Here is a 60,948-nt window from a genome sequence, read left to right as displayed (position 1 = left end):
TAAACCTCCTGTATAGCGGCCAACTGCTGGGATCGCTTCACGGCATGTTTCAGTGGACGCTGGATGCCAACATCACAGGGCTGCCAGATGCCCGTGCATCCACCAGGAACATAGTCTAGTATGATCCAAGGGTAGTTCCCATACATCCAGACATGAAACTCGAGAGACACATGAACTGGCCATATGTCAAGTTGCCAGATACACTCTTGTAGCGGATCAAGAGACAACTGTTCCTTCTTTGCATTGAAATAAGGAACCAGTATGTGTGATACAAATGATTTCATTGTTGTAATGTTTGCCCAGTAAGTATCATTTCCAGAGAATTCGAAAATAAAGCCAAGTTGCATGGCTTCATCATAACTTGGGGCACTCATCGAAGGTAAGCTTGCTGGAGTCTTGCCACGAAAGATAGCCTGGAATGGTAGAAGAGCCCCACTGGCAGAGATAGCCATGTTAAGAGTAAACGCGCGCTTCTCATCATGGCCAACAGTAGAAACCTGACAGGATCCCTTTTGTTCATATGTGGAGGTTGAATTCTGTTGATAGATCACTTGTGTCTGATCTGAATTCACCTGGAGAGCACTGGGGATTGCATAGTGGTGGGTGGAGTGAGCTTGGCGAAGCAGTGAGCAGTAAATTTTTTCATTGGCATCAGGGGGGGTCTTTTGCAAAGCGCAAGTGGCCCGTCGCAAGCTCCAATTCATTTCTTCTCGGAGAAACTTCCGGACCCATGTCATGCTCGCAGCAAACACACTCCCATCTTCTTTCACAACGGTTCTCAGGATGTTGGGCTGGGTATGTTGGATTTGAGCAATGATGGCACCACAGATTTGGTGGGCATCCAATGCTGCACCAGCCTGTTGGATGCTCAAAAGTGTTTGCTTGATTGCAGCAACAGTATCCAGGTAGGATGCCTACATACATATCCCAATTTCTTCCTTAAGTTTCTAGAATACCACCAACCATTCTAGACTCACCAATATCCCCCTCTTTGTAACATTTCCTCCTGGGCAATTTTCTTTTGCGACCTTCGCCAGTGTGTCATTGGACCAACGTGGATGTGGCCCCATGCGATCAATCCATTTACAGACAACATCGACACGCAATGAGCAAAAGAGCCCTGGGCTTCTTAATTGACATCCCTTCACTATTTCAGTAGGACTCATGTGCCAGCTGATGGTCGCTGCCACTTCGATTATAATTGTCCAGAACACAGGCTGGAACCAGTTTGTTGCCTTAGCGAACTTGTGTGCTTTTTGACTATAAGGCTGTATGGCATTGCTTGAGTGGTGAGTGATCTTTTGGTGCTTCTGTTCCCTCAACCATTGCTGAATATGACGCTTTGGCTGCAACATCTCTGCAATTGGGAGTCGCTCACTCGAAACAAGCAAGCGCTAGACATTTCCTTCCATTAGAGTTCACAGGAATTCTGCTGAATAGACTTCACCTTTTTCTTTGTGTCCTTTCTGCCTGCTGCCAACATTGCTTGGTGATGTCACTGTCTTTCCCATGCTAATGCTCGACTTCTCTCCAACTTCAGTCTTGCTGCCAGTCGCCCCACTGCTCTTGCTTCTTCACATCTCTCAGTGATTTTCTCAAACTTAATCGATCTTTGCTTCACAAATTCCTCGTGATTTACTCTGTGGAAGAACCACAGCAACCCATGTCCCTTGTCCCCCTTTGGCACAGTGAAGTCCAACTTCGGTTTTTTTCCCTTCAATTTCCTGACATCGGAACCAACTGAGATCCCCACCATAGCTCGGCTAGTTTCCTGATTTATGGGGTGAGCTGGTTCTGCTACCGTTGGGAGTACTGTCATTTGGATTTTTGTATGGTCCAAGATCATTGGCTGCCCAGTTTCTGCTACAGGGATTGTCACTGCAGAGGTGGCCACCAATGATGAGAACGTCATTGGCACTGGCTCAGCTATTCCTGGGTCCAACATTGTTGGTCCAGTGATCGCTGCTGAGGTTGCCACCACCGGGGCAGCTATCACTATTGCTTCTGGGGTAGGGTTTGTCTAATAATAAGTTGGTGAGTTCTTGTTTTATCTGCTTAGGTTAGCTGCTTATGTGTGGTCACTCACCTGTGCATCATGGTGGTTGAGGATTGATGTGAGGAACTTGATGTGAAGCATCACGACATCTTTGCTGGTGGCAAGTGGGTATTTTTTTGGGATAAAATGGTGCATCAATGCATTGAGAGCAAAGAAGCTGCACGAAGTGGCATCATTTTGGTAAGCAACTGGCAGCCATGCAACCTGAAATGGAGGTGCCGATCGGTTTAATTCCAAACTCGCATAACAGGAGCTGCTTTTGGGCTGCCTTGATGGCGATGTGGTGAGTAGGGTAACAGCTTGCCAGTTTCTCAACTTGTGTCTCTGACTCTTTCCACATCTTCTGGATATTTTGTATCTGAAATAGGACTTCCCAGATTCGGATGATGCTGATAGGGACATAACGTATGCCTATTTTTACTGAGCAAGGAGGGTGGTCATCATTGGGATCATATTCAGAAATGATTTTCTGTATGATGTGGCAGGATGGGCAGGACATGTTGTGAAGGTCACTTTCAGCTAATTCTGGGATGGAGGGTGGATGATTACTGAGGCATGTGGATGTGCTTTGTAAATTTGTTTGGAGCGATGGGAGCTTAAACTGGAGAAACTCGGTGATGGACAGGGTGTGTCTGGGGAAGTAGGGCCCAATAATTGCATTTGGGATACCACTGTACAGGACAGGCTCATCTGTATAAGAGCAGATGTGTCGTGCAAGAGCAAAACTGTCCATCTTTGAAAGCCAGGTGCAGAGAAATTTTTCGGAGGGGCGGCAAACATGTTTTCAAATTTATTACATTTATTCTGGCCACTAAACGTGACTATCAGCACACTGCGCTTTCCTTTTGGGTCACGCCCCCATGGTTGTGGTCACACCCACTGGTTGGGTTGTCATGCATCCAAATGAGCTCATGGTTCATCACCTGGCAGAAATTTTGTGTCACACTTGGGACACGCTGGTAGTTGGTCATGTGGGTACAGTATGTGTTTGTCAGGGTTCAGCACCCTGCCCTAGGGTGCCCCAGACTCCCCAACCAATCCCTTCCTTCCATTCCTTCATTGTTGCCTTGTTGTTGCCTTTCTGTGTTGTGTATCCGCACGCACGGGATAGCGTGGGAACTTTCTGAGCGAGCAGCTCGCCCAGAATGTTCCCACGGGTCACAGCCACAGTTCTGGGCAAGCAACTCGCCCAGAATGTTCCCACACTTACTGGGCACTGCCACCTGGATGTTCCCTCCAGGTCACACTACACAACTCTAAGAGCTGTATAGTTGTGGGCATGTGACCCATTCCTTTATATAGCAACCATGTGGGGAGATGAGACCTTTACCTTTCTTCTCATCTCATGCCCCGCATAGGCAAGTGTATATATTATCTTTCCTTTTACTATACATCTCATGCCCCGCATAGTGTGAGGACAGGCCAGATGGGGGTTGAGGTCAGGGAGCCTCCGAGTCCGAGGCCGGGCCCTGACAGTGTTCATATGATTAAAGTTGAACAAAGTCTGCGATTGTCGTGGATCAGCTGTCGGGACACTGGGAGACATACCTGGCACCTCCATACCCATCATAGGTGGGAAATGGTGTTGGTGAGGGATGAATGGGTAGCTGAAAGGTGGAATTGCTGGGGTTGAAACCAGTCCATATGGCATGCCATGAAAAGTACCGGCAGGCAGGCTGTTCGAGGGGCCAGGGAGAGATGCAAAGATATCGGGATTGTGGATGGAGATGGGAGGGAACCCCACAAGTCCAGCATTGCTAGGCAATGGTTCTTCTGCCACTAGAGTCGAGACACTAGTAGAAGAGACTCGGCGATCTTCCTGGGGAGCAAAAGATTCACCATTTGCAGACCCAGCAAAGCGGTCACATTCAGACCCCACCCTATGACGCTTGGCCACCTTCTTTCCATCCTCACAATCCTCTACAAGAGTTATGGCTTTTCGAGTGCGCTTCAGCTTTTGCAAAAACACACCCGCATCACCGGATGACAATATGGCCTCCTCATTAACAGCAACAACAATAACGTCGCTTCCAGAAGGCCTTGACTGTATGAAAAGCTTAGGTTGATTATCGGCTCCAGTGCAGGAAGTCCACAGCATCTCCCAGGTGTCTATCTTTTTCTACAAGTATTCCCCCGAAAAAACATGTGCTAGTGGGAGGTTGTCATGCCAATTCACAAGCTGTTTCCCCTGCCGGATTGAACAAGCAATGAACTGGTTCCACTGGAAGTTCTTTTTGAAGGGCATGCTGGCTTGCTCCGCGATCTGGCACAAATATTCCCGACATTTGGACCTTAATTTGTCCTGTCCCACGGCTTCTGTAGCCGGTGCATCAACACCCAAAATTATACTGTGTAGCTTGGGGATAAATGTAGTCTCCTTGCCGAGCTTACTAGTGATAAATTGGTGCAGATGTGGTGAATTGGACTCGAAGGTGCCCATGTCGGAAGCAGCCTTATGGGATGGAAGAATCATCATGGCCATGTGAATGCCAGCGAAATGTGCTGCAACAGAATCCTGCTTCCAGCTCTTGACAATCTGCTTTATCATCCCCCCCTGGTCCTTGGCATCATCTCAGATCATTGAAATGCTATCCCGCTTCTTTGCGTCCTGAAGTTGGATCAATTCTTGCACCTTAGCCTGCCAGCCCTGGCTGCCCTTTCCACCATGATCCTGAGTAAGCTTGTTATAGTTGGGCCGAGCAATGTTCTGAATGTACTGGTCATAACACATGCTGGAATCTGGATTGGGGTTGAGTTCGAGGTATGCATTCCATGGGTTCCCCGAAGCACGGCGTTCATGGGTAGCAAAAGCAAGGCTGATATGATTGAGTGTGGAGGTGATGGTGTGATGTCGACTCTCAGCCCAGTCATTGATGGAAGTCAGGAAGGATTGATAAATAGCATCTAGCTCCTTAATTTCCACCTTTGAGTAACGTCCAGCCACTAGGGGAGACACATCTGCCTCAGGATCATCAAAGGAATTGATCAGATCCATCTTGGCTGCCGCAACATCCTCAAGCTCCGGGTAATTCACGTTCACCCTGGAGGGGTCCCCAATCAAATTCAGTTCTCTGGAATCATCATCAAACCCGCCAGCCTTGCCATCAACAGTTTGGCCAACAAGGGGAGTATTATCGGCAATTGTGCTGCTAGGGAGGCTGCCAGTGCTGCCAACAGGGTGAGTTGCCTGATCGCTGGCCTCAAAATTGTTGAGTAGCGGACTATGGCAACTGGGTCCACCTGTAGTGTCGGGCTCACTGCTGACCTGCTCACTGGATTCAGGGTTTGGCTGTGATTTATGGAGATTTTGCTCATCAAGGGCAGTGGGAGCTGGTGCCGTGTCCGGCTTGGCCTTGGTGCTCTTGGGTTGCGGGTCAAGGGCAAGTGGAGTCACCTGTGGCATCATGGTTGCCACTGACCTGCTCACCAGCTTCAGGATTCGATGGTGGCTCACAGAAACTGGATTCACCAGCAGTGGTCAAGGAAAGGGAAGCTGGTGCCGCGTTCAGCTCAGCGTGGGTGCATGTCAGAACTGTGTGAAGCTTCACTAATGGTAGCCGTAGGTGACCGAATGTTGGCTGCTAGTGATACAGGCATCCTACACATGACCGAGCTTTAGCGAGGAATAACCTCACTGATCTCGAGGTCGAGGCTACTTAGGCGAGCAGGCCGGGATTTCGGCTTCAATGACTCAGGGAGGAGCATTGCGCCTCGTTCTCAACGCGGTCCCAATACTTCAGAAGGCAGAGGTCTTATGGGGAACAGAGGTGAGCTTAGGGAGAAGTTCTAGTTGATTTTGAACTACAGTACAAGCACTAGTTACAAGCTGTATATAAGCGCTAGGGAACTGAATAGAGAATAAGTCGCCAGATCTTGCAGAGATTGCGGGCGGAGAAAAGAGAAAGGAAAACAAACAAGAAACACATGTTCAAGACAGTGAAGGTCGAATGTGACCTTCGCCACGAGATAACAGGGTGCGGCGAAACATGGGACAGAAGGTTGTGGTGCTCTGCACCGCTAGGTTGTTCAACAACAATTAGGAGAGGGGTTGTGGAGACGTGGCGGGGAGTGGTTAGATGGCGATGGGCAGCAAGCGGAGTGTGCAGGGAGTGTTCGGTCGTGGTAGAAGGTTGGGGAGGAGGTCGTCTGACTCCGGGGAATGCTGGGTTGTGACAGTGCATGGACGATGAGGGATTTTCAGCACAATTTTAGAAGAGGGAGTGGAAGGGGAAGGGATGTTGGATCATCAGGGTGAAACCTTCTTCTTCGAGTTGTGTGCAGCAGCACGTTTAGGTCTCAGGGGGGCCACAGGCACAGCAGATGGCTCCGCACTGGAGGTGGGTGGTGGCAAGGCAGCATTTCGCCATATGAGGAAAAAATCATCTGTACTGTCAGGTGCAGTTGAGGTTGTTAACTTTGGATTGGCTCTGGGGCAGAGACAGCGCTGGATATTAGAATCTGATGACATGGGCAGTGAGCGGATGACTGGCTGCATATCAGTTATGCTATGCGAAATTTGAATGTCAAAAGTAAAACACTCACTGTCTGGAAACGAAATGAGATGACAGGCTTGTTATTTTCAGCGAAAGGTTATTGTCAAACTCTTCAAGCCAACGATGCAAGGGACAAATGAAACAATTTTACGATGTTGGCGCATCGTAAGCATGCACCAAATGTCAATAAAGGTGTGCAAGCGAAAACAGGGGAGGGGGTTGAACAAGAAAGCCTGACCACTCTGTGATGATGCGCCAAAGACGTGGGTGATCCCTGTGACTCTGTGTGATGAAGCGGTAGAACAAATACTTGAACTACGGCGGCGATAACGTGATGTTCTCAGCACCGGACCAAATACACATACACAAACACGTTTACTTGGTGGCCGATGTGCATCCTAAACTCTTGCTCAAGAGGAGCATTGCAACTGAACTAAGGGATTTTCATGAAAGACCTGGCGGATATATTTCCATTGCACTACCTGTGCCCATCAAATTCTTGAGCGACAGACACCCCTCGTTCAAGAATGAGTCAGCCTCATTCTCGAACTTCCGCATAGCGAGAATATGAAGCAGCATGTGGTATAAAGAATGGAAGGAAACATGTTTACACAAAGTATAATGCACGTAAATTCAGGGAGAAATGAGATTACTTGCTCAGAGGCCTCAGGAACTCGCCAACAGAGCAATAAGCATCTATCTGCAAAGTCCACATTCCCTTTTTGAATCGAAGCTCCTCTTTCTCTGATCCATGACTGCTGATAGTAACTTCTGCATGTTTCTCCCTTGCCCATGCAGCAATTTGGCGAATGAAAACATTCATTTCACCACCTTGAACCAGCCAAATTTCCGCCATGAAGTTGATACCACCATATGCATTGCGATCAATGCCAGCGCTGTAGTACAGCAAGATAGTGCAACAGATCACCTTGAAACGCCTGAGCTGTCATATCCCGGAATCCCGACCCCACGCACTCCCACCACACCACACCTTCCTAACAACTTCACCATCCCCTACACCATGCCTCCCCACTCCCCAAGTCACCTTCCTTCCTGATTGTCTCAGCTCCGGCCTGGTTGCGGCACACCGAACCTTGGCTACTCCCATCCCGGAAGCTCGGCCCCGAGTCAGAACATCCGGAGACTCCAGATTTGCTCCAATACCCCGACGGACCTCTGACATCCTGTGACATACCCCTAAACCATTTCTCCACCCATTTCATTTATTGGAGTCACCCAACATCCTTCGGATATGCAACTCCGCTTTCGGAGCTACCCGCATCCTTCGGTGACCCCTCTCACGTCATCTCTTATTAGTCACCTTCCATTCTTAGCACGACTATCTTCTTCTTACCATTCAGTCGGCTCACCCCCTCTTACCCATTTCTCATTCCCATTCATCTTCCGGCCTCTTACTCTGCCCCCCTTGACCCGACACCTTGGTTCCCCGTTAAGGATATTGTTCGGCACCTTTCGGTGTTCTTCTATTATCATTCGGACTTTGACTAAGTCCTTTCCATTCCCCCTTATAAATACCTGTAGATTAGAACCTTGTCAGGGCCCGGCCCTCATTCCGTGATGGGCCTAAGGGGATCCTCCGAGTCGCTGGGGTATCTAGTCCCAGTCCGAGGTCTTCAAACTCACTGAGGGGGCTAGCCCCAGCCTTCACAGGAAATGAGTTGCTGCGCATTTAGGGAGAAGGTAGTTACACTTGCCTTCACAGGAAATGAGTTGAGAAGAAGGGTAACCTTCTCAACCTCCTGTGAAGCCGCTACAAATGGGAGTCAGGAACTATACAGTTTTCGGCTCTTTGCCGACTTTCCATAATTGGCACCCCCCCGTGGGAAGATTCTGGGCGAGCTGCTCGCCCAGAAAGTTCCCACGGTCGTGGCTGTGATGGTTTCTGGGCGAGCAGCTCGCCCAGAACGTTCCCACGGGTCTGCATGCATGCGGGATTGTGGAACAGTGAAGGGAAAAATAGGAGAAAATGGGGGAAGGGTACCTGAGGGTGTGTGGGGTCAGGGGCTGTGCCCTGACAAACCTGTAGTTTTCCTCAGTTCTAATCTGTCAGGGGATGACTCCCAGGTCCCCATGACCCTCCCCTATGGCCCACAGCCTCAGGTCTGGCCAGCCCTATCCAGGGCACAATCTACTGTGGGTAAGAAGATGAGAAGGAAGCTAACTTCTCATCTTCCCACAGTGGCCACCATATCAGGAAAACTTCCGGGGATACCCGGAAGTCACATGAAGGAGTAGGAACCGGGCCCGGAGCATGCGGCGCGCGGAGCGTGCAGGCATGCGGGAAGCGCAGCGGGTGGAAGCAGGTCCGGACGCGGGTCCGGGTCCGGGCTAGTCAGGGTGTGTGCCCTGACATAATCTCGACTAAAATGCTACCCCAAGTCCCTCTGAGTGAATCCTGGCCCCTTCCTACAAGATACCTCAGACATAAGAAATCAAGGACTAACTGAGATGTAATGGAGGCCCAGCGCTCCCTCCGAGTCACTGAGGCCACATCCTCCTTAGAGCCTCTTGTACCATCCAGCAGAACCAGGCTTCCTGGGGAAGCTTCGGTCCACTACCGGAGCTCTCGGATCCCATCTAGTTGAGCCCCGCCTGCATTCGGACTCACGCATCATCCCCTATGATCTGGGGTTTTTGACAGAGCTGAATCGTCCGCTGTTCACTTGGCAATGAGGCAATGTGCTCTGAAAGCCACGACGTTGAGAATTTGAAGCGTTTGCTTCTGGAGGACCTGGTGAGGACTTGCAGGGATTGGTGGGTAGCTCCAATAGTCCAGGACAACATCAGGGATGATGTCATGATGAAGAGGAGGAGGGGCCAATTGACAAAGTAGAGCTTGCTTGTATTCGTTGATAGCATGCTCATAGACACATGAGATGTACACTAGGTCGTCAGTGGAGGCGAAAGCCGCAATCCCCTTCAAATTCGAGAGAAGCATGCTGGTGGTGTGATCATCGAAAAAATGGCCCGTGGTGAAAATAAACTGCTTGAAGGAATCCACGAAATTCAATTCCTTCAGCAAGAACGTATGTCTCCATGCATAAGCGACATTATTGCCCTTGAGAAGGAAGATCTGAGCATGTTCACTTTAACACCCCAAACACCACGTGACCGATACTGGGCAGTGAGGTTTGCTGGCACAAGGTGATGCGGCAGTGTTGCATCCCAACATTGAGTGGATACTTCAACCTTGAACCACTTGTGTGCAGGAATCCGCACAAACGGGGTTGAAGTAAGCAAGCCACCAACGACTTGCTGTTCTTGTAGATGCTGCACTGGAGTGCTGTGGAGTTGGGGGCTAGAAAGTGGGTGGGCATGAGACTGAGAGCCATCAGAAAGCTGGGGGCAGGAATGGGAACGAGAGCGGGGGGCGGGGCGAGAATGGGAACGGGAACGGGAACGGGAACGACAATGGGAACGACGACAACAGGAACGAGAATGAGAACGATGATGGGAACGAGAATGAGAACAGTGATGGGAACGGGAACGGGAACAGGAATGGGAACGAGAACCACAACGGGAACATGAATGGGAACGGGAACGGGAACGATGATGGGAAGAGGGGATGCGAAGGGGGGAGAGGGAACAAGAACGGGAATGCAAATGCGAATGGGAGTGCGAATGGTGTTGTCGAGACACCTGATGCATGGGATGAGATGAAGATGAAGATCCATGAGCAGGTGACACCGAGCGACATGGGGCAGGCCTCTGTGGAGGGGGCGATGTAGGCGATTGAACTGTAGACCAAGAGCGCTTCATGAGGTGAGATGGTGGTGTCCGAGGCCTCTCAACAGTACCGCCTGCCTGGACCTTGCTTGACAACTGAGGCTCAACAAGGCCCACAGATGTTGATGCTAGTGGTCCCACAGGCCTCATCGTACTAGGTGGATCAACATCCATCACAGCCGGTCGTGAGACAGCAAGCTCAGACAGAACGCCTGGGGGCAGATCCTCAAAGGATGCTCCTGAGTCTCGAAGAATAGTTAAACTATCCTTCCAACACTGTTGGAGCTCGGTTTCGGACATCATCGCTCGTCGCTGTGAATTGGGCCACAACTTGTCAAGATACAGATGTAGAGTGGATGTCTGCACCCCTCTTCCAGCCTTGTTACCCAGTGCTGGCTTGGCTTGTTCCTCCGATATCCGCTTCAAACAGATCTCGCTCCCAAGGTATGCGCCAGCTATCAATAATCACCCCTCTGGATGATTGAGTGTTTCCTTCACCCGCTGAAGTTCCTTATAAATTCACCTCGAATAGGCCCACCTGCTTTCACCCTGCTGTTGGGGATACTTCTGCTGCATCACCATGGTTGTGCTTATATCCAATTCACATCCACTATCCGAGCTGCCTGAGCTGTTGGGAATTGGAGGCGCACTTGAAGTGGAAGGCGCTGCAATGGGGGGTGCAACAGGGGGGAGAACGTGGGTGGACTGGTGACGACGATCAAGGGGATGCTGGGATTGTAGTCATGAGGCTGTGTGGCCTACGATCAAGGGGGGCAGAGGTGGAGGAGGGAAATGCGGAGGAGCAGAGTGACGAGGATCAGGCTGAGCGTGGAAACCTCTTGGTTGGTGGACCGCCTCTGACTTGGCAACAGCCTCGATATTAACACCTCTGCCAAAGTGCTTTTGGAGCACAGTGGACGTACATTGGGGGAGGGCAATCAGCTGAGGGGGTTTAGACAGGCCCAGCTCGTCTGCAACAATCCACACAAGACTTTGCTTCATATTCGCCTCTGTCAGTGGATGGACTATCCAGGGGGAAGCCCGAAGGATGCTCGACGCGCTTTCCTCAAAGAAGAGATTTACTCAAACACGTTGCTCCACCCTGACTGGGCGGCTTGTCGTGACGTGTGCAGTTATCTGAGGTCTTTCTGTTGTTCATGGACCATCCCATACCCGTACCTGAAAAATAGGGACACCGTGACGATGAAGAGTCGATATATTACTATCGGACAAATCAAGGTCATCAAAGAAAGTAGCGCCCATCATGTTTTCATCAACTGGATGATGCAACAGTGGCCGGCGGATGGATTGATGGATTACGTCAACCATGGTGAACATAGCGTACGTGCACCAGGCTCTCATCTCATACACGCCACGGCAGAAGTCTGCAAGAACGAGGGGATCAGGGTTATGGCCTGTTTGTTGGGGACAGAAGGGATAAAGGGATGCAAATTGATGGGACGGGGAAGACCAGGAAGGCCTGAAGGGGACAATATGAATACAACACACAAGGTGGTTCCAGGCCAAGTATAACTCGTAGACGACCTCGAACCAATTGACAAGCCTCTCGTGAAGGTGTTGACTCATTATCCACGGCCTAGCGTTACGGAAATCATCTTGTATTATACTGTGGTAATCGAGGGGGGGGTCATCGGCATAGCGGGTGAGGTAGGGATAGTGAGGACGGCTTAAATGATAAATGGTGGGGTTCTCCACAATGTCACTTGGATCAATCCTGGGGTATCCCCATGAATGACTGTCGTAGAGGGGGAGAGTGCCTTGCCAATCATATGGATCCGCAGCTGAAAAACCTTCTGGATACCCCTGAAAATGATAGGCTTTTGCCTTCATACTGTTTGATGCGACTAGTCGCCAATGTATAACACAGTATACGTTGACAGACACTAACGAATGATTTAAAAGTGCCCACAATTAGATTGAGTGACACGACCTGAGGAGATGGATCCAACACACCGAAAAGTTCATTATCCTCTTTGATGACATCCTCAAGACGTTTGAGTCGAGATTCGGTCATGGGCCACTGATCCTGCAGCCAAGGTACAGTAGTGCGCCATAGATGACCAGAAACACAGTCGTAATTGAAAGGATCAAGAACTGGATACCATTCTGAAGGTGTCAAAGGCACTGGAGTGCTGCCTTCAAATTTGACCATGACCCACCCAGGTCGTTCTGGCAATGAGAATCGCAGCTCTCCACCACCGAACCCATGACCAGGGGCGTCCAGGACAACTGCTGGCAGATGGGAGGGGCTGGGCTGGATAGCTGAACCTGACGAAGTACCGGCATTGGATGGCATTGGCTTTTTTTTTGGTAAAATGCAAGTTACGAGGTATTGGCTGTAAACAAGGAACAATGAAAACTAGCTTTTGATGAAGGAAAATTGTGCTAACCTTAGCGGTCAAGGGGCCAGAAGAGGTGATGGGTTCACCTGTAGGTCGTTTCTCTGCAGTGACCTTGTCGGCTGTGTCAGAAATGAGAGACGGTTGCCCAGTGTTGTCACCCGCCACATGCCCAGTGCCCTTGGATGTAGAGGAAGCCAAACCACACTCAGTGGCCACACGGTTCATGGAAGGGTACTGTTTTTGAGACATTGTTTGAGCTGGGGAGCGAACAATTGTATGATTGTGGAGCGAAATGATTAGACAAATGAATTTGGCCAAGTCCGCTTCACTATAGCAGCGTGACCTTCTGGGATTGCCGACAATATTGGCTGACTCCGAACTATTCTCACAGGCTCCGGAAACGTGACTCACCCATTGTGCACCTCACAGCGACGATGGGTCCTGACTCCGCGAAGTGACGGCTATCAAGCTGCGAATGTTTCTACTTACTGGACTCGGTCTCAAAGAATATTGGGCCTCCTTATACTGTCTTGTTCTCTGCATTTATCACACCGCTATTCCTGGAATCTTATCAATCCGTCGGCCTCAAAGAATATTGGACCTCCTTATACTACAATTCAAATTCAAGCACACGCTGAGGCCAACTCACTTTGTTTATGTCGAGTCTTGCAGTGCCTTTGGTTTATTTTTCTTGCCTGATTTGGCTCAGTTGCTGCCAAAGATAGTGCACATTCACAGCGCTGATTATATAAACCACAATTTTTGGATCTTACGACTTTTCCTCAGTTCACGTACTATGGGACTGAGGTGAATATAAGCTTTTCCCTTTACTCTTGTGTCCATCAAGTTGTATCTCATTCTTGTACACCAGCGATGTGATTACTTCAATATATTTCTAGTTCACATACTATGAGACTGAGCGACGATATCGCTAGCCCCATTTTGTCTTATTCTCTGTATTTATAACACCTCTATGCCTGGAATCCTATCAATCTGTTGGTCTCAAAGGGATATTAGGCCTCATACTGTCCGGTCCCCTGCATTTAGCAAACCTCTGTTCCTGGAATCTTATCAATCCATTGATCCCGAAGAATATTGGGCCTCCTTTCACTGTCCTGTTCTCACACCTCTATTCCTGGAATCTTGTCAGCCTCAAAGAATATTGGGCCTCCTTATACTGTCCGGTTCTCTGCATTTAGCACATCTCTATTCCTGGAATCTTATCATTCCATTGATTCCAAAGAATATTCGGCCTTGTCCTGTTCTCTGCATTTATCACACCTCTATTCCTGGAATCTTATTATGTAATCCATCAGCCTCAAAGAATGTTGGGCCTCCTTATACTGTCAGGTTCAGCACATCTCTATTCCTGGAATCTTATCATTCCATTGTTCCGAAGAATATTCGGCCTCCTTTGTTCTCTGCATTTATCACACCTCTATTCCTGGAATCTTATCAATCCGTCGGCCTCAAAGAATATTGAGCCTCCTTATACTGTCCGGTTCTCTGCATTTAGCCCATCTACGGAGCTTCCCATCTCTATTCCTGGAATCTTATCAACCCGTTGATCCTGAAGAATATTGGGCCTCCTTTTACTGTCCTGTTCTCTGCATTTATCACACCACTATTCCTGGAATCTTATCAATGTATCTAGAACTGAGGTCCGTTTACAGTAATGTAGTAATTTCATATTATGTAACTGTAACTAGCATTCATTCAACACTAGGTAACTATTGAGTAATGGATTTATGTAGTTTACGCATCTAGAACTGAGTGGTCATGCAACGCTAGGCGTTCTAGTCTAAAATATTACATATAAATCCACCAATCCCAAAGAATACTGGGGCTTCTTACTGTTGAAACACAGTGTGCTAGCGCGGGTTTTGCAACAGCCACGTTCGCACGGCTGAGCGAATAAACAAATAAATTTGGCCAACTCCACTACAAAGCAGCTGAGCGAGTAACTCACCCAGAATCTATCACATGTCCCTTTATTCCGACTATATGGGAAATTCCGTTCATTCAAAATTTCCTTTCTGTATATTTGCACACTATGCTAGCTCACCCTTCTTCACTTATACTGTCCTGTTCTCTGCATTTGTCACACCACTATTCCTGGGATCTTATCATAATATCAATGATCCCACATCGGAGCCGACCCTTTCGGAAGCAACTGAGAGGGTGTGACCTGGAATGGTTCAATGTCCACTCGCTTGCTACAGCCCCCGAGCCCTCGTAAGTGAAACCTCTCAGTCCAGATGCAAGTTCTCATGCAAGTTCTTCCATTCAGATCCCTTACTTTTCCATCTGTACTCTGTGATCGAAACCTTTTTGTTTTGGCATTGATTAGTTTTGTTTTTGTGTTGTCATTTGGGCTCTGCTGTCGAACGCCTTGTTGTCTGACATCAAGGCTTGATCGTTTAGTCCCCTCGGCCACATCGGATTTGAACCCTTTGTTCGAACTCTGTGACCAAATGCCTTGTTGTCCGACATCGAGGCCTGATTGCTTAGTTCCTTTGGCCTCTCCCTTTGCAATCGTGTGTCCATTGCTTAGCGTTGTACACTCGCTTGCTTAGTAACTTCAATATTGCTACACCTGTGTATTGATCTTCTTTATGCTTTAACGTGAGTGTATTTTCACTGGTGCTTTACATTGTTGGCCGACAGCAATTGTTCAGATGTACTCCAATTACAAAAGTCAGCGAAGCGTCGAGTTCAGGATGCTCTCAAGCGTGAACAGAAATTGGGTATTGTAAGGACAACCCCAGTCAGCAGTATCCCCTGCATCCAAGCATACGAGGAATTCCAGAGGCAAAAGTTCAAATTGGCCCCATTACACGATGCCCCCACTTCATCTCAGGGTCCTTCAGCCGCAAATCCTAGTTCCCCTCCCCACACCTCACCTCATCCTATGGACGAATATATATCTGAGTCTCTTCACATCATTTCCAGCAAGGAAAAGACATGTGAGCCAGCCCCCCCCACCATTACCCCTTGATATCATGTCTAAGCATGCCATGCGACGCAACCATCAGACATCAGCAAACCTCCCATGTCGATTGCCGCGCTATATATCACTTCTATTGCACAATCAATTCTAGAGGGTACCCTGATATATAGATGTCATATCAATTCTATTTCAATGCCGATAGTAATGGTTGTGGTGCTATCACAATCAGCTCAAGTGGACACAGATGACATTTTGGTTCCGAGTAGTAAATAAATCAACACAAAAGTGAGAAACAAGTTAAAGGCCAAATTTACCAAGTTTTGCACATGTCATAGTTTACCTTCCCACTAATTGGACACCACCTCTCCATGTGTGCCATCAATCTGTAGCATAGCCCTGATGTAGAATAGATACGTGTCAGCTCAGCATAGTAACTTCATCTGTTTAGTCTCACCTTAAGTCTGTCACGGCCGTGCATTCCGGCCCGCTCCCCGCCCGTCCCGATGCCGCCCAAGCCCGTTCCCGCTATGCAAGCATGAGCGCGAGCCCCGACCCCTAAGTCCTGACCCCAACAAGGCAACCCCAGTGAGTCTGAAATGAGGGCCAAGAGACAGCTAGGGGGCACAGCACTCCCTTTAGAGTTGCTGAGGCTGAATGCCCTACCCTCGGGCCTTGTTTGAGGCATCGCGGCCATCACGGCCTATAGCGGCCCACTAACGGCGACCTTCGGTGCCGACCCCGGACCAGTGTCTAACAAAGTCCCTCTTTACAATGCAAGTGTAGCCGCTCAGCACTATGTCCATAAAGCTAGCCTAATCAACATGAAAAGATGTCAGGCCCAGGATTACCGTTAGAGCCACTGCAATAGCACTGCCAGGATGAGGATATGGGTTTGTCAGGATTTCGGGGTGGAGCCATACACATGTTGGGAGGGCATTCAACTTGGTATCTGAAGGAGAGATTGGAAGGCAGATGCTGCACTCACTAATATGGTGCTGCTCTCATGCCTGCTCAATGTCTTGAAGTTGTTTTCTCGCTTGCCAAAACTTCAAGTTCAAAGTTTGAAAAAAGGGATGAACGGACTTAAGCCAAATTTGATTCCGGGAAATTCAGTTCTGTACAATAAAATCCGTTTTTGATGCAAAGTCCATGGCTCAATATATTCATTGTAATGAAGGAGTTTCCGTGGGAAGTAGAGGTACGTAATTGTACACTGGGTAGCAGTGATAGAACTGATTGAGGCTCAACCAACACATAGATTGTGGGGATGGAGCAAATTGTGGAGATAGAATTGCTGCCTATCACTTCTATCAACCTTCGAGGTTTGCTGATGGAGGACGTGGTGGCACATAGATGTCCTGCCGCATCTGATACGACCGTATATGAAGTGGATGTGGGAACGTTCTGCTTCATCAGAACGAAGTGAACCCCGTCAGCACTGTGATTGTGCTGGCCCTCACCAAGTGGATGACGTGCTCTGCGTCTACATGTCACGGCTTGAGAAGCAGCAGATAAGGCATTGTGAAGAGCAAACACTCACTGTGCAGCTCGTCGAATGCGGCTTGTTTCCCTGTGCCCCAGTCCGACCCGAACTTGCTGTGAGCATGGTAATGCTTGACTGGGCCTCTATGCTGTTCTTACACATGGCACTGAACATACGGGCGTGGACAACAACTGCCAAAATTATGCTTCAGTGTGAAGGGCATCATTTCGAGACTGCAAGTTCATTTTGTCGTCGCTTTAGCAACTCCCTTGTGCACTACCAATTGCTCATCAGACTCGTCGATGCAGAGATGGACCGCATGGCAAGCACCATCCCCATTCCACGTCGTCTTCTGCCTGGCCACCTCCATGAACCATCCTCACCACCTTCAGTCTCAAATTGCCTTCTGGAATCAGACATGGATGTCGATCCTTCCCATCCAGATCCCAAGATCCCATCAGATTTAATGTCCAGCATACCCAGCGTTCTTCAAGCTCCGACCGTTCATGTAAATTTGGATGAGAACACTTCGATCGATGCGCGAGAATATTGAAATGCTCATACATCCCCTATATTTTCACATCCTGACCTCCCCAGTGACTACCTCTGGGGAAGGTGTCCATGTTGTTTTGGCTCTACATCTAGTCCCACGTCCGAGTTGTCAGCAGATTGCATCGTTTCATTCGATGCAAATTTTCAGCTGAAGAGGATCAAAGACTATATAGGAGGCCCCAGTACCGCAGATTGAACAAGATTGGTTCTCAGGATCCCAAAATGATGTCACCTCAAACAATTGAGGTTCCCTGCGGTTATGCTGAGATGTGGCAGAGCAAGGTTGCTGAAATACATGAACCCAAACAGAATTTTCCGGCTTCGAAAGGCAAAGGAAACATGGGTAGCAGCAAGGACAATCTTTCCAAGCAAAACCATGTCACCCCAGGGCTCAACCTGACAGAGAGCACATATGATGGCTGTGAAGGCTCATTCATGGCTGCTGACGGGGAGCGCCAGAAGGCATCCAAGAAGTACTTCGACGAAACGGGCATTATGTCTGCTGTCTGTCGTCACGGCATACCGTTATTCTATGTCAGCATTTGGACTCCAGGGGAACAACAGTTCTACATACTTTCATTACTTGGGAAGCTTATAGAGCATCTCCCTTCGTCATGGACCATCGGGTGCCTGTATGACATTGGTTGCCAGACTGATCGTGTGCTTCACAAGTGGAACATTGCACCTGAGTGGCGGTCACGTCTGGTGTGGGGCGTCTCTATCTTTCACGCCTATGGACATCAATGGGCTTGTCAGCTATGGTATCACCCTCGGAAGGATCGTGTCTGGGGTCTTTCAGATGGTGAAGTGTGTGAGCGTTTTTGGAGTGAACTGCGACAGCTCATACCAAGTCTTCGGGTTGCAGGGTACCACCATCGTCTCTTTGTGCTTGACATGCAGATGAGCCATATCACTGATATGAAGTGCCTGGATTTGGGGAATTGGTTGCACCATCACATCACAAATGCCAAGAAACGTCTTGAGTCGGCTCAACAGGCCCTCAAGGAGCAGAATGTGGATGACATGCTGGAACATTTCAAGGCACAGCGTCAGTATCACTTGAAGCCTCAAGCTCAGCAAACCAAGACTCCCATCCGCACCAAGATCGAGGCCATCATGGGCTGGAAGGCAACCATTGAGAGTTCTAGGTCACTTCTAGAAGACTTGAGTATTAGATCGGGCGGATTCGGACGACTCCGGAGTGGAATCGGAGACTTAGCGTGGAAGGACCTCGGCCTCAGTGACTCAGGTGGAGCGCTGTGCCATTGCTGGTTGTCCTAGGGGTCCCTAATTTCGGATCTAGCAGAGGGGAAGTCTCTTGGGGGAATTCAAGTCGATTTCGGACTGAGGTTACAAGTTACTATGTGCATTGTATATAAGGAGGGGTCCGGAATCAAAAGGAGCAAGGGTACTCCGAAAGCAGACAAAGGGAGCTGGAAGGAGGAACAACACCAAGGGTCAAGTGTTTGACTCAATGGTGTTTCCCAAAGGAGGAGTGAAGGGCCAAGGCCCAAGGAGGAAGGAAGGAGGATGGGAGTGGGGAATGGCCAGCTGACTGAATAGAAAGGAAGCAGCAGCCCAAATAGGAATGAGGGAGAATAGCGGAATTGAATGGAGCAATGCAATAGTTGCAAGGTCCGACATAAGTCCAGAAAGTCCGAACTCGGAAGTTAAACTCCGGAATATTGGCAAACATAATTAAATGGAATGAGCTAATGGGTATAAGCGGAGGTGGGGTCTAAGTCCGAGGTCAGAGCTAAGACCGGAGGTTCCGGAGATGGAGATGCAACCGGGATTCTGGAGCGGAGGTCCGGAGTTGGGAGCATAGGTGTTGCATGCTCGTCTGGAAGGTGTCAAGGATGAGGTCGGGCCCGGAATGTTCCGGAGTTGGACTGAAGGTGGTGTTGGAGCTGGAGGTGGGATAACCTCTTGGAAGTAGGACTCTGGAAGTCAGGTTCAGAGTTCCGGGAGCCCGGAGCAGAGGTCGGGATTGTACAGATATGACATTGAGGTGCAATATGCCTACCGGCTCTGATTCAGTGGCGGAACTCCTCCTGGCAGATTGGCAGGAACACGTTGATGTCCTTGACAGCAGCATCGTGAGGCTGAGGAGTTCTGTAGAGAAGGCCACGAAGGAGTTGCAGGCTAAGGATGATACACATGAGGAACTCAAGAAGGCAGAGAAGGATGTATGGGCAAATGGCTTCTTGAACCTTTGTGTGCTGCGTGATCAGTTACTCCGCAAATTACGTGCAAGAAAACAGGAGCTGCAATGACTTGATCAATCTCATGGAGGACGAGTCGCTGACCAGAGTTTATGAGATCATGTGGACAAAGCAGTCTCTCGTCGTTCGGCTGGAGTTGATGCCACTCTGAAGAAGTATAACGATAAGATCTTACAATTGGCTGAGATGAGAGGGAGAAATGGGGTTGCTGAAGATGCATGGCTTCCCTCACCGCTCAGAAAGGAGGGTCTCTATAAGTTGGATGTAGATCAAGATATATGGCAAGATTGTGATCCTTCACAGTTCGAAGAGCTACCGGCATGGCTCGCTGATCCATGTGTAAAGGAAGGTATCCCTTTGGCACAGATGGTTGTCAGCTGCCAATCTGAGATTGCCAGATGCGAGGCTGAACATGCCAATCTCCATCAATGGATATGGGAGGAGAGTTACCAAGCTGTTCACCTATACTTTTCTGCCCTTGGAAGTGATGTTGACGTTGCCTTTTTTTCCCTCATGCAGATTCACAGGCTTCATAAGCTACAAAATCGCTGGGAAGGAAGTACCAAAACTTTCGAGATCTCCGCTGGTACAAAAGACTGGGCTCCCAATGACCCTCCACCCTCTCTTCATGTGTTCCATAGTCTGCCTGAAGTTCAGGCTCTTGCTAAACATCATAACCCAAACCATTCACCCCCAGTCCACAGGGTGCCTGATGATGGTTCTGTCAGGTCCGACAGTGACGAGAGTGATATGTTTGAATTGAATGGTTCAGAGGAAGAAGATGAAATGCTTGCATGGTTAATAGAGGCAGCTGAGGCAGGTGGCGCGTCTCTAGATTAGAATGTTTTATATATACATCCGGGGCTTGGCATTCAATATAACAATATATTTTGGACAACTCCGCATATATATATATATAGTCCAACTATGCCTTCGGATCTCCCTGTAAGTATTGGCAACTTCCCACATCAGTTCTTGTGCACAGACCTGGGGATGGTTATACTTAAGCATGGGCCCAACTCAGGTCCCTCCTTGTCTCTTTTCCCTTTTTCTGTTTCTTTCTGTTTCTTTCTACCTTTTTTCTCTTCTATCCATCATTTCGTTTTCTGTTCGCTGTATGAATAGACAGTCAACCCCTTCCCGCAACCCCCAGTGAGTTCTTGTGTGCATGTTAACAAGGGAAAGATGGAAAATACAATGGAATAAAGAACAGAAAGGGAGGTTGTTTGATGACTTGGATGATAATGGGGAGGGTTATATGTATAGGAGGGGGAGTGCGTGTGTAGCATCCCTCCCGTTACGGAGGGGATTGTGGTGGTTGCAAAGCTTAAAAAAAGATGTAACTATGTTGTGTTTCAGGCATGTGCGACATCCTGGGTTGCTGCTACGCACCTGATGACTTGAGAAGCCTCTTTACAATAGGTTTATACAATGATGTGCACACTCTAAATCACAGTATGTCTGCAAATGGTACTTTTCCCGCTTACCTTCAGCTTCAATACACAATGACAAGTGTGGAATCAACGTGAAGGCGCTTCATTCCCATGTGGAATTGATAGCGGAACATAGGTCAAACTCTTCAATATGCAAATCTCAATAGATGCACAGGGTTGAAAAAGAAAATCAACGCCGAAAATTATCATCAGCAGATATTGTTACTGTCTAGCAAGTCACTGGACACACTGAGCTGAATTCACGCTCAGATTCCAAGAGGGCAAGGACATCCGACTCACAAACTGGTACCTTGACGTTTCGAATGATAGAGCATTGCATCTCGTCCATCAACTCAACACGAACCTGTGGGTGACGTTAGGCCCTGCGGATGAGCTGCAGAAATCTGCAGACCTGGGTCACACCTCCGCGAGAGCCAGTTCAACCCAAAACTTTAATGACACCGGCAAGTTTGACGGGTTGCTTTGCAGAAGTGGCATCCTGTTACGATGAGAGTGTTGGTCATGGGAATTCAATAGTGTACAGCCAAGCGTGAGGATCGACTTTGAAATCCTTCATGATATCGAGAAATTGGTTGGCCACCGGACTTAACCTAAATGCGGGAGAGTACTTAACGTTGAGGGGATGCGGCCCAGGAGAGACAGGTGTCGTGGAGGGTGTGTTTGAGACATTCCAGGGGACGGACTGCCGGTATCCCAGCCATATAGACTTGAAGCTCACACTAAGCATAGAATGGCGACGTGATGGGAAGTGGAAGCAACAGGATGATATGGATGACTGAAGGAGACAGAGGAGCTCGTGCGTCAGAAGCATAAAGTCCACGTCATCGACAGGAAAGGGCGCAATGCAGCAAATTTGCAGCACTATGATACTCAGGATACAGTATTTGTCAGGGAGAATCATGACAAACAACAGCGATACTCTCGCCTCCGCCTCGCGATAAGGAGAGGTGAAGGACATTAAAAGCGCAAGAGGTGCGACGGTCGAACGGAAGAACGTATGAAATATGAAAAGAGAGGGTCTCACTGTCAGAGACGGGATTATTGTCGGAGTCGGAATACTGTCAGAGATCTGGGATGCTGTCAGAGACTGGGAATATTGTTGGAGTCTGGCAGACTGTCAGAAGACAGATAGACGATGGATTGGGTTCTGTCTGAGTTGAGGTCGGAGGTGATGCAGAGGTCTGTTGGAGCGCGCGCGCGGATATGCGGGCGGAAATATGCGGCACGTCCGGAAGTGCTGTTCAAGGTTAGCAGAGTGGGATCGCGGCCTCAGCGACTCAGGTGGAGCGCTGTGCCCTGAGCTTGACGTTTGGGGGAGATCCCGTATTTACGGATTGACACTCACAGCGGACTTCAAACAAGACTTGCGGGCGGAGCGGACCTATAGAAGGAGCACGGACTCCGCAAGCACAGACTCAGAGGGGGGAAGCCCCCTTTGCAGAAGGAGAGACTCAGAACAGACAGGGGGGTACTCTAGTTGATTTCAGACTGAGGTCCCCAAAAGTATTTACAAGGTATATAAATAGGCAAGAGGGAATATAGAAAGGCCGGTCAGTCCAGCGTGGTCCGGCGCGGAGATAAGCGGGGATTGTCAAACTAAATAAGGACAAGAGCCCGGGAACTGGAAAGGAGGAACAGATCACTAAACAATAAGTGGCAAGGGTTATTGATGAATAACTGAATGAGATCAATAACCTAGTGCCAATAAAGAGGGGATCAAATGCCGATATTGGCAGGGAAGCAAACAATAAATGGCACTCGGCAAGGAATGAATGATAAGCTGCCAAGTGACAAATGGCCAGAGGAAAAGCGGAGGTCAGCGCACGGCGCCGATACAAGTCCGCAAATAAGCGGGGTCGGTGCGGTGCCGACACAAGTCCGCGAACAGAAGTTGATCTGCCAGCACTGTCACACAAGGACAGCATGAAGGCCAACAGAGGTACAGAGGGGAGTGGGAGTGTTGACCTGACCAGAGGTGTCAAGGGCAACCAGAAGTGGCCAGAAGGTGCAGAGATGGGCAGAGGGTGCGGAGTGGGCAGAGGGTGCGGAGTGGGCAGAGGGTGCAGAGTGGACAGAAGCGGGGCATGGCTGTGACCACATAGCGGGAAGCGATGAGTGTGGTTCAGATGGAGACAAGGCAGGCATGACTGAATGCCCGGAGTGCCAAGGGCTCAGGAACTGGAGGTAAGGTCGGAATACCGGCAGGGTCTAGGTTCTGATTCTTGGCCAAGTCTCACACAGTAAGGCAGGGGGCCAGACATGGGGTTGGGGGCTGGTTAGGATGGGTTTTGGGTCAGCAGATTCGCCTATCGGCATTGGTTCGCCGCTGACGGAGCCCCAGGATTTGTCGGTCATGACACTCACCTTCAGCCCGCAGTGGCCCAAGCCATGTTAAGCAACCTGCAAAGCGGGGGACCCAACATCGACCGAGAGGAGAGAGATTGATATAACAATATAACAATAAATTCAGACAACTCCGCAGTAACATGTGGCAATGGACCACATGACATCGGCAGCCACGGCAAATGTATTCAGGTGCCATCTGTATATACATGGTGGATATACATGAATGTTCGCCAACTGGATTACATTTTAGCGCTGAGGTGTAGATTCTCCTAATTATACCACAGCATCATCAGCAAAAGTCCATTATGCTCCGGAGCATCAGGAGTGGCTGGAGCATGTGGGAGACAAAACAGCAGATTGGGCACTCCTGGAGCCAATAGTGTTCTCCTGGGAGGGGGTTCAGGAGCGGCTGGGAGTGGTGAGGAGTATGCAATGTGCCAGGAGCAGTGGGAGGAAATTTTTGGTCTCTAAAAAGTTGAAAAAAAAAAATTTAGGGAAAAAAATCAAAAAAAATTCAGGAACTATAGTGCCTTTAAAGTGCTTTCAGGACATATAATTATTTGCGAAATTGAGGAAGAAATGATGGAGAAAAATGGAAAATACTTTCGGAGACCTGAGAAGTAATGAGAACTGAATTGATGGGAAAGTCTGAAAATTGAATAGGAAAGTGAGGGGAAGCCTTGTAGCATTGTTATTTTCTGCTGTTGTGATTTTTCCTGATTGTTCTTGGTCTCACTCCCAGCTGCTCCTGGACCCTCCCAGGAGCTTTCAGGAGCTTCCAGGATGTCAGAGACCAGATTCGAGACGAAGGAATGTCTCCGTAGCGGAGGGCTTCGGCCTCAGCGACTTCTGCCAAGAGCGCTGTGCCTAGTGACACGTCCGTGCCCTAACTTACTGACTGGCAATTAGAACCTAGGGGGGGGTAACTCTAGTTGATTTTTCTACTGGGGCGTAACCTATGTACAAGTGGGATATATATATGGTTACAGTGGAGACGGTTCCGCAATTGGCGGAGCCGAACGGAGTGGAGCTAACGGGGTTTAACCATTAGCTGACTGAATATTACCGACGAGTCGGTTCGTGGGGTTAGCGGAAAGGCAGGCGATAACCCAGAAACGGAAAGGAGGGATAGGCCCGAAGGTGGGCACTGCAGGGCAGGCGAGTGTATTGCCCAGCGGAGGTGGGGGTGCGCTAGCGGACGTCGGAGCTGTCCAGAAGTCTTCGGGGCTCCGTACTTAGGGAGGCGTAGGTAATAAATTGAAATGAGGGGGTGGTGACCATCGAGGGGTGCCGAGAGGATTGCGGAATACGGGGGCTCCGAGGTTAGTGAGGGAGGAGCGGAGTTAGAACGGAGGGATCGGAGGGACCGGAAGTCGATGGCTGGGGATGGATATGACACAGGAGTATTGAGGAGCAGCTGGGAATGAGACCAAGAAGAATCGGGAAAAATCACAACAGCAGAAAATAACAATGCTACAAGGCTTCCCCTCACTTTCCTATTCAATTTTCAGACTTTCCCATCAATTCAGTTCTCATTATTTCTTGGGTCTCCAAAAGTATTTTCCATTTTTCTCCATCATTTCTTCCTCAATTTTGCAAATAATTATATATCCTGAAAGCACTTCAAAGGCACTACAGTTCCTGAATTTTTTTTGATTTTTTCCCTAATTATTTTTTCAACTTTTTAGAAGTCCCTATTTTTCAAATTTTCCTCATTTCCCTCTATATTCTCCCCCTCATTCTCCCCTCATTCTCCCCCTCATTCTCCCCCTCATTCTCCCCCTCATTCTCCCCTCATTCTCCCCCTCATTCTCCCCCTCATTCTCCCCCTCATTCTCCCCCATTTCCCCTTCCTCCATATTCTGCAAGTCCGAAAGTGATTAAGTTGCCAGATTAATCATATATCAGGCCATAAATTTTGACTGTGTATTGGTGAGTCTCAGTGTCCTTGATGTATAGTATAGTGTTTGACCTAAATGTTAAGTAGTGTCTTGTTGTGTTAGTCTTGTGGTAGGAAGTATTCATGGGGAGTCTTCCCTCTTTTTTTTTCCTTTTCATTTTCAAATGCTCCAGGAGCTCCCAGAAGCTTCTCACCCCATACATTTTGAAGCATTAAATTGTATTTACTGGATATGTTTGTGCACAAAGCAATGCTCCATGCCCTCCTGGGAGTGCCCTGGAGTACCTGACCAACTCCAGAGGAAATGAGCTGTTCCTGGACCGGCCAATCTCCTCCTGATTCTCCCAGTGCTCCCCATACTCCGGAGCACTCGGGAGCATAACAATTTTTTGCTGATGATTGGCTACCACGAGGCAGGACATCACCGACCACAACCGACTGCGGCAAAAATAAAATAAAATAAAATACACAAGGTAAGTTTCAAATATGATTCAAAGACCGTCCCTTCCGCCAGAACGGCCTCATTCTCGGGACAAGTCACCTGGGAGAAACAGCCCCAACCCCGACCCGCCATCCACACCCAAGAAGAGGAAAAGGGTCTTCTCTCCTGACAGCTCCCCTAGCTCCTCACCAGCCACCCCAAGGGCACATAGGTTCCCTGGCAACATAAGCTGGGACACCGAAGCCAAACACTCTAGCGAAAAACACTGAGAATACACCAGAACCATCAACCGATACATTGACAACATCTCCAGTTACATGCGCAAACACCAAGATATCACTAATGAACTCAAAGAAGAAGGCCTCTCAGACACAACCAAACGCAATCTGGCCAACCTCCTAGCGGACCTCAACATCAGCGCATGTGACATCAAAAAACTACAGGACCCAACTGCCCCAACTGCCCCACCAGCCCCAAGCCACAACCCAGAGCCCCAGAAGGCCCTGGCCGACGCAATCGCTATCGCCAAACAACTCACCGACACAAATGCATCGCTAGTAAAACAGCTCGAAATAGCGAGAACCAATGCACCCACACGTGCCACCAACACAACCACAACCAACGTAGAACACCAATCACCCGACTACCAGCAGGACTTCCCTACAGCCACAGAATCCATCCGCGCATCTAACACGTATGCGCAGGCAATCCAGAGTAACGGTAATGTCCCCCCACCCAAAAGATTTCCCAGAAAATCCGTCCCACTGCCCCGTGCCCCCTCACAACCCTCAGATAGAAACCACCCGGCTCGCCTTATCATCATGTCCAGACAAAAACTCCCAACCGAAAACCGGAAATTTGGCCCAGAAATGATCAAAGCTGTCAACGAAGCACTATGGCATGCAGGTCTAGACCGCAACCTTAGCATCATGGACATCGCGATGACGACAACAAACAACATCATACTCACCGGCGCAGGGCAGACAATAGCAACAGACCTCCAAGAACACACCTCCAAGATTATGGAGATCCTAGACCCGAACAACACCATAGACCACTTCCAGGGATTCCCTGACAAACAATTATACAAGGTCAAACTCGACAATGTCCCCATGCGATCCACCTCCAACAGTTTTGCCATCAACTACACCCTGGAGGCGATTCTCTCAATCCTCCACAGCAACTACCAAGACTGGGATGAACTATACTCCCCGGACAGGGAACCCTCATGGCTAGTGAAATCTCGTGACAAGGAGAACTCGACCCTAGTCTTCACGTTCGACTCCCATGAAAAGGCCCAAAGATTTCTCAAAGCCAGCTGTTTCCTCTGTCTAGGCAACCGATGCACAACATCAACATTCGAAGAAAGAAAGAGGGCCTTCTACTGCAGCCTATGTGGATCACTGAACCACCGTACAACGGACTGCACCAAACCAAGATGCCTCAAATGCGCTGACGAAAACCACACAACAACGGAACACCCAGTTGACACCCCGATGAAGTGTGTTAACTGTGGTAAAAACCACGAATACAACGATAGGAACTGCACAGTGTACATGAAAAAGATGGGTATTCCTCTCCCGAAACTGACCTTAAAAGTCTCCAGACGAAAAGCCTTAAACGCCAACAACTCTGGAAAAACCACCCTCACCCCTCACATCCAACCTGAAAGCGACACAGCAGACAATGTCCCACCAAACACACCGACTCCCCAATGAGGAACAGACTCTCCCACATTAACATCTTCAGTCTCAACGTAGCGAGGTCTCCAATCATACATACCTCAGCCTTACACGTCGCATCCACTCACCCCAACATTAGGTTTGACATCATCCTGATACAGGAACCCTGGTGGGGCCGCCCCAACGACACATGGCTATCATGTAACCTAACAGGATGGACACCCATCCTCCCGACAGCGAATCCCATAGAGGAAGGAGAAAGACCTAGAGTTTTCGCATACCTGTGCCAAAACTCAGGTATCATCATCACACCCAGAACAGACATACTGAACCACCTTGACATACAGATCCTAGATATATCGGTACAAAGGAACAACCAGAGCATCCGCATATACAATATCTACAACCAACTCCTGCAAGACTCGCAAGCAGGCATGCACTCGATAGACATTCTATGTGCCACTTCTCTTGATCCACTGACCCCCACAATCCTCACAGGAGATTGGAACACCCACCATCCAGACTTCAACCAACTACCAGCAAACCGGGCAGCCACTCCCAGAGACACCCACACAGCGGAATGGACCCATGAAAACGGTTTAAACCTAATTAATGAATGGGACCAAACCACCCGGATCTCCCACGACGGCTCCTCAGAATCAGCACTCGACCTGACGTTCACTAACTACCTAGCCACACACCAAGATGTCATCAGCCACTGGACTATTGACCCCTCAATCAACTGCGGATCCGACCATTTTACTACAACTTTCCGATTGAACCTAGATACAGCCCAAACTATCGAACCGGAACACCCAGAAAAATTCATGTGGAGAAAACTAGACCAAACAAACTTCGCCAAATCGATCGAAAAAAGACTCAGCCTAAACACCCATGAATACCAACATTCATTCCAACCAATCCTCAACTGGCGCAACCAACTTCCGACACATGAACAAATTGACTCAGCAGTTGAGAAGCTACAAAACCACATACGAGAAGCAGCAGAAGAGAACTGCCCACGGAGGAAACCGCACAAGCGTGCCAAACCCTTCTGGTCGATCGAATTAACCAATGCCAGAATAGACATAGTGAACACCAGAGAACTAGCCCGTGTGGAGAAATCAGCAACGGGTGCCATAACAGAACAAACCAAGAACAACATGAAACACGCAGCAGCTCGGTTCAAGAGACTATTCCGAAAGACAAAAAAAGCGTTCTACACTGAAGTGGCCAGAAACACTAATAATTCTAACTTTTGGCCCCTAGTACAGTGGAGCACAGGATCCCGGAACTACCTCACCCCACACATAAGCCGCGGCAATAACCTCCCCCACGCGATCACCCACCAAGACAAAATCAACACTCTCCGCACCCACCTCCTCCCCTGCCCACCGGATATCCACAACCCACCCCCCATAAATCTCAACTCCAACGAAGAGGATATCCCATGGGACCCGATAACAAAGGGAGAAATCAGACGCGCCATACTCAAAGCGGCATCGTACAATGCCCCAGGCCCCAGCGAACTAAGTGGCATCGCCTACAAGATAGCCTGGACCGTGGCCGAAAAAGAAATTACGTCAATCATCCAAGCAGCCATAGAAACTGGCTACCACCCTGCCCAATTTCACGATGCCCTAGTTATAACCCTCCGCAAACCCAACAAACCGGACTACACCCACCCACGCGCATACAGACCCATACAACTCCTAGAAGTACTAGGAAAGGTAATTGAAAGAATAATATCTAACCACTTATCATACTATGCCAGCCAGCATGAACTCCTGCCGACTAACCAGTTTGGCGGCATGAAGGGCAGGTCAGCAGATGATGCCACCCTCTCAGTTGTACACGACATTGAGGCCGCGCTCAACCACAAACTAGTGGCCACCTCACTCACCTTTGACATCACCGGTTTCTTTGACTTCGTCTCCCATCCCCACCTCCTCAACACACTGCGCGACAAGCAAATCCCCCTCCCCATTGTGAAATGGGTGGCATCCTTCCTAAGTGACCGCCGCACAGCGCTAATCCTAGATGGCATCCAAGATGAGATGAAACCCACACTAACTGGCATCCCCCAAGGCAGCTGTGTCTCACCCGTCCTAGCAGCCTATTTCTCAGCACCCCTGATGAATGCTATCAACTCAGCCGCCAAAGTAGAAAACCTCCCGGCACGAACCAAAAACTCAATACTATCAGACTCCCCAAAACAAACCAACACAATTCTTTATGTAGACGACGGCAACATTCTCATCATTTCTAAGACTATTGAAACCAACATCAAATTGGCAAGATACTCGTACTTAGCCGCAGAGAACTGGGTTAGAGACAGAGGCCTGTCGTTAGACACACTCAAAACAGGGCTCATCCATTTCACGCACTCCAGACAAACCCATCTTGACCTTAACATACCAGCACGCAACAATCGCCCAAGCTTCACCATAAAACACTCAAAGGAGATCAAATGGCTCGGTATTACATGGGACACCAAGCTATCATTCACCCCACATGTGCGTAAAGTATGTGCCAAAGCCACAAAAGCAGCCAACGCCCTAGCCATATTGGGGAACTCGGTCAGTGGAATGCACCAAACACAGAGACGTCTGATCTACTTAGGGGCCATTGTACCCATGATGACATATGGAGCCCCAACCTGGTGGCGCAACAAGAAATCCCACTCTCAGCTACTAACCCGAGTCCAAAACATAGCCTTACGATTCATCTCAGGAGCATTCCGAACCACCCGAACATATGCCCTAGAACTAGAATGCAGCATCCCCCCAATAGACATCACCCTAGACTACATAATCCGCCGAGCCACCCTACGCTTCGCCAGACTCGATACCAATAACCCAATCATATCCCGCATACCCCCCAAAAAGCAAATATTCATCCCCTCAGACATGAACACCCCCCCCATCCCGATACCACACCCTAAAAGAAGAAACCTAAAAAAACAAAGAGAAACAGGAAAAAAGAAAAGAAAAAGACCAAAATAGCACGCAAATTTGGAGAATGGCAAAAGAAATCGAAACAGAAATGGAACCAACAACATTATGGCCAGCACCACCATGGGCAAAAACAATAGACGACTTAGAAGGAAGAGTAAAGATAGAAATACCAACCAACGAACCAGGAGAATCAGCCAAAAAGACCTGGGCGAAGGAACACAAGAACGGATTAAAAAAATGGAAACGCGATGAGTCCCACATCCTACTATACACCGATGGCTCACTTGCGCACGACCAGGGCATCCGAAAAACGGGATACGGGTTTGCAGCCTACCAAAAGGCGCGTGTCATATTCGAAGGGAAGGGGGGAACAGGACCTAGAGCAGAGGTGTATGATGCGGAAATGGAGGGACTAGCGCAAGGATCAGCTAACCTCAAGATCTGGCTCGACGAGCACTACCAAAAAGGAGACAAACTCACCCTCTCAATCTTCTCCGATAACACTGGAGCACTCCAGCGCATAATGGCCACGTCCCCAGGACTGGACATCCAACAATCACTCCGATTCCGCAACACCATCCTCCTCCTTCTTTCAGAACGCCCCCTCTGCGACGTAATTATAAAGTGGGTCCCAGGACACGAAGATATCAAAGGGAACGAACGGGCAGACACCCTAGCCAAAGAAGGCTCCAACCTGCCGTCCGAATACCCGTACAGTACCTCAGCGGCATTCATGAGAAACCTAAACAAACGCCAATATAAGGACGAATGGATCTCTCGCTGGAACACTGACCCTATACAACAAAAGCCATCAGAATACCGAAGCTGTAACCGCATAGAACCGCAACTGCGACCAACAAAGCGGTTCAAGTCCCACTCCCGCAAATCCTTCAGCCGCCTAGTACAGCTTCGCACCGGCCATGCGTTCATCGGACAATTCTACAAACGCTTCCTACCAGAAGAGAACCCCAGTTGCACATGCGGAGAACCCGTAGAAACGAGAGAACACATACTTCTCGAATGTCCCAAGCACGAACACCGCCGAAACTTGCTCCCAGACGATGAAGGTGAACTGATCCTTGCCGACCTCCTGGTGGACGAGAAAGGAATAGAGAGGGTAGCGGGATTTCTGTCAGCGAGTGGAGCATACGAGAAAGAGAGAAGGACAGAATAGACACACCCCGAGATATGACACCGCTGGAAGGCGGAACCCATCCCATTTTCGAAACCGACACCTAAAAACGGTCAACCCAACACGACAACTCAAAAGTGGAGCAGCATTTGGGCAACGCCTTATCAGAGAGATTAAGGACACCCGAATCGGACTTATTTCTTTATTTTCTCACCTTATTTTTGTGTATTTATCTCGACCCCTGCCCTTGGCGCTCTCACGAGCAGCCTACAGTTTGCAGGTTAAATATCCAGAATAAACAACAACATGAATGTTCGCGCAACTTTCCCCGGTTCGCCGCACTTTGGGATTTGTATACCTTGGATATACAGCCTCGTTTTGGCCTATTAGGCCTATTTTATTCAGCCAAATACCCCACCTCTTAAGGTCTCCGAGAGAGGGTTGACCAGCCTGGATTGTTCTTTCTCAATCGACCGCAGGTCACCTCACAACACGATATCTGCATTGTGACGATGAAATTATCCTCTGTTTCAAGCAGGATCCCTACCTCAGCTTCGGGTTTCTCAGGGGAAATCTTACAAACCGGAATATCAGGAACGTACGACACGTTTCTGAGCTGCATGTTTGGTGTATATATGGCAATATGGGGCTTGACTAGGGCCAGGTCTAGGCAACGGGACCGATAAATCACTTTCTCGTGCTTCGGTGCCACTGTTCAGATCAAGGGCTAACGATGGCCTTGTTTATCCGCTGGTCTCGACTGCGTTGTCAAAAGACCCCGAATAGCAGGATTGGAGAACAGCCGAGTTACATCGAAAGGGCAATGAGTGGCAGGGAGCTTTGGCAAAGTTCTTGCTTGTTTGTTTTCCCTTCCCTTGTTTTCGTCCATTACGACAATCTCGCCGCTGAGCGTTGGTCAGGTATAAAATGGGTGAATCTTTGGAACTCCTCTCCATCAGTTCTCGCGTTAATCGAGTCTGAGGTGAGAGTCACTATTTACTTTCTACACATTAACTCTTGTATCGCCCATGTCGCAGTTATGCGACATAGGTATTTACAACACTATATTATATTATGAACGAGAATCTGGGGGGCAGGAAATAATGGCCATCACCGTAAGATCTATCGAACATAATAGTTCTATATGAGACCGAGCAGGCCTGTGCGCCCAACAAGCTCTTCTTGCTGGGTCTGTCAGATGAAGGTTCATAGATATTGTGGATAATGTAGTGCTCGTCCCTGACTTTCGATCAAATACAGTAATGCACATGTACAACGGGACGCAAACAATGAAGGAAAAAAAGCATCATAGTAAACACCGCAAAAGAACTAGACAACTTGGCTAATATCGACAACAATCGGGGCTCGCATACGACCTTGGACCAAGAATCGAGTTCCATCTTTGCTAGCGCAAGGAAGGTAGAGGCCATACTTATCCCTCAGCATTCGATCCCCATACCATACTTTTTGACGGTCCCCTTCAAGAATGATCGGGCGGTATTCTGATGGGAGAAGCAGTTCAAGTTTACCATTGAACCAGATCGTCTGTGTTGTAGACCCCAGCATATAACCATACAGAGGTATAGCAAAAGCCATTGTCCTTGATGAAAGCTCGGATAGTCGCTCCAGCCACAATAGATCCGCATCATGCCCAGCCATGAGGCTCTGACCACGAGGGATGTCATTCTCCAGGTGCGGAGTAATTTTCCTTCGGGGTTGGGTCATGAGATGTGGACGAGGGTATATGTTGTAGCAGGCGGGAAGTGTGGATTCAGGTACGTGAAAATGAACCAACTCGTGTGTCTCTGTTGACCAAATAGCGATACTATGGCCATCATGGACGACGACGTACCATCCTTTGGGGGAGAGTCCAAGTGTGCAACGGTCAGGCACAGCTGACCTGGAGGCCGGAGTAACGGAACGAGGAGAGGAAAGAGGGTGGATGGATGGCTCATCCGAGACATGTAAGATGGCCATACTTTCGTACCAACTGCAGTCAATGTTCCGAGGAACTCGTATGATGAATGAGCCATTGTCTGCGACCAGAGTAACGGGAGGGTGATGCCCACTGGGGAGGGCACCGACCTTCACAGACGGCGAACCATGACTGAAGACCGTGATGTTTCCCTCGTTATCTTCAGTGGCAATCCGGTGGCTGCCACAGATAAATTCAATCCAGGCTGGAAGATTGGGTGGATCACATTGGAAATGAGTGACGGTGTGTTGACGGTCAATGTCAGCAACTTCAATAACGCCGTTCCCAAAGCCGAGTGCAATGTAGCAGCCATCTCGTGAGAGTGCTGCAGCGGTCACAATACCGTTACGAATATCAGGATCAAGAAATTCAGCGCTATGATCGATCCTATCCGTCTTATCCATCTCAGATCTACCAACCTCTATCAGTAACGCATTGAGTTTCGCCTCCATAACCCTTTGAGCACTAAGGGTATCCACGCTTAATGGAATTGAACGGCCAAAGAATTCTCCAGTGATGCTGAAAATCCGAACGGGTTCGAAGAGATGTCCATATGACTTGAAAAGTGGGGATGAGGATGGAGTGAAGGGAAGAATTGACCGAAAAATATGCCAAGGGGAGGAGCTGAGTTCATTTTTAATCATTATATCCTTCACCCTCTTGACTTCTTCAAACCATTTGGTCAAATTGTGATTCTGCAAGGCAAAAGTGATGTCGAGGAATCAGTAGAATCGAATGAAGTCAAACTTACGTTAGATCGAAGCAATTCATCGGGCAACTCGAAATCAAATCGTGATAGCGTCAAGAATGAAAGTAAGTTTCGGGTGAGGAAGACATCAAACTCGCTGCTGAATTCGTTGGAGAGTCCTGATGGATCCGAGTGGTAGAACAGGTAGCGGAAAGCGTATTGGACATGTTCAGGCTGCTTCTTCCCCTGAAACTCTTTCCGCTTTTTGCTATCTCCCAAAGTACGGATTTTGGACTTATTCCGTTCAATGACGTCATTTACAAGTCGAAGAAGTGGTGGTCCCAAGAAATGCCCCTTCAAATCATTGATGAAGAATGACTGGTCACTTTCATGACCAAACGGGCGATCCATAAGGAATTCCTTCATCGTTGCGTGGTAGAATTTGGGGTACACTGCATCAAGTCGAAGCACCCGCATCAAACTTTGGAGGGACCGTGATTTCTCCGAGGAAAACTCAACAATTGAACTGATCGGCTCTAGGGTCGCATGGACTTCATCCTCAGCTATCCCTAGGAGCTGCGACATCGAATATAAACTGAGCGGCCGACGTGCTGCAATGATCGTCCCAATCACTTGGCGATAATTCTCGATTACGTGTGGAGGAATAGTAGATTGGTCAGACATATACGCTCGCCGCAGTATTCGCAGATACTCCGATTTTAGGTCAAGTGGTGCATCTCTGAGATTGTGAAGGTATTCAAACTCCCGCTTGAGAGTGGAACCGCGTTGAGTCCGAGTGCGGACGTCACGTATGCGGATTGAGGCCATAACAGGCAATCCACGGCAAGCCGAAGCAAAGGTATCAAAATCCTCCGAGGATGGCTTCCACGCAGATTTCTTGACACAATCTCGAAGGCCCTCCTCCACCATACGGCGAACTGTGTGCAAAGTCTCCTCTCCAATCTTATCAACATCTTCACATGGGATGTTGAAATCTCCACCCTCAGCATCGACCCATGCTGAGATAACCTGCGGTTCTGGGCGAGAACTAACCAAAACAGTAAATGTGGAAGGCAAAGCGCGAAGCATCAGCACAAGCTCCATCAAGGTTCCAAGTGCTTCCTGATCCCCGCACTCGTCCAAGCCATCTAAGATGATGATGAAGCGGTCCTTGCTCGACAACAGTAAATCCTTGAGATCACCCATAGGCTCAACAACCAGAGCCCTCATTTGCTTCTCTAGAGGGAGATTCTGCACCAGCTCAAAGCCTCGCTGCCGAAGACGTTTGACAAGTGAGAGCTTGAACTCCTCATTGAAGGATGCAAGTTGATGTGCAATAGTGGAGGGAAACTGTTTAATGGAATCAAGTCCCGTTCCCGGTTGATTCTTATCCCAAAAGAAGGATGCCGCTAATATGCACTGTTTCTCCAAGTCGGACGCGATGCTCAGGGAAATCGCAGTCTTTCCCATTCCGGGTGAGCCTCGCAGCCAGACGAATCTGTTCCCTGCTTTCTTCAGATGTTCGACTATAGACGCCTGTATCTTCTCCCGTGTGCCTTCCAGGCACTCTGACTTGGCTGTGACATAGGTGTGCTCAGCAGGGACCCGTGGGAGTCTTGAGAGTTCGGCTGGTAGTGTCCTTCAGCAAAGAGTCCAAAAGGATGTGCATAGAAGCGTACTTCGCGTTGAAGACTGAATTGTGTGAAGGAGTGTCAAAATCGCTGCCTCCGTCTATGGGGTATGTTCCGATCAGCTAACATGTATGCTTGAGGCACTAAGGGAACAAACCGAGAATGATGTGACAGCGTCGTTGATGCAAGTCTTCACGCTGTATACCCGTTGGGTTACGTCGGACGCTGAAACGATTCTCGTTGCAAGCTTCTGACTCGAAAGTACCCGAATCTGCTTCGTCTGTTCGTCCAAAGCCCTGTGCATGTGGTTTAAAATCAAGTGTGGAACTGAAGCGCATATACGCACAAATGGAATTCCTTGATTAGAGCCTTTACTTCGGGAGGAATCTCGCCTGTCCACAGTTGGAGCGGTCGCAGGATGGTTGTGTAAGCTTTAACGACCTCATTATTTAATCCTTTGAGGTTTTCGCCATTACTGTCAACTGTCTGTGTGAATCAAACATAAGCCATATCGCCGATCGTGAAACTAGAACGCTACTCAAACCTTGTAAACTTGGAGAAATGTCAGCAATAGACCCGGAATCTCGCTCAGAAGTGGAATAGGAGAAAATTTAAGAGCGGTGGCAGCGGCCTGTAGAATAAGCTCCGTGGTACCGATAATGATCGGCTTCTTTCCGGGAGCCGGCTCCAGCAACGAATCCACGTCTGGGTTCAACTCCACGCGTTCTGGTTGTGAGTGAAGGCTCGAAGCGCTGTCGGGCGCAGTGTCGATGCTGCGCGTCGAACGAGCAGGTTGTTTGGGATCGAGATGAGATGGCGATAGCCGCGAGGTATCAGGGACTGGGTGATGAACCGCAGACAGTTCTAAGTGGGGTGTAGTTGGCCTGTCACGGCGATTGAGACTTGGCCAACGCCCGAGCCACCCAGTTATACAACAAGGTGATATCTCCGAATCACTAGGAGGTTCCTCGGGATGTGATCCTGTTGATCCGTCTTGTCCGTTCCTGCGGATACTGTTACGGTTCTGGGTTTCCTGGGGACCAGTGATATGGATCTCAGGGGCTTGGGGCAAGGACCCCGATGTGCGTAATGACTGTAGACCACGAGTAGAGAGCTGGTAGGCAGGAACCTTTCCTTTCGGACCTCGAGAGGAAGATGGCGGCTGTTTGTTGCCAAGCATCACGCTAATGATATGGACGATGGTGAACCAGGGGTCGAAGCATGAAGGCTGGAAAGCCCGCCTAACCCTTATAAACGATACACGCAGAGGCAGCTGAGTCGAGGCAAGAAGCGGCCTTGCATTGACCACGATGTAAGGCCCCAGTGAGGCAGTCGTGCCTCTTACATTGCTTCATTTGGAACCCAATACGGGAGAGCGGCCCTTTTCAGTCCCAGATAGGCATGAAGCTGCGCAGTTAGCAGGTCACTCCCCCAATGTTTAGTGAACGGCTCATTGATATTACAGTGACATGTACGATAGGATATCTCCGCCAACAGATTTAGTGGTGGAAACAGCCGAGTACCATCTATTGCAAAGTCTCGCCTGGATGGCTGCTTCGTTAGGACCTGGATGAATTGGAGAAGAAACTTTCCTTCTCTTCTACATCGCTAACGATGACTAGAGACTAAGGCATCTCACGCTTCAACGAGCAATGGCTCTCATTCCTAATAACCCCTTCCTCGAGGAAATACTATAGAAATCCGCTCATCCCAACAAGTTCAGCGTCTGAGTTCGTAGCCCTCTCGGTCCTGGTTTCCCCGCCTCATCGTTTGATCAGAAATCCTTCGACCACTTGACTTGCATGAATCACTTGCACTAGAAGTAGAGTGTCAACCTCTGGCCATCTCACCATCTATTTGGTTTGTTATGCATCCTAGCGGATTAGGGAGCAACGCCGGGGCCCAACTGGAGGCCTCTTTTTGTAGGGATTATCGGGGAGATAATGTTCAAATCTTGCCGCAAGCACTCGGTGTTTACGACAAGACATATGATAGCACCCTATATTGCGGACGCAGCATTCCCATTTTGTAGTCAAGCGGAACGGGAAAATTACGCCTGGTAGCAGAAGTGTTGGGGGACGTGCGTCGCGATCAACAAATCTCTCCAGCTGGGCTCTGCTGATTCATGCTCCAGACACCTGGCTTAAGTATTTGCTTCTGCGACTCGAGAGGCCGGCTGGCCTCCGCGAGATGAGGTCATGTGTCGATTCGAGTATTTAGTATGTTTGATTAAGGCAATGCACTGACCCATCCCGTTAGGAAATGGCTGCTGCCCTTATCGGGGCATTTTTTAGGTCGGTCTACGAACGCCTCGGTCGTGATGCAAATGACGGTCTTGAGACGCAAATGTCTGCCTGGTCATGTACGTGGGGTATCGTTTGAGTCAGTTTTCGAGGCAGCTAATCGGTCTCTTGCAACAATGCCATGACCTGACGACAAACGATTATCGAGGACAAAGACCTTAATGAGATCGATGAATGGCATAAGGAGCTGTGCCGACACTTTTGCTTGGAAGCGACGAAGAATCTGGCGATAGATCTCCAGTGTCTCGGGTACGACAAGTTCATCGCTGCATTTGACGAGTGCCCAAACATTATATCTCGGAGTTCAACGCTCAAACTTGCCGTCGAGATTCGCGCAAGAGTCAACAGAATGCAGCTGAACAATTCAGCTTGACGACTTCGCTTGAGGATGGATCCGTTGATCATCAGGTTATCAACAAATGTCTCAAGGGCTCTCTTGTATGTTTCCTGCGATGCCATTAGCTCCTTCATGGCTGCGACCGCCAGTGCTGGCTCGGAAGGGGTGACAGCTTCAATACGCGAACAGCCAACGATGTCCCTCTGGATTCGCATATGGCTGCGGACGCCTGAGGCAGCAAGAATAGATCCAGCTTCGTTGGGGGAATGTTGCAAGAACATGGTCAATATCGATGGGATTAAGATATGGTGACCTTGAACACATGTACAGTTTCCTCCTGGTAGCGGACGGGAAATTAGTTGCAGCATACGTGGACCAGTACTGAAGCCAAACACGATGCAATGTTCCATACGATTAGAAGTGGGAATGGAGTAGGGCTAAAGAGGCGTACCGGGCGGCCGTAATTCTTTAAATAGCTAAACGACAATGCCCCTCTGGGAGTCCTTGCTGGTGAGTGTGCCATCACATCAAATGCTAAATATGGCCAAGGTGGGAGCGTTATGAGATCAGGGTGCCGAGTTAATGATGCTTCGCGACATGGGTGAAAAAACTCGGCAATCGTGGGACCCGTATCGAGGAAAAAGAACCAAAAGCCAAATCCTTCGATGGGAAATTCATCTTGAGCCTTAATCATCCGTTGAAGTGCTACTATCGACATCCCATGAGCGGGAGATAGGAACTTCGATCCGGATTGGGCAAGTGCATTCAAGAGCATTCAGCAGGTCCCTACGATATCGTCAAAAGTGTTCTTGACCACCCCCCTTGGTGAGAATCTCGGATTGCTCCCCAATGATCAGAGCCTCCAGTTCTTGAACGAAATGGACAATGCCCATATCAACTTTACGCACATCGTTCAGCTGACGGAAGACGTTGACAATTTGTCGTTTGATTTCCTCTGCAAGGCGTGGTGCCGTGGTGCCGCATTTCAATGTATCGACGGGTTCATTGTTACCTACAGTGGAGCGCTTGATGACCCATTTGAATTGAAATGGTTCAATTACATAGCCTGGCGATCGGAGCTGCGTGTTGATGCATCTACTTCTGGTCTTCCCTTAGAGCTTGCTGGACCTCGTATCGAAGGCCAGAGGCCTCAGTCGACTGTGGTGTCGTTCATGGATCTGGGCACTAACTGCGGTTTTGGATCAACGGCAGGAAAACGGTGTCAACTCGCTCTTGGGCCTGCGCAACAACCGCACGTCCCCAGCCATGGATGGGGAGGTTATATGCCCACCCAAGACGAGGAGCCCCCTCGATGGTGCATCTATGCTCGAGGGCACACATGCGCCACGTACCCTGTGATCGAAGGGGTTAGCTTGCAGTTCACCGCCCTCTTCAACCAATCGTCGCCCCGGACGGACCGGGCTTTGTCCGACAAAATGGGGGAGGAGGTGAACCCTTTCGTTGTGCAGTTGGACCCACGCAAAGGCCTGGCAGAGACTCCCGGATCCGAGGTCAAATATGCATCGGCTGTTCGTGTAACAAAGGTGCGGGATTTTTAGCGACCCAAAACTCTAGTGCTGTATTATCATTACACGTACTCCGTTATGATGTTCTTCATGAAAAACGAATTTGACTGCGAACTCCGATCAAGGCTGGGTGACTACAACTAGTGGAGGGCTCCGTCGATTCGCCCCACCGACATTTCGGCCGCAGCAGTCAGTTCTCGCGCCATCAGCTGATACTGTATCCTGCACAGTAGCAGTCTGTACCGATGATGAGGCGCGGACAAAACACCTCTGGTTTCGAACCTACTTCTAACTAGAGGTGTCTTGTCCGCGCCTCAACACGTCCGTCGTCGTGAGGCTTGGTAAATACATTCGCTTTCCTCTACTAGCCATGATCTTCGCCCATCCGAGAATACTATCACAATTCTTCAGACATCAGCTATCTGTTCCCTCATCCCTTTTCCATCCGCGGAATAACTTCTGCATCGTCCTCTGATGGGGTTACCCGGACTGCATTATCACACGTACACATGCGCAAAGACACATCCCTCCCTTACCAAGCGAATCCTCTCGCCACTCGGCTATGATCACTCTTCCCTCTTCTCTCAGGCCCAATGACCCAGAGATGCGCTCCTTCACACATCTGAGCATGGAGGACTGGTGCGTGAGAAATAACACTGGAAGTTAAGGCAACGACATAAGAATAAGGATGACGGTCCCATCCCGAAGGATCTGACCGATTCTGGGTATTGGAAGTAGGAATAATTCGCCCAGAGCGCTCGGTGTGTGCATTCGCTGTTGGACTTGTACGAGGGGTATAACGAACTGCACCACTGCACCATGGCAATCACCTACGCCAATATAATACCGTTATCCCCAGGGCACTCTAATTCCAAAATTTAGGCAGTCCAGAAAAACATCGTCCAATGCATCTGAGTCTCTTTCGAGCCAATGTAGCTACACAAGTGTATACAGAGGAATCCGAATATAACGTCCATCCCGTTTGTGAGTGATGGAAAGGGGTCTCATGAGGGGCGTGCCAATCGTGTGTCTCTGAGTCTAAGGACTAAACGAACTGCATATAGGAAGCTGGTATCTACACATAGTATTCCGACGACGACGAAAGGGGAATCGATGCGACATGGCTGATTGGGTCGATATCATTGGGGACCACCGGGAGATTAGGGAGACTTGATCCTGATTGTCGTGTTATGAAAGGACAGCGTTGTCAGTCCGGATGCTCCCACCTGGGCAGCCGGTAAACATGACGCGGTTGAGTGTGAGGATTTGAACGCAATAATGGTAGGAAGGGAAAGAGATATGATGTGTTAATTACAAATGCGTGAAGCCGGCGGAAATAAGCGGGGAGTAATAACATACCGTCCCAAGCACACCCGTTTGAAGTGTATAGTTCGTCGTTCGATTTCCTGGCGTCGTCAAATCCACAGGTAATCTCAACGTCACGTTGTAAGCTTTCGACCCAGTGTTCGCTAACGTTGCTTCCCACAAATCGATCCCACCAACATCGATGCCCAATTTTCCCTTCCCACTGGGTCCAACTCGAAAGTTACCTAATCCTAGTCCACCATCTGCACCAGGGACAGGGGCAACAGCTGGAATAGGAATTCCCAAGTATGATTCGCCTAAGCCTGGTGAAGGCCATATCCCGAAGAGAGCGTAGAATTGGAGGTTGTTTTGGATGTAGAGGGATGTATGGAATGTTACGGTGAATTTATGACCTGGGTGGAGAACGGTTGTGGGTGCGGAAAGCTGCCGACAAGGGCGAGAGCTGGGGAGATGAGGAGGAAAAAACCGACGGAAAGGATGGAGGTCAAGATGCTAGTCTTCATTGTGCGAGTATCTGGATGTGACGACGTCCGAGAGGAGCGAGTAATGGTAGATCGGATTGGCTTGGGGGTTGAGCCTGAAGTCGACCCAGTTAATATCAATACACCTTGGGCTCAGGTATCGTCATATATCCCAACACGATTAATATTATCAGGATGCGGCCGAGTACGTACAAAACTGCTTCGGCGAGTGTGCCGTAGCACGGAATCGGCAAATAAGATATGTACGTCACAATGAAATGGGAGGTTAGGATGTGGATCGGGGCGCGCGGGCGCACAATGGATTTGAAATCCACGGCAGCCTCGGCACATGGAGCCTTTACATAAGCAAATACGTCACAGAGAACACATACCCTATTAGGATTAAGACTATGTCGCGTTAGACTCAGACTCGAATAAGAGTTCTGTATTGTAAATACCTATGTCGCGTTAGACTGCGACAAGAATTATACATGAGTTATAAGATAAAATACTGAGAAATAGTTCTCACCTCAGACTCGAATAAGAGTTCTGAGGGAGAAAGTCTAAGAAATTCCTCCCTTATATACGCGACATTCCTGAGTGGCAACATCGTCGTACAAAGGGAGTTTTAAGTTGAATAAGAAAGGGCAAAACGCCCCCAATGCCTCATAGCGCCCCAGAATAACCGCTACGAATAACTGCCACACAACTTCCCGATGTAAACAAAGTTGGTGTTCTAATACGCCCACTCAATGATGATTAACATCGATAACACCCATGTCCTTCGTAAATTTGTCATGTTTGGCCAGTGCGAGTCCCTTAGTGAGAACGTCGGCCACCTGATCACCTGTTGGAACGTAATCGAGCTTGACATCGCCATTACTGACGCATTCGCAGATAAAGTGTTGCCTAACGTGTATGTGTTTAGTACAAGCGTGGAAGGTGGGATTGGCAGCTAAGGCAAGAGCACCTTGGTTGTCACCGAGAATAGTGTGTGGGATGGAAGGTGGACTGAGGACATCACCAAGGAATTGTTGTATCCATATGGCCTCTTTAGACATGTGTGTCAATGCCATGTATTCTCCCTCCGTACTCGAAAGTGCTGTTCAAGACTGCTTCTTCGAGCTCCATGAGACAGCGGCTCCTGTGATCTTGAACATGAACCCGGAAATAGATCGATGATCGTGTGGGTCACCAGCCCAATCGGAGTCGGAGTACCCTGTGAAGTCATTGTCGTGTGTCTTACCGTTGTAAACTAACTTATAGTTTTGTGAGTGATTGAGATACCGGAAGACGTGGTTGATGGCAATGAGGTGATCCTTTCCGGGATTCGCGGAATACTGACTAAGAGCGCCCACTGCATATGCAATGTCAGGACGTGTACCTAACATGGCGTACATTACACTGCCGATACGAGATTGATAATCGCGGATATTGACTTCGGGTGCATCGAGTCGGGGTAACTTAAAATTGGACACAATTGGAGTCGAAATAGGGCGAGAATTAGTGAAATTAAAACGAGAGAGGATGTCTTTAACATAGCGTGACTGGGAGATATAGATTAAGTGCTGCGGTCAATCGCGAGTGATCTTGAGTCCTAAAAACCAGTTGATCTCACCAAGGTCCTTCATATTGAATGCCTTCATGAGTTGGGCCTTTTGGTGGCTGAGTAGTTTGAGGCTGTTAGACAGAATCATGAGATCATCGACATAGAGCGTGATGATACAGAAGATCTTCCCCTTCCCATGTTGAACAAACACAGCATGATCAGAGTCGCATCGGAGAAACCCGAGTTTCCTGAACTCCTCTTTCGCCTTCTCGTACCAGGCTCTGGAAGCCTGCTTCAGCCCATACAAACTTTTCTCTAACTTCCAAATCATGTCGTCCTTCCCATAATCAGCGCAGCCCGCTGGTGGCTTCATATAGATAGTGTGTTCTAGGTCGCCATTCAAGAACGCGGTTTTAACATTCATCTGATGGACTTCAAGATTGAGCCGCGCAGCGATAACGAGTAGAATCCGGATTGAGACCCATTTGACAACAGGTGCGAATGTCTCATTGTAATCGATGTGATAAACTTGACCAAAACCTTTGGCCACAATCCTAGCTTTATAGCGCTTGATCGTTCCATCAGCCTTTTTCTTTAACGCAAATACCCAACGACACCCGACGATATTACGAACCTCAACCTCATCAGTTTTAACTGGAACGTACATCCGGGTTTCTTTGAGGGATAGCAGTTCGTCTTGACAGGCTTCAAGCCACGCATCGGAGTCGGGCCTGTTCATGGCATCGTTATAGGTGAGTGGCACTTCAGTTTGTGCTATGTGAGCATGTTCGATGCCCACTGGTTGGGTGTCTACAGGCTGATTGGCCCGATTGTAGGAAGTGACAAAATAACGGTCATCGTCATCTCGGATTTGCGTACACCGTTTGCGCGTTGATCGTCGGGGAGCTTCTGGGATGACCTCATCCTCTGCATCTCCCCCTAAGAGTTCATCACCCTGTCCCTCCTCGCCATCATCCATTTCATCGATCTTATCTCCAATCTCCTCTCCTCCCATTCTTCCATCACCTATCATTTCCTCTTGCCTCTTCATCCTTATCAACAATGTGCGATGACAGCTCTATGACAGAGGATTCAATTGTAATGCGTTCGGGTTCGGGAGACTCCTCGAAGAAATGTACATCGCGAGATTCGTGAACCTTGCGGGCTTCAGGCTCATAGATCACGAATGCCTTCTTGCTGACAGCAAGACCCAAGTGGATTCCTGTGATAGACCTAGGGGCAAGCTTGTCCCGTTGCTTTTCAGGGATAGCAAGCATGGCTTTGCAGCCAAAGGTACGTATGGTGGAGACTGATGGCTTATTTCCCGTCCAGAGTTCGTGTGGAGAGATGCCATCGGGGAGTGTGGAGTGGGGAATGATGTTTTTAATGAGCATGGCATGTTGAAGTGCATAAGGCCAAGCTGTTCAACCCACATGCGACTTCACGCTTTCGAGCATGGCGATCGTCATTGTGACAAGTGTTCGGTTAACTCTCTCGGCGATGCCATTTTCTTGTGGTGTATTGGGATTCATTTTCTCGTGGACAATACCAATCTCCCTGAGGTAATGGGAGAATTCATTGGAGAAATACTCACCACCGCCATCAGTGCGCAGGATCTTTAGTTTCTTCCCTGATTGCTGTTCAGCTTGGGCCAAGAAATCTTTGAACGTTTCGAGTGCATCGCTTTTCTTTTTGATCGGGTAGACGGTCAGGTATCGGGAGTGGTCGTCAATGAAGGTGATGAAGTACCTGTCAGAGACCAGGTTGAGACGAAGGAGTGTCTCCGTGGCGGAGGGCTTCAGCCTCAGCGACTTATGCCAGGAGCGCTGTGCCAAGTAACACGTCCATGCCCTAACTTACTAAACTGGCAACCAGAACTGAAGGGGGTAAACTCTAGTTGATTTTATTACTGAGGTGTAACCTATGTACAAGTTGAGTATATATATAGTTACAACGAGGGCGGGCCCGCAAATGGCGGAGCCAAGCGGAGCGGAGCTAATGGGGTTTAGACATTAGCCAATTGAATATTACCGATGAGTCGGGTTACGGGGTTAATGGAATGGTAGGCGATAACCCAGAAACGGAAAGGAGGGATAGGCCCGAAGGTGGGCTTGCAGGGCAAGCAAGTGTATTGCCCAGCAGAGGTGGGAGTGTGCTAGCGGACGTTGGAGCTGTCTGGAGGCCTTCGGGGCTCCATACTTAGGGAGGCGTAGGTAATAAATTGAAAAGAGGGGGTGGTGACCATCGAGGGGTACCAAGGTGATTGCGGAATACAGGAGCTCCGAGGTTAGTGAAGAAGGAGCGGAGGTAGACCGGAGGGATCAGAGGGAGTGGAAGTCGATGGCCAGGGATGGATATGACAGTACTGATATCCTTCACGAGTCACAGTCTGGACTTCGCAAACATCGGAGAACACATGTCCAAGAACTTCGTTTGAACGGGTGAGTGTCTGTTTGGGAATGGGGGAACGTGTATGTCCTGAGGCCTTGCATTCTTCGCAGTAGGTCGAACCTCCCTTCCCATCTCCAACTACTTCCATACCTGTGGCCATCCCACTACGGACCATCTTCAGTATTGACTTGTCAGGGCACACCCGCCTGACCCGGTTCCACCTGGGCCCACCCGGGCCCACCTCACCCGCTCCCCGCTACCCATCCTTCCTCCTCCCTCCTTCCTCCCTTTCCCCCCTTTTCCCTCTTTTCTCTTTCTCCTTTATTTCATTCTCCCTTTCTGTTTATTCTTTCTATTTACACGGACCACCTTCCCTTGTATCATTGTACTGTTGACCTGTCCGGCTCGGACACCCCGGACGACTTCCCGCTACGCCTAGCACACACACCTGCAGCGGATGCCCTCAGGATCCCCCGCGGGGATACCCAGATGGCTGCAGCTCTCTCCGTAGATGACGTGGCACCCGTCATGTGACCCAAGCCGCATGTACATAAATGTACCTGAAGTGGGAACTGAAGAAGTAACCTTCTTCTCACGTTTTCCACTTCAGGTAAGTAGTGTAGTTCTTCCTTTTAATAACAATTCACGTTTTCCACTTCAGTCTAAGTGGCCAGGGACTACAGTCCCAGATCGGGCCCTTCAGTACGCGGGCCTGCTTCGTCCCCCGAGAGGGTCCCTCTGCCGGGCGCTACAGCCAGGCCCCCTCCACCCCAGACGTGTCCCTGACATGACTGAGTCGAGATGTGTCCTAAGTGGGCATGCCAGACATCAAGAGATGCTGTTGCCGTGGTTGTTCTGGCAACCAGTGTGGTATCCACATTCCTGTCCACAAGAGATTTGGAGATGAAAGCGGATTCCAATCCGGCCACGATGCAAGGCAGTTGGTAGAGACCGCCAGAAGCTTTCGCGATACCGAGAAGTTCGTTATTTGGGTTGAGAATTCGGCAATTGTTGGTGGAGAACTGTACTTGAGCTCCAACGGATGTCAGGTATGTTACGGATAGGAGGTTAGTGCCGATCTTGGGACAGTAGAGTACATTACTGATGATGACGTGGCGATCATCAGTTCCATTGTTCAGGATGACTTCGATTTGCCCCTGGCCAGTAGCGAAGAGAGTGTGCTTGTCGCCTAAGTAGATGGGATGGGGAGGGTGAAGAGGTGAGTATGTTGAGAACCAGTGTCGATTCGCGCAGATATGAGATGATGCTCCAGAATCCACAAGTCATCCATGCGCGATCACTCTCTGCAACTGCTGCATGTTCCTCCGCTATGTGTTAGAACGGGCGGATTCGGATGACTCCGGAGTGGAATCGGAGACTTAGTGTGGAAGGACCTCGGCCTCAGCGACTCAGGCAGAGCGTTGTGCCATTGCTGGTTGTCCTGGGGGTCCCTAATTTCGGATCTAGCAGAGGGGAAGTCTCTTGGGGGAATTCAAGTCGATTTCGGACTGAGGTTACAAGTTACTATGTACATTGTATATAAGGAGGGGTCCGGAATCAAAAGGAGCAAGGGTACTCCGAAAGGAGACAAAGGGAGCTGGAAAGAGGAACAACACCGAGGGTCAAGGGTTTGACTCAATGGTGTTTCCCAAAGGAGGAGTGAAGGGCCAAGGCCCAAGGAGGAAGGAGGATGGGAGTGGGGAATGGCCAGCTGACTGAATAGAAAGGAAGCAGCAGCCCAAATAGGAATGAGGGAGAATAGCGGAATTGAATGGAGCAATGCAATAGTTGCAAGGTCCGACGTAAGTCCGGAAAGTCCGAACTCGGAAGTTAAACTCCGGGATATTGGCAAACATAATTAAATGGAATGAGCTAACCAATACAATGGGTATAAGCGGAGGTGGGGTCAAAGTCCGAGGTCGGAGCTAAGACCGGAGGTTCCGGAGATGGAGACACGAACAGGATTCCGGAGTGGAGGTCCGGAGTCGGGAGCATAGGTGTTGCGTGCTTGTCTGGAAGGTGTCGAGGTTGAGGTCGGACCCGGAATGTTCCGGAGTCGGACCGAAGGTGGTGTTGGAGCCGGAGGTGGGATAACCTCTTGGAAGTCGGCAAGGAGGAGGTGGCAGAAGGGAAGTAGGACTCTGGAAGTCAGGTTCGGAGTTCCGGGAGCCCAGAGCGGAGGTTGGGATTGTATGGATATGACACTATGAGGACATCGATTTTGGCATCTTTCCTCTTGGTTCCCTTCGATGAACCCGATCCTTCATCTGTCTTGGGTGGACGCTGTCCCTCCGAGCCTCCCCCTTCAGCCCAACACTGCTCAAAGGTGTGTCCGAGTTTGCGCTTGCAGTTTGGATTCGTGCAGTGCGGACGTTCTTTGTTAGATTTCTTTCCATCAGGCTTACTGGTGTTTTTATCAGAGGCTTTCCCGGGTTTGGCAATGAGAATGGTGGATGACTTGGACTTGGACTTTCATTTCTCCTCACCAAGGATTTGCACTATGAGTTTATCGCAAGATATTTTCGATGTGTCGTCGATGTCGGCAAGAGTTATCGCCTTGAGTGTGTCATACGACTCTGGTAACGCTTCCGAGACGATCATCGCAAGCTTAGTATCGGTGTAAGTGTCGCCAAGACTCGCCAGTCGGTCTCGTAAATCACGCATCTGGATCAGTTGAGGCTCCAGGGGTTTGGAGTCGTCCAGTTGGAATTGATGAAGTTGAGTCATTATTCTCGCCACATCCAGTGCACTAGCCCCATTATATCATCTTGCTAGGTCGACCCACATTATCTTTGCACAGTCGTGTTTATCGACAAGGGAAAGAGGTGTGTTGTCAAGAGTAAGTCCTATTTGTGTTAGTGCAGCATCATTCTTCTTATCCCACTCTATAGCGGCAGGATTGAGTGTTTTTGTGTCATTTTCGCCAACATCAGGAGTAGGGGGAATATGAGTGGAGGGACGGATGGAGGATAATGAATGAGGGTTGACAACTCCCCAAAGTCCTCGATCTTTGAGGACCATTTGGCAATGCACGGACCACATACGATAGTTACAACCGTCATTTTTTAGCTTTTCTATGCTGTAAAGACTTTTGGAAGAAGTATCGGGGGAAGTGGTAGCAGCCATGTCTAGGCTCATAACCTATTAGGATTAAGACTATGTTGCGTTAGACTCAGACTTGAATAAGAGTTCTGTATTGTAAATACCTATGTCGCATTAGACTGCGACAAGAATTATACATGAGTTATAAGATAAAATACTGAGAAATAGTTCTCACCTCAGACTCAAATAAGAGTTCTGAGGGAGAAAGTCTAAGAAATTCCTCCCTTATATATGCAACATTCCTGAGTGGTAACGTCGTCATACAAAGGGAGTTTTAAGTTGAATAAGAAAGGGCAAAACGCCCCCAACGCCTCATAGTGCCCCAGAATAACCGCTACGAATAACTGCCACACAACTTCCTGATGTAAACAAAGTTGGTGTTCTAATATACCCATGTGCTCGAGCTCGGCCTAATACGTCCATGAGAATGCTCTGCGAGTTGCCACATGGAAACTGGGCGGTTTCCATATACTGTAGCGTGATTTATAATCCTTCACATGGCTGCCACATCAGCAAAAAATTGTTATGCTCCTGAGTGCTCCGGAGTATGGGGAGCACTGGGAGAATCAGGAGGAGATTGGCCGGTCCAGGAACAGCTCATTTCCTCCAGAGTTGGTCAGGTACTCCAGGGCACTCCCAGGAGGGCATGGAGCATTGCTTTGTGCACAAACATATCCAGTAAATACAATTTAATGCTTCAAAATGTATAGGGGTGAGAAGCTTCTGGGAGCTCCTGGAGCATTTGAAAAGGAAAAGGAAAAAAAAAGAGGGAAGACTCCCCATGAATACCTCCTACCACAAGGCTAACACAACAAGACACTACTTAACATTTAGATCAAACACTGTACTATACATCAAGGACACTGAGACTCACCAATACACAGTCAAAATTTATGGCCTGATATATGATCAATCTGGCAACTTAATCACTTTCGGACTTGCAGAATATGGAGGAGGGGGAAATGGGGGAGAATGAGGGGGAGAATGAGGGGGGAAATGAGGGGAGAAATGAGGGGGGAAATGAGGGGGGAAATGAGGGGGGAAATGAGGGGGAAATGAGGGGGAAATGAGGGGGAGAATGAGGGGGGAATATAGAGGGAAATGAGGAAAATTTGAAAAATAGGGACTTCTAAAAATAATTAGGGAAAAATCAAAAAAAATTCAGGAACTGTAGTGCCTTTGAAGTGCTTTCAGGATATATAATTATTTGCGAAATTGAGGAAGAAATGATGGAGAAAAATGGAAAATACTTTCGGAGACCCGAGAAATAATGAGAACTGAATTGATGGGAAAGTCTGAAAATTGAATAGGAAAGTGAGGGGAAGCCTTGTAGCATTGTTATTTTCTGCTGTTCTAATTTTTCCTGATTCTTCTTGGTCTCACTCCCAGCTGCTCCTGGATACTCCTGGAAGCTCCTGGGAGGGTCCAGGAGCAGCTAATGGAAAATACTTTCAGGGACCCAAGAAATAATGAGAACTGAATTGATGGGAAAGTCTGAAAATTGAATAGGAAAGTGAGGGGAAGCCTTGTAGCATTGTTATTTTCTGCTGTTGTGATTTTTCCCGATTCTTCTTGGTCTCATTCCCAGCTGCTCCTCAATACTCCTAGAAGCTCCTGAAAGCTCCTGGGAGGGTCCAGGAGCAGCTGGGAGTGAGACCAAGATCAATCAGGAAAAATCACAACAGCAGAAAATAACAATGCTGCAAGGCTTCCCCTCACTTTCCTATTCAATTTTCAGACTTTCCCATCAATTCAGTTCTCATTACTTCTCAGGTCTCCGAAAGTATTTTCCATTTTTCTCCATCATTTCTTCCTCAATTTTACAAATAATTATATGTCCTGAAAGCACTTTAAAGGCACTATAGTTCCTGAATTTTTTTGATTTTTTTCTCTAAATTTTTTTTTCAACTTTTTAGAGACCAAAATTTTCCTCCCACTGCTCCTGGCACATTGCATACTCCTCACCACTCCCAGCCGCTCCTGAACCCCCTCCCAGGAGAACACTATTGGCTCCAGGAGTGCCCAATCTGCTGTTTTGTCTCCCACATGCTCCAGCCACTCCTGATGCTCCGGAGCATGATGGACTTTTGCTGATGCACAGCCCGCCTGAGTAGTTGCATTGGTGTTCTCTGAAATATAGAAGCAATGGTTACCACAGTGAATAGTACTACAGCAGGAGACAGAAAAATCTGCCGGTTGCGATTTCAATGTAAGTGATCTGGGTGGAGTCACCCGTTTCCAAAATTGGCATGTTTTGAACATTTTAATGGAAACCCCAATGGCACTGTGGAACTCCCCCTAAATGTGGTCTGAACTCATCATGCTAGTGGCACTGCAGTGACAACCTCCATCTTGTCCAGCCAGCATGGGGAAACATCTTGAGCCCGGTGCAAAAGATATCTTGGTCTCGCTATCTTCGAGGCTGACTCAACAGGAGATTGCCCAGGTCTCGGGAGTGTCTGAACGCACTGTTCGGAAGTTGCTTGCTGCTCCCTATGAGCATTGCCATGAGACATGAGGGTGACACTGAATGCTTAGTTTTCATGCAGTGAATGTAACTCTGAAAGCTACATCTACATTGACTGTTCTGGCTCACAATCTCAAGTTCCTCGACAGCCTCATTGAACAAAAGCTGGATTTGTATCTTGATGAATTACAGGCCACACTCAGAAATGAGCTTGAGATCGAAACAAGTACCCAGATGATTTCCAGAGAGCTACACAGGCATGGTCTCACCCGGAAGAAGGTTTGTCTTCCCCCACCCAACTCACTTTCAAAGTCTAAGTACCCATTTGCCAGCTCCAGAAGCCAGCAGCTGAACGCGATGAACAGCTGCAAGCTGATTTCAGGAGGTATATGAGGGCAACTTACCACGCAAATCAACTTGTCTTTGTTGATGAGACAGGGGTAAACCATCACACATCCTTGCGCACATATGGCTGGGCACCGTGTGGAGAGAGAGCGTGCCGACGCGATTTTTTTGTGTGTGTGGTACCAAGTTCGTACTGAACCTCTATCTGGGAACTTTGATGCTTAACTTTTACTCAGATACTCAGTTCTTCCTGCACTGTCAGTGAATGGAATCATTCATGTCGATATTCAGAAAAACGCGTATACTGCTGAATCATTCAACAACTTTATTGCTTCAATTCTTATTCGCATGAACCCATATCCCCAGCCACAATCTGTCCTGGTTATGGACAATGCCTCAATTCATAAGTCTGAGGCACTTGTAGAAATGTGTTATGAGCGGTGCGCATGGTTTTCAACTTAGACTCAGTAATACTCAAGATATTGCAGAGGTGTCAAGCTTGAGTTTCTTCCTCCCTATTCCCCCGACTTCAACCCAATAGAGGAGGCATTTTCAACAATCAAGCAATGGCTCCGGAGGAACCAAGACTACGTTGATAATGAATTTTCGTCCGAGTCATTCCACCGAGCAGCAGACCTGCTCATAAGAGCCGTCTTCTCTGTGACCACTCATCAAGCGTGCAGATGGTTCCATCATTCAGGTTACCTTTAATGACTTCATTTGTTTTGCTATACTACACTATGTGCAGAAACTATGTACAATATACTTTGTGTGCGCAGAAACTTGAATATACAGAGTGAGTAGAAAGTTGGAATACACATGAAGTTCTCAGAAATTTGTTGTCAGTAGATGTCAGGGCACACCCGCCTGACCTGGCCCCACCCGGCCCCACTTCACCCGGTACCCTGCCACCCAGTCTTCTCCTACCTCCTCCCCCCCTTCCTCTTTCTTTCTTTCCCCATTTCACTTCCTCTTCATTTATTTCACTTTCTCTTTATTTTCTCTTTATTCTACACAGACGACCTTTCCCTGTATCAATGTACCATTGACCCACCCACAGCATGCTCACGACATGCCCAGCCCGGGCGCCTTGGGCGACCCCCCGCTATGTCCAGCTCGTGCATTCACAGCGGATGCCCTTGGGATCCCCCACGGGGACACCTGGGTGACTATGGCTGTATGCGAGGATGACGTGGCACCTGTCATGTGACCCAAGCTGCATGTATATAAACATACCTGAAGTGGGAACCAAAGAAGTAGCCTTCTTCTCACCCTTTTCCACTTCAGGTAAGTAGCATAGCATTGCCTTTTAATAATAATAACACCCTTTTCCACTTCAGTCTAAGTGGCCAGGGACTGTCTCCTGAGCCGGGCCCACCAGTACGCACGCCCACTCCACACCCCACAAGACTTCTAGTGTCAGGCATCTCACCCGGGCCCCCTCTACCCCGGACACGTCCCTGACAGTAGACACTCATATGGTACATTGGAACCATTGTGGGGGATCACCATATTTCCTCCCATGGGTCATCAAGTGGTTCATCATGAATAATTTCACTGGATGCATCATCAGACGCAAAATCAGAGCCAGAATCAAGAAGGTGTGTCACTGGTGGTGAGCATAGTTGAATGCACGCATTTGGAGAGCTCGAATCAGAAGAAATTTCGATAAGTGGGGGTGAGCCTGGCTTGCCCTGGTGTTCTGCACAAGAGCAAGGTGCGGTGCGTGAGACCAATGGGGTTTGGGGGACACTTGCATGTTGCAAAGTTGAAGCATGTTTGATTGGACTTGGAGAAAGATCAAGAACATATGTGCGAGTCTTTGGACTCGGAGTCGCTGGGACAAGAATGACTGGCCTATTCTCCGAGGCAGCAGATGAGTGTGGGAGAAGAGTTTGATGACAACCCAGGGACTGTTTAGTTGAAGTGCTTTGAGGGCACTTGTTTCTTGGGAATAACCTCACCAAGAGGCTTCCTGCGCTTGGCCAGCATCAGTGTCGGAGATGGAGGGGTAGCAGATCGTGGCCGCCTCCGGGTGCAGGAACCACCCTGTACGGGTTTGAGAGGCGAAGCACTGAAAAGATGGCTCTTGGGTGGCTCAGTAAAGGAAACTCCTTTGATGCCATCAGTCTATGGAATTGGTCAGTCTCGATGGGAAGGCATATGAGTGTGAAATGAACATGCCATTGCTCTTGCCCAGACAGTGAGTGCCTCATCACTGACAAGCAAATGGCAGAACTCTGCAGCAGGGTGACGATAGCAGTGTTGTGCACAAGTGTGGCACCAGAGTGTCAGGGGACAGACCCTGGGTCCCCATGACCCCTCTCTATGGCCCACAGTCTAACCTGTGAACAGCCCTGTCCAGGGCACAACTCTACTGTGGGTAAGAAAGTGTATAAGATAAAAGGCAAGTAAGATACACTTGCCTACTGTGGGTAAGAAAGTGAGAAGAAGGTTAACTTCTCACTTTCCCACAGTGGCCCAATATGGCGAAAACTTCCGGGGATACCCGGAAGTCACATGAGAAGTGGGAACCGGGCCCGGAGCATGCGGTGCGCGGAGCATGCGGGGTGGAGCATGCATGCGGGTCCGGGAGCGGGTCCGGATGCGGGTCCGGGTCCGGGCTAGTCAGGGTGTGTGCCCTGACACAGAGCCTCTTACAGAGTTCTTCATAAATTGATTGATGTGTGGATGAGTGCTGCATGACGGTCGAGGGTGTGGCTGTGCGGCGCTTCTTGATCGCCACACATTTAAACTCCTTTTTGACTGCATCCTAGAGCCACACATGGTAAGACTTGTGTAGTATGTATATCTATAGCACAGTAAATTAACCTTGTTAATAATGTGTAATTTCTTTGACTTGTATGCTCAGGATTGAATATCACGCTGAGCCTCAATTGCGCAAGCAAAATCTTTCACATCATGAATCTGAGTGAAGATGCATTCCTTCTCATCAGACAGATGATATCCAATCTGGTGGACAGAGAGTTCCACCTTCATCCTGCCTAAAATCTCGTCAAGCACTTCTTGCGCTGATTGGGATTTCAAGTCAGGAAGATAGACTGTTTCATTCTCTTTCTTCAGATCCATCATGTTCAACATGAATTGATACTCGAATTCTAAACAAAAGTGAGCTTGAAAAGAGGTAGTAAGATGCTGGGACATACCTTTTGCACCCTTCTCATTAAGTTTCTCTTTTTGTTTTCCCTTTAACTTGTTGTCCTTCAATGCAGCTGCTGGCCCAGGGGCTGACCCCACTGCAGGTGGTTCAGTGTGGGACGAAGGCTGATGGATTGCACTGGCATATGCGGGCGCTGGATTGAGCACAGTGACAGGACCCCATTGACCAAGATAGATGGGGGCATTGGATGCAGGTGTCTGAGTCGGAAGGGGGTGGATGGGTTCAGTGGAATATGGAAATTGGCCACTATCCTTTGCAGCATTGTATGCCTGAACATGGGTGCGAACAGGATCATTGGGTGATTTGTCTTCCCCTGGAAATAAAAAGCGTCACCAAGGGTCAGATTAGGAGGCTAAGGGAACCAGACTTACAATTGTTGGGGATCCTGACTGGCATACTGGTAATGTCGCCACCACCATCTGAGAGAGCATTCAAGGTAACTTCTGAATCATCTGGAAGATAGTCAAGATGTCCATTTTCGATAAAATTGTAAACCGCTTCTTGATGGCTCTTTGGCAATGGTTTATCCTGAGTCAAGCCTAGAAGATAGGCCATATTCCAGGTACGTCGCTGGTCCTTGTTCTTGACATAGTAAGCCTTATCAAGCTGTCCAGTGTTCGACATTGTAAGTAGCTGAGAACAGAGCTAGCCTCCAACCCTGCCATCATTCCACATGTCTTATATACCATGCTGGGCATCGTTCAGCTCCACAACACTCAACATCATTGCCATTTAACTTATTCTAGGGTGGCGACTATCACCATCATTGCCGAGGGTGGGGACCCCAGCGTTGAGCTGTTCATCCAAATAAGGAAACCCCTTTTGTGAGGCCACGATCTTGCCAACTTCTTTAGGCAGATGATTGACCTGCCCCACTTACCCGTTCGAATCGCAACCAGCAGATTTTTCTGTCTCCTGCTGTAAGAGATGAGCCACATGTGTTAGACACTGGTCCGGGGTCGGCACCGAAGGCCGCCGATGTGGGCCGCTATTGGCCGCGATGGCCGCGATGCCTCAAACAAGGCCCGAGGGTAGGGCATTCGGCTTCAGCAACTCTAAAGGGAGTGCTGTGCCCCCTAGCTGTCTCTTGGCCCTCATTTCAGACTCACTGGGGTTGCCTTGTTGGGGTCAGGACTTAGGGGTCATGGTCACATCGATATTAGAGCTAAGGTACAATAAAGTATCATACAGGATATATATAGGGAGAAAGAATGAATGGAAGCGGACCCGGGCTGAAGGCCGAAGGGTCCGGAAGCAAACATGAATATGGAGTGGGGTTGGCCGCATAGTGGCTGGCAATGACCGAGGGTCAAAACAAACAATAACAGATAAATAAAGGAAGGAGTGTAGGGCCGTGATAGTGGTGATGGTATCATAGCGGCGCTGGACTCGGAGTTGGGCCGGAGTCGGGCGCAGGAATGGTAGTGGCCCTGTAGGGGCCAAGTGGGCAGGGTAGAGGAGTCGCGCTGGGCATGGTGCTGGAGGCGGACTTGGGGTGGGGAGGTTGGTGTGGCTGTGGGGGAGTCGGCCAGGTGCAGGGGAGCCTAGGGGCAAGCAGGGGAGTGAGCAGGGAGTCCTCAGGGAGGATAGGGCTGAGGTCAGGGCTCGTGCTCACGCTCGTGTAGCGGGAATGGGCTTGGGCAGCATTGGGACAGGCAGCTAACGGGCTGGAATGCACGGCCGTGACAACATGCATACTTACCTAAATTTGAGTAACCAAACGTACGTGCCAATCTTATTTGTGTACCACGAGCGAAGCGGCTGCGCCTCCATGAACTGCGGCCACACTCTTAATTGTGATCTTATCTAGACTACTTAATGCCCATCCAGGTTAGGGCAGATGACTTGAAATAGCAGATCAAAGGAACCGGCCGTTATGCATCGATCACATTCCCACTTAGGATAATGGTAGCCACACACAATGAGTGCCTGGGCTGGCTAGTCCGAAATGAATTGGTGCACTCGGTGCCCGGGTTGGAAAATTGAACCAGCTTACTACGAGGAATTACCATCTCCAAAAAAACCTATCTTGGATTTGGCTTTAGTGAAGAGTCCAAGATCATGTGAATAGAAACGTACCTCGCACCGAAGACTGAATTTTGTGAAGGAGTGTCAGAATTGCTGCCTCCATCTATATATGGGTATGTTTGCATCAGCTAACATGTTCATACTAGGTACTAAGGAAACAAACCGAGAATGAGATGACAGCCTTGTTGATGCAAGTCTTCACAGCATCTATGTGCTGGGTTACATCAGACACTGAGAGTAATCTCCTCGGAAGCTTTTGACGCAAAAGTTCCTCAATTTTCTTCATTTGCTCGTTCAAGGCCCTGGGTACGAGATCTGAATTTGAATGAGTAACTGAAGAACAGAATGTGCGTACAAATGAAATTCCTTGATGTCAGGGCACACCCACCTGACCTGGGCCCACCCGGGTCCACCTGGCCACACCTCACCCGCTGCCCTGCTCCCCATCCTTTCCCTCCCTCCTTCCCTCCTCTTTCTTTCTTTCTTCTCTCTCTTCTCCCTTTTCTTTATTTCATTCTTCCCATCATTCCCCTCCTGTTTGTTCTTTCTATTTACACGGACCACTTTCCTTTGCATCAATGTACTATTGACCCGCCTGACCCAGACTCCCTGGACAGCTCCCAGCTGTGCCCAGCACGTGTTGTAGGAGAAATAATGGACACACTATGGAAACCCATTATGGAAATATGCCAGATGAATCACAAAACCCCATATGACAAGTAGATATGAGAAAATAGAAGGACCTGAACTTTAATGAATTTTAATGAATTTTTTTACAAATTATTGCGATTATATGTGATAAATTGGAAGAAAGAAAATTAGCAAAAATACTTCAAGCTTAGCATCAACAAGACGGAATTCTCGGGGGAATTTATAGCAAATATTAAACAAAGAATTAGGACAATTGACCAAGATTTGACTATAAAAACAATCAGAGAACCTCCATGGAAACTACTTTCCCACATCCGCACACGTAGCCAAGGATGGAAGTACTGCGGAACAAGGATTCCTCAGGAACTAATGCAAAATTCAAAGTCGTGTTTATAATAGGAAATGTATATGTCCCCCAAACGGACCCAATGAAAGTAATTACAGGGAAAACTACCCATAAACGACGGAGATATGACTAAAAACTCCCGCAAAACGAGGACAACGCTTAAAAAGCAAGCGTGAAGAATAACCAGTAACGACCGAGACGAGCTTGATAACCCATTAGAAAGGAAGGGATCTAATCTTAATCCACCCAAATTTTCATAATAAAAGGATCACGCATTAATGAGATATCCAATAACAGGAATAGCGACATCAAAAGTCCGAGCTCAGGAAAAGACAATGTTTAAGTAGGATCCATAATTAAAACATACAACGAAATTTACACGGAAATTATGAGAAATAGTTATGCAAATTTTCAGCCCAAACGGTCCAGCCGTTGTAAAGTTATACCAATGATGGGAATATAGAAATCCGCATCATGTTTAATGACATGTGAGGATGGCAATGTGAAGGGAACCGGCCATCGGAACCGAGATCCGCACTTTGGCAGATTGCGAAGACCAATTTCTGTCCAAATAAGGAAGAGCCCGGTCAAAACAAAGCACGGAAAGTGCAAAACAACCTTAGATCATGAGGGAAAAATCTGAAATAAATCACAGAAGCCCATATGAAGGATATAAACACCCGCGCATACCATAAATCCTGAACAATTAAACAGAAACAGTGCCTGCATACGAACGACTATGGGAACGATGCACATGCTTACCGAATGTGCACGCAAACTTTTGCTAACTCGACGAATACCAGGAAATAGAACACAACTTTAGTACCATTGGAAAGGTGGGAATAAATGAAAATTTATGATACCAAGAACGTGAGAAACCATCCAGAAATGAATGAGATACAAGGACATGAAGTTAGAAACCTGATAATGCATGGGAAGACAGCTTCAAGAGGTCCAGAGCCCTAAATAAAATACATAAAAATATGATATCTTCGAGGACGACCTACTATAACAATGAACAATACATATGGAGGATTAGGATGTGATAATACAAAGGGGAATCAGGGAAGATGAACGAAATCCACGAAATCCACTAAACTACGATGGACCATGGCGGGAATTTTAGAGAATGATATTCTAATGAAGTGGAGAGCTATAATACATTCATTTGAGTAATTCTTGACTACTAGCAACTTTTTCTTTCGGTTTTAAACCTGAATAATTCACTCATTTACCATTTCAAGTCTCATTTTAACTAAATGTCGCTGAATAAAAATGGAATAAATCAGCTGAAGGTCTCAGCACAGCCACACGCATAGTAATGCGAAGTTTGAATTCAGAATCACCGAGTCATAGCAAATTTAATGGTAAATATGAGGAATTTGAAATAGGAAAACTGCGACAAATGCAGTGCAGTCAAGTTTTCATTAACCATTAAAATAGCTTAGGTGAGGAAGGACAATAAGGATTCTAGGTGCAGTCTGACCGCAGTAGAGCCGCAGTTCAGCGCAGCAAAGTGCAGTAGAACTATAGCGTGAAAATTTCATTTTTTATTCAGTTTGAGAAAAATACACTGTAAATAAATCCTGTAAATAGGAGAAAGGAAGGCGACCCAAGGAGTATAAAAGGGAGACCCTTTCTGCGACTTTTCGCCCCCCTCAGAGAAGTAAGAAAATAGAGTATTATTTTTCTCAAGCATTTCTGGTTGTCACTCCAGTGCGAAAAAGTGATATACAGTTAAGATTGCCACTGTAGTAAAAGGCAGCAATTAAGGAGAGAAATATTAAGTAGATATTTCAACAGGAGAGCTGGTTAACACTCCAGATTTCAAAGTGTAAACACAAAACAGTTATTTTGCTACTGTTAAAACAAGCAATAAAATAAGACAAAAATAAAACAAACTCAAGGGACACTCCAGACACAATCCAAATCCATTAACTGAGTAGAATCTTTGAAACTTCACCAAGTAGAAGATTTAATTCAAGTTAAATTCCAAATTAAACAACGCTACACAAAATTACACCTAGACAAACTAAGAAATTTCAATAAAGGAACAGCTCCGCAGGGCTCGATTTATCTGTAAGTCAATTCCCAGAAATTTTAGACTAACCCATAAAAATAGAATTAGCCAAAACACTCGGATTGGTACTATATTTACAACTAATAATACTAGTACACTTCCCCATCCTAACTAAAGAACCAGGGAACAGCTTGGTGGTGGTCTCGTTTGAACCTCCCAACTGACCTTCCTTCATTCTCTCCTTCAGCATGCCTGCACCGGATGCCCTCGGGATCCCCCACGGGGACACCTGGATGGCTGCGGCTGTCTCCGAGGATGACATGGCATCCATCATGTGACTCAAGCCGCATGTACATAAATGTACCTGAAGTGGGAACCAAAGAAGTAACCTTCTTCTCACCTTTTCCACTTCAGGTAAGTTAGTGTAGTTTCCCTTTTCAATAACAATTCACCTTTTCCACTTCAGTCTGAGTGGCCAGGGACAGCTGTCCCATATCGGGCCTGCCAGTACACACACCCAATCTACCCCCCGCGAGGTCTTCAGCGCTGGGCACTATACCCGGGCCCCCTCGACCCCGGACACGTCCCTGACACTTGATTAAAACCGTTACTTCGGGAGGGATATTGTCCGTCCACAGGAGCGGTCGCAAGATAGTGGTGTAAGCTTTATGGACGTTGTCATTTAGCCCTTTGAGATTTTCGCTGTTACCATCAACTGACTGTGAGATAATCAGAGGGGCATGCCACCGGTCCTGAAACTGAAACACTGCTCACCTCGTAGAGTTGGAGAAATTTCAGGAGTAGATTGGGAATCTCTCCCAGAAGTGGAATGGGAGAAG

The 60,948-nt window shown here is 48.5% G+C and overlaps 10 protein-coding genes across 10 annotated transcripts; 5 read left to right on the top strand and 5 right to left on the bottom strand.

Moving 5' to 3' along the window:
- Positions 1-3,543: 3,543 nt before the first annotated feature.
- Positions 3,544-5,653, bottom strand: EI90DRAFT_3133153 (uncharacterized protein; the record flags this gene model as incomplete). Its single annotated transcript, XM_039064554.1, has 6 exons — positions 3,544-3,560; positions 3,605-4,175; positions 4,233-4,616; positions 4,689-5,417; positions 5,476-5,549; positions 5,605-5,653. The coding sequence occupies 6 exons, from the start codon at positions 5,651-5,653 to the stop codon at positions 3,544-3,546; spliced, it is 1,824 nt and encodes a 607-aa protein (XP_038909738.1).
- A 3,576-nt stretch (positions 5,654-9,229) lies between these two features.
- Positions 9,230-12,908, bottom strand: EI90DRAFT_3133152 (uncharacterized protein; the record flags this gene model as incomplete). Its single annotated transcript, XM_039064553.1, has 11 exons — positions 9,230-9,628; positions 9,658-9,891; positions 9,930-10,209; positions 10,256-10,751; positions 10,845-11,001; positions 11,059-11,321; positions 11,380-11,410; positions 11,476-12,200; positions 12,271-12,585; positions 12,644-12,653; positions 12,708-12,908. The coding sequence occupies 11 exons, from the start codon at positions 12,906-12,908 to the stop codon at positions 9,230-9,232; spliced, it is 3,111 nt and encodes a 1,036-aa protein (XP_038909737.1).
- A 3,839-nt stretch (positions 12,909-16,747) lies between these two features.
- Positions 16,748-17,645, top strand: EI90DRAFT_3133151 (uncharacterized protein; the record flags this gene model as incomplete). Its single annotated transcript, XM_039064552.1, has 3 exons — positions 16,748-16,807; positions 16,868-16,987; positions 17,046-17,645. The coding sequence occupies 3 exons, from the start codon at positions 16,748-16,750 to the stop codon at positions 17,643-17,645; spliced, it is 780 nt and encodes a 259-aa protein (XP_038909736.1).
- Positions 17,646-18,139: 494 nt separating this feature from the next.
- EI90DRAFT_3147286 (uncharacterized protein) lies at positions 18,140-18,783 on the top strand (the record flags this gene model as incomplete). Its single annotated transcript, XM_039065516.1, has 2 exons — positions 18,140-18,521; positions 18,722-18,783. The coding sequence occupies 2 exons, from the start codon at positions 18,140-18,142 to the stop codon at positions 18,781-18,783; spliced, it is 444 nt and encodes a 147-aa protein (XP_038909735.1).
- Positions 18,784-19,662: 879 nt separating this feature from the next.
- On the top strand, positions 19,663-20,709 carry EI90DRAFT_3133149 (uncharacterized protein; the record flags this gene model as incomplete). Its single annotated transcript, XM_039064551.1, has 2 exons — positions 19,663-19,861; positions 19,967-20,709. 2 exons carry the CDS (start codon positions 19,663-19,665, stop codon positions 20,707-20,709), a joined length of 942 nt encoding a protein of 313 aa, XP_038909734.1.
- Positions 20,710-32,878: 12,169 nt separating this feature from the next.
- Positions 32,879-35,828, bottom strand: EI90DRAFT_3083385 (uncharacterized protein). The gene is made up of 2 exons (XM_039062064.1): positions 34,509-35,828; positions 32,879-34,452 (listed from the first exon to the last, which is right to left on the bottom strand). Exons 1-2 carry the CDS (start codon positions 35,673-35,675, stop codon positions 33,112-33,114), a joined length of 2,508 nt encoding a protein of 835 aa, XP_038909733.1. The 5' UTR covers positions 35,676-35,828; the 3' UTR covers positions 32,879-33,111.
- Positions 35,829-35,831: 3 nt separating this feature from the next.
- On the bottom strand, positions 35,832-36,017 carry EI90DRAFT_2842413 (uncharacterized protein; the record flags this gene model as incomplete). The annotated part of the gene is made up of 1 exon (XM_039053697.1): positions 35,832-36,017. A coding segment is annotated over one exon (186 nt), but the record flags the coding sequence as incomplete, so codon positions are not given.
- A 1,581-nt stretch (positions 36,018-37,598) lies between these two features.
- Positions 37,599-38,338, top strand: EI90DRAFT_3083382 (uncharacterized protein). Its single transcript, XM_039062063.1, has 3 exons — positions 37,599-37,806; positions 37,855-38,156; positions 38,211-38,338. The coding sequence occupies exon 2, from the start codon at positions 37,944-37,946 to the stop codon at positions 38,106-38,108; it is 165 nt and encodes a 54-aa protein (XP_038909731.1). The 5' UTR covers positions 37,599-37,806; positions 37,855-37,943; the 3' UTR covers positions 38,109-38,156; positions 38,211-38,338.
- A 1,367-nt stretch (positions 38,339-39,705) lies between these two features.
- Positions 39,706-40,398, top strand: EI90DRAFT_3083374 (uncharacterized protein; the record flags this gene model as incomplete). Its single annotated transcript, XM_039062062.1, has 2 exons — positions 39,706-40,248; positions 40,346-40,398. A coding segment is annotated over one exon (528 nt), but the record flags the coding sequence as incomplete, so codon positions are not given.
- A 734-nt stretch (positions 40,399-41,132) lies between these two features.
- EI90DRAFT_3083361 (uncharacterized protein) lies at positions 41,133-42,340 on the bottom strand. Its single transcript, XM_039062061.1, has 3 exons — positions 42,035-42,340; positions 41,602-41,960; positions 41,133-41,468 (listed from the first exon to the last, which is right to left on the bottom strand). Exons 1-3 carry the CDS (start codon positions 42,069-42,071, stop codon positions 41,403-41,405), a joined length of 462 nt encoding a protein of 153 aa, XP_038909729.1. The 5' UTR covers positions 42,072-42,340; the 3' UTR covers positions 41,133-41,402.
- Between the last annotated feature and the right edge of the window lie 18,608 nt (positions 42,341-60,948).

This window comes from Cantharellus anzutake (genome assembly GCF_015039405.1).
Source record: "Cantharellus anzutake strain C23 chromosome Unknown EI90scaffold_98, whole genome shotgun sequence".
Classification (NCBI taxonomy): Eukaryota; Fungi; Basidiomycota; class Agaricomycetes; order Cantharellales; family Hydnaceae; genus Cantharellus; species Cantharellus anzutake.
This window is presented reverse-complemented; position numbering and strand designations above follow the sequence as displayed.

Bases quoted from the DNA above. Each gene is read 5' to 3' on its own strand.
- EI90DRAFT_3083385 (XM_039062064.1), bottom strand. From the start codon at position 35,675: ATGAGGGCTCTGGTTGTTGAGCCTATGGGTGATCTCAAGGATTTACTG. The intron at 34,453-34,508 runs GTAAGTTTGACT...TTTGCCTTGCAG, and splicing joins ATGAATTGCTTCGATCTAAC to AATCACAATTTGACCAAATG.
- EI90DRAFT_3083382 (XM_039062063.1), top strand. From the start codon at position 37,944: ATGCATCCTAGCGGATTAGGGAGCAACGCCGGGGCCCAACTGGAGGCC.
- EI90DRAFT_3083361 (XM_039062061.1), bottom strand. From the start codon at position 42,071: ATGAAGACTAGCATCTTGACCTCCATCCTTTCCGTCG. The intron at 41,961-42,034 runs GTTTTTTCCTCC...TTCTCCACCCAG, and splicing joins GACCTCCATCCTTTCCGTCG to GTCATAAATTCACCGTAACA. The intron at 41,469-41,601 runs GTATGTTATTAC...CCGGCTGCCCAG, and splicing joins AAACGGGTGTGCTTGGGACG to GTGGGAGCATCCGGACTGAC.